Below are 72089 nucleotides of genomic sequence, written 5' to 3'. Positions count from 1 at the left end.
CCTCCCACCTCCCTCTGCATCTTATCCCTCAGGGTTGTACCAGTGCATTGGTTTTGAGTGCCCTGTTTCATCGAACTGGGACTGGTCATCTATTTTACATATAGTATATACATGATTCAATGCTATTCTCTCAAATCATCCCACCCTGGCCTTCACCTGGTGGTGATTTAGTCGCTAAGTTGTGTCCAACTCTTATGACCCCATGGACAGAGGAGCCTGGCAGGCTACAGTTCATGGGATTCTCCAGGCAGGAATACTGGAGTGGGTAGCCATTTCCTTCTCCAGGTGATCTTTCCAACCCAGGAATCAAACCCGGGTTTCCTGCATTATAGGTGGATTCTTTACCAACTGAGCTACAAGGGAAGCCCTCGCCATCTCCCTCAGAGTCCAAAAGTCTGTTCTTTATATCTATGTCTCTTTTGCTGTCTAGCATATAGGGTCACCATTACCATCTTTCTAAATTCTGTATATATGCATTAATATACTGTATTGGTGTTATTCTTTCTGACATACCTTACTCTGTGTAATAGGCTCCAGTTTCATCCACCTCATTAGAACTAATTCAAATGCTTTTTAACAGCTGAGTAATATTCCATTGTGTTTATGTACCATGGCTTTCTTATCCATTTGTCTGCTGATGGACATCTAGGTTGCTTCTATGTCCTAGCTATTGTATACAGTGCTGCGATGAACATTGGGATACACATGTCCTTTCAATTCTGGTTTCCTCGGTGTGTATGCCCAGCAGTGGGATTGCTGGGTCATATGGCAGTTCTATTTCCAGTTTTTTAAGGAATCTCCACACTGTTCTCCATAGAGGCTGTACTAGTTTACATTCCCACCAACAGTGTAAGAGGGAGCCCTTTTCTCCACACCTTCTCCAGCATTTATTGTTTGTAGACTTTTTGAAAGCAGACATTCTGACTGGTGTGAGATGGTACCTCGTTTTGGTTTTGATTTGCATTTCTCTGATAATGAGTGATGCTGAGCATCTTTCACGTGTTTGTTAGCCATCTGTATGTTTTCTTTGGAGAAATGTCTGTTTAGTTCTTTGGCCCATTTTCTGATTGGGTCATTTATTTTTCTGGAATTGAGCTGCAGGAGCTGTTTGTATATTTTTGAGATTAATTCTTTGTCAGTTGCTTCGTTTGCTATTATTTTCTCCCATTCTGAAGGCTGTCTTTTCACCTTGCTTATAGTTTCCTTTGTTGTGCAAAAGGTTTTAAGTTGAACTAGGTCCCATTTGTTTATTGTTGCTTTATTTCCATTACTCTGGGAGGTGGGTCATAGAGGATCCTGCTGTGGTTTATGTCGGAGAGTGTTTTGCTTATGTTTTCCTCTAGGAGTTTTATAGTTTCTGGTCTTATGTTTAGATCTTTAACCCATTTTGAGTTTATTTTTGTGTATGGTGTTAGAAAGTGTTCTAGTTTCATTCTTTTACAAGTGGTTGACCAGTTTTCCCAGCACCACTTGTTAAAGAGATTCTCTTTTCTCCATTGTATATTCTTGCCTCCTTTGTCAAAGATAAGGTGTCCATAGGTGCATGGATTTATCTCTGGGCTTTCTATTTTGTTCCAGTGATCTATATTTCTGTCTTTGTGCCAGTACCATACTGTCTCGATGACTGTAGCCTTGTTGTATAGTCTGAAGTCAGGCAGGTTGATTCCTCCGGTTCCATTCTTCTTTCCCAAGATTGCTTTGGCTATTTGAGGTTTTTTGTATTTCCATACAAATTGTGAGATTAATTGTTCTAGTTCTGTAAGAAATACCGTTGGCAGCTTGATAGGGATTGCATTGAATCTATAGATTGCTTTGGGTAGTATACTCATTTTCACCATATTGATTCTTCCAATCCATGAACATGGTATATTTCTCTATCTATTTGTGTTCTCTTTGATTTCTTTCATCAGCGTTTTATAGTGTTCTATATATGGGTCTTTTGTTTCTTTAGGTAGGTTTATTCCTAAATATTTCATTCTTTTTGTCACAATGGTGAGTGGGATTGTTTCTTTAATTTCTGTTTTCTCATTGTTAGTGTATAGGATGCAAGGGATTTCTGTGTATTAATTTTATATCCTTCAACTTTACTATATTCATTGATTAGCTCTAATAATTTTCTGGTGGTATCTTAGGGTTTTCTATGTAGAGGATCATGTCATTTGCAAACAGTGAGAGTTTTACTTCTTCTTTTCCAATCTGGATTCCTTTTATTTCTTTTTTCTTCGTTGATTGCTGTTGCTAAAACTTCCAAAACTATGTTGAATAGTAGTGGTGAGAGTGGGCACCCTTGTCTTGTTCCTGACTTTAGGGGAAATGCTTTCAATTTTTCACCATTGAGGATAATGTTTGCTGTGGGTTTGTCATATATGGCTTTTATTGTGTTGAGGTATATTCCTTCTATGTGTGTTTTCTGAGAAGGTTTATCTTAAATGGGTGTTGAATCTTGTCAAAGGCTTTCCCTGCATCTATTGAGAAAATCATATGGTTTTTATTTTTCAATTTGTTAATGTGGTGTATTACATTAATTGATTTGTGAATATTGAAGAATCCTTGCATCCCTGGATAAAGCCCACGTGGTCATGATGTATGATCTTTTAATGTGTTGTTGGATTCTGTTTGCTAGAATTTTGTTGAGGATTTTTGCATCTATGTTCATCAGTGATATTGGTCTGTAGTTTTTTCTTTTTTGGTGTCATCTTTGTCTGGTTTTGGTATCCGGGTGAAGGTGGCCTCATAGAATGATTTTGGAAGTTTGCCTTCCTCTGCAATTTTCTGGAAGAGTTTGAATAGGATAGGTGTTAGCTTTTCTCTAAATTTTTGGTAGAATTCAGCTGTGAAGCCGTCTGGACCTGGGCTTTTGTTTGCTGGAATTTTTTGATTACAGTTTCAATTTCTGTGCTTATGATGGGTCTGTTACGATTTTCTATTTCTTCCTGGTTCAGTTTTGGAAGGTTATACTTTTCTAAGAATTCGTCCATTTCTTCCAAGTTGTCCATCTTATTGTCATATAGTTGTTGATAGTAGTCTCTTATGATCCTTTGTATTTCTATGTTGTCTGCTGTAATTTCTGCATTTTCATTTTTGTTGATTTGATTCTTCTGCCTTTTTTTCCTGATGAGTCTGGCTAATGGTTTGTCTATGTTATTTATCTTCTTGAAAAACCAGCTTTTAGTTTTGTTGATTTTTGTTATAGTCTCTTTGTTTCTTTTTTACTTATTTTTGTCCTAATTTTTATGATTTCTTTCCTTCTACTAACCCTGGGGTTCTCATATCTTCTTTTCCTAGTTGCTTTAGGTGTAAAGTTAGGTTATTTATTTTATTTTTTTCTTCTTTCTTGAGGTAAGTTTGACCATCCCCTTAGCACTGCTTTTACTGAATCCCATAGGTTTGGGGTTGTCATGTTTTCACTTACATTTGTCTCTATGCATATTTTGATTTCCTTTTTTATTTCTTCTGTGATTTGTTGGTTATTCAGAAATTTGTTGTTTAGCCTCCATATGTTTGTATTTTGAATAGTTTTTTCCCTGTAGTTGACATCTAATCTTACCATTGCAATCAGAAAAGATTCTTGAAATGATTTCAATGTTTTTGAATTTACCAAGGATAGATTTATAGCCCAGGATGTGATCTATACTGGAGAATGTTCCATGTGCACTTGAGAAAAAGCTGAAATTCATTGTTTTGGAGTGAAATGTCCTATAGATATCAATTAGGTCGAACTGTTTGATTGTATCATTTAAAGTTTGGGTTATCCATTTGAAATATAGCAGTGTGTCAGTGTCCATCCCAATTTCCCAATTTATCCCTCCTCCCACCTTCCCCCTTGGTAACCATAAGTTTATTTTCTAAGTCTAAGTCTGTTTCTGTTTGGTAAATAAGTTAATTTCCATCATATTTAGATTCCACATATAAGTAATATCATATGATATTTGGCTTACTTCACTCAGTATGACAATCTCTAGGTCCATTCGTGTTGCTGCAAATGGCATTATTTCATTCCTTTTTATGGCTGAGTAATATTCCTTTGTGTATATATACCACATCTTCTTTATCCATTCATCTGTCAATGCACAATTAGGTTGGTTCCATGTATTGGCTATTGTAAACAATGCTGTAATGAACATTGAAGTGCATGTACCTTTTCAGATTATAGTCTTCTCTGAATATATGCTAAGGTCTGGGATTGCTGGGTCATATGGTAGTTCTATTTTCAGTTTTTTCAGGAACTTCCATACTGTTCTCCATAGTAAATGCACAAACTTACATTCCCACCAACAATATAGGAAAGTGAAGTCGCTCAGTCGTGTCTGACTCTTTGCAACCCCATGGACTGTAGCCTATCAGGCTCCTCCGTCCATGGGATTTTCCAGGCAAGAGTGCTGGAGTGGATTGCCATTTCCTTCTCCAGGGGATCTTCCCGACCCAGGAATCTAACCTGGGTCTCCCGCATTGCAGGCAGACACTTTACCGTCTGAGCCACCAGGGAATATAGGAGGGTTCCCTTTTCTTCATATCCTCTCCAGCATTTATTGTCTGTAGATTGGTTATGGCCTTTCTGGCCAGTGTGAGATAATACCTTGTTGTAGTTTTGATTTGCATTTCTCTAATAATGAGAGATGTTGAACATCTTTTCATGTGATTATAAGCCACCTGTATATTTTCTTTGGACAAATGTCTATTTAGATCTTATGCCCACTTTTTGATTGGGCTGTTTGGTTTTTTTATACTGAGCTGTTTGGGCTATTTGTATATTTTGGAAATTAATCCCTTGTCAGTTGCTTCATTTGCAAGTATTTCCTCCCATTCTATGGGTTGTATTTTTCTCTGGTTTATGGTTTCCTCTGCTGTGCAAAAGTTTTTATATTTAATTATATCCCATTTGTTTATTTTTGCTTTTATTTTCATTACTCTAGGAGGTGGATCCAAAAAGATCTTGCTCCTATTTATGTCATAAAGTGTTTTGCTTAAGTTTTCCTCTAAGAGATTTATAGTATCTGGTCTTACATTTAGGTCTTTAATCCATTTTTAGTTTATTTTTGTTTATGGTTTTAGAGAATATTTTAATTTCATTATTTTACACGTAGCTGTCCAGTTTTCACAGCACCACTTATTGAAAGGAGACTGTCTTTTTCTCTATTGTATATTCATACATTTTGTGTAATGGCACTTTAAATCAGCATTATTATAAACAACAGAAAAAGTTTCAGTTTTCCTGTAAAATTGTACTGCATTTCCCCCACACCTCAGTGTTCTGCCTTTCCTTTTACCAAAAGCAACCCGCCCTTCCTGCTGTAACTATTATCAGACTTTATTGTTCTTCCTGCCTCCCACCGGTAATCAAGATTCCATTCACTAACCCCATTTATGATTGGATCTTTAGTCTGACTTCTGTTACAAAAGAAGTTCAGACTGCCAAGACTGGTTGTCTCTTCCCATATCTCTTCACTCTCAGACGCCACAAAGAGCAACAATGAATGCTATTTCCTCTGTTGCAGTCACTGCCAAGAAAAAGAAAACTTACCAAAATATAAGAATTATGTCCAAGATCAAGGTTGCAGAATGGTCAGTTTCAGGTGAAAACGCTGTTCCTGTTTTATGATAGATAAGTGCCTTCTTTGCTTCAAACTTGTATGCATGGTTGTAGGGGAAAGTGAAGAAAGAGCAATCCAGGGGAGGGAGCTCTCTGATCCCTTCTTATATGGCCATTAATCCCATCATAAGGGTTCGACCTTAATGACTTCATCTAATAGTAATTTGCATCTGCTAATCCCAAACTCCCACTCCATCCCTCCCTCGACACCCTCCTTGGCAACCACAGTCCCTTCTCTACATCTGTAAGCCTTTTTCTGTTTTACAGATAAGTTCATTTGTGTCATATTTTAGTTTCCACATATGAGTGATATCTATATTTATCTTTGTCTGGCTTACTTCACTTAGGATGATAATCTCTAGGTTCATTCTTGTTGCTGCAAATGGTGTTGTTTCCTTCTTTTTATGGTTGAGTAGTATTCCATTGTATATACACACCATATCTTCTTAATCCATTCATCTGTCAATGTACATTTAAGTTGACTCCATATCTTGGCAATCATAAATAAGGCTGCAATGAACATACAGGTGCATGTATCTATTTGTAAAATAATAACAATAATAAAGCTGGAGTCCCAACACACTATTTATGTGAAAATAAATTCTAAATATTAATAGATGAAACAAATGTAAAAAGAAAACCCTAAAGGTAGTAGAAAAAAACACAAGAGGACATGTTTATAGTAAAACAAAATAAGAAAATATTTTTTCTTTGCAATTCTGATGTATATAACAGCTGTATACACATATCAGAAAAAAACAGATTTTACAAAGCAAAACAGTGTAAGATTTTATTTAAAATTTTAATTTTACATGAGACTTCAAAAAATTACGTGTAATGTATCAAAAAGAGTTAGTGTCTTTAGTAGACAAATAATTTTTCCAAACTAATAAGGAAAAAGTCATAATCTTAATAAAAAATATAAAATTGTCATGAGCAAACAGTTCACAGAATAAGGAAATCAAATATCCAATGAAAATATGGAACACATATTTCAAGAAAGAAATTTGGCAGGATTATCAAAATGGAAAATGCAGTTAATGTTTAGTCAGCATTCTGATTTTAAAGATGAATTCTAAATATATAATCTTAGAAATGGAACAAGTTGTATGCTTGGAAACATTTGTTACTGAAGTATTTAGAGTAACAAAATTTTGGAATATCTGAAATGGTTATATAAATATTGGTAATGTATAAAATTTATCATTATTATAAACTCATCACATATTTTATATACAATAAAATTATTTGCTTCATTAGCACTCTCTGCCCACAGATTGTAGAATCCTTGAGATTAAGGACTTCCAACTTTGTCTCTAACAACTTGCTCATTTCACAGTAAGCATTCAGTAAATATTTGTTGAGCGAATGAATGAAGGAAGCCTTTCTTTATCTTAATAGGCTGGAAGTGATGGGGAGAGTATTGGAAATTGTCCCTTTAGTCAACGCCTTTTTATGATCCTCTGGCTTAAAGGAGTTAAATTCAATGTGACTACTGTTGACATGACCAGGTAAGAGAAATCAGGACATGTTTTATTCTGGGGGTTAAAATCAGTAGACACCGATACAATCTTGGTGTTTGCATAATATGTACTTTATCTAGAAGCCTAACTCTGCTTATTTTCAATAATCATAGAAAGCCCGAAGAGCTGAAGGACTTAGCCCCAGGCACCAATCCGCCCTTCCTGGTATATAACAAGGAGTTGAAAACAGACTTCATTAAAATTGAGGAGTTTCTAGAGCAGACACTGGCTCCTCCAAGGTACAGCATTTTTACAGGATATTATTGTTTGAGATGATCTATTTTATCGGCTTATTTATTGCAGGTTGAGGATTTTTCTAGACATTTCCTTTTCAGTTTTGCTCTTTCTAGAAAAGTTTGCAAAGATCCCCCCGATCACTCCATATATGATTAGAAAACTTTTGTTTTGTTGTTGTTATTCGGTTGCTAAGTCGTGTCTGACACTTTGCAACCTGATGGACTGCAACACGCCAGGCTCCCCTGTCCTTCACTGTCTCCCAGAGTTTGCTCAGATTTATGTCCATTGAGTCAGTGATGTTATTTAACCACCTCATCCTTTGCCACCCTTTTCTCCAATTTTGCCTTAAGTCTTTCCCAGAATCAGGGTCTTTTCCAGTGAGTTGTTTATATTTTTCCTGGCAATTTTTATTCCAGCTTGTGATTCATCCAGCCCAGCATTTCATATGATGTACTCTGCCTATAAGTTAAATGAGCAGGGTGAAAATATACAGACTTGTCAAACTTTTTGCCCAGTTTTAAGCCAGTCAGTTGTTTCATGTTCAGTTCTAACTGTTGCTTCTTGACTCACATACAGGTTTCTCAGGCGGCAGGTAAGGTGGTCTAGTATTCCCACCTCTTGAAGAATTTTACACAGTTTGTTGTGACTCACACAGTCAAAGGCTTTAGTGTAGTCAATGAAGCAGAAGTAGATGTTTTTCTGGAATTCTCCTGGTTTTCCAATGCTACACCGGATGTTGGCAATTTGATCTCTGGTTCTGTGCCTTTTCTAAAACCAGCTTGAACATCTGGAAGTTCATGGCTCATGTAGTGTTGAAGCCTGGCTTGGAGAATTTTGACCATTACTTTAGCATGTGAGGTGAGTGCAATTATGTGGTAGTTTGAGCATTCCTTGGCATTGCCCTTCTTTGGGATTGGAATGAAAACTAACCTTTGCCAGTCCTGTGGCCACTGCTGAGTTTTCCAAATTTGCTGGCATATTGAGTGCAGCACTTTAACAGCATCATCTTTAAGGATTTGAAATAGCTCAACTGGAATTCCACCACCTCCACTAGCTTTGTTTGTAGTAATGCTTCCTAAGGCCCACTTGACTTCACATTCCAGGATGTCTGGCTCTAGGTGAGTGACCACACCATCGTGGTTATCTGGGTCATTAAGACCTTTTTTGTATAGTTCCTCTGTGTATTCTTCCCACCTTTTCTTAATCTCTTCTGCTTCTGTTAGGTCCATACAGTTTCTGTCCTTTATCATGCCCATATTTGCACGAAATGTTCCCTTGATATCTCTAACTTTCTTGAAGAGATCTCTGGTCTTTCCCTTTCTGTTGTTTTCCTCTATTTGCATTGTTCATTTAACAAGGCCTTGTTATCTCTCCTTGCTATTGTCTGGAACTCTTCATTCAGTTAGGTATATGTTTCCCTTTCTCCCTTGTTTTTTGCCTCTCTTCTTTTCAAGCTATTTGTAAGTGTTCCTCACCCAACCACTTTACCTTTTTGCATTTCTTTTTCTTTGCAATGGTTTTGGTCACTGCCTCCTGTACAAAGTTACGAACTTCTGTCCATTGTTCTATAGGCACTCTATCAGATCCAATTCCTTGAATCTATTCATCATCTCCACTGTATAATCATAAGGGATTTGACTTATGTCATACCTGAATGGCCTATTTTTAGACCTCTATTTTGTTCTTTCTAGAAAAGTTTGCAAAGATTCACCCTGATCACCCCATATATGATTAGAAAACTTTTACATATATTAAAACTTTATGAGATGCAAGTAGTGTGTTAAAATTTTAATTTAATTTTAGCCACATTGTCTAATCCATAATGAGGTTTGGGGACACTTATACTAGCAGAAATCAGATTTATTTTATTGTATAGCCCTCAGAAGATCTACAATTTTGAAATAGCCTTTAATTCAGTCTGATCTCTTAGTTCTGCAGGGGAGAAATATTATGTCTATCATGCATAAACTTCCCCCTTTGACTTCAAAGACACAAAGACCATCAATATAACATTTAAAATTATTTTTAAAATGCATAACTTACTTAAATTAAAAAAAGTAAATTCTCTGTAGTCTAGAAATAGAGAAGAAACCATTGGAGGGTTGGGAGTGAGGGTATGGGATAATAGCAGTGTAAAGTCCATGAGGACTGATGAAGACTAGCTCATTATATCACTGATGGCATGAAAGGAGAACATACCTAACACAAGAAAACCAGGAAACAGGTATCTCTCAATTAGCTAGAGGCCATAACTGCAATGTCTACACTTGAATGACAGCTCTACGTCTCTGCCCACCCAGAATAGTGTCTGAAAATAATAAGACTACTGTATTCATTTTAAATTGTTGTTCAACAAACTCAGTGTCTTAAAATATCACTCATTTATTATCTCACAGTTTTCATCAGTCAGAAGTCTGGCTGTAAGCTTAAAACTGCTCTAAAAAAGTAAAGTCTTAATGTTTATGTATACATTATAAATAAAAGGGTCTATCAGTACAAAATTCTTCCTACCTAAGAAACTAGGGATAATATTTAAGATTCTTTTCTGTGTTCCTATACTATGTCTCTTTCATCCATTAGTGATGGCTTCCTGTATTTTAAGCACTTGTTCCAAGTTTGTCCTTTAAGTATGGAGTCTTATTTTGTTATTTTCTCCTCATCCATCTTCCTCTACTACTGAATCCCCTCAAACCACCTGCTCCCCAACCTTTTCATGATCCCAAAGGTAACTAATGAAAAATAATCTATGATGTATGTTTCTATACCCTTCTTATGCTCATATAAACACAATAATAGTAAGCATAATTTATGCGTCTTGCTTATCTGGCTTCAGAAAGCATTTTTTAATATACATCAACTCCACTAGTGTAGATTTATGCTTACTATAATTGTGCTGCAAGTTGCCAAATGATTCCTCTACTGATGGACATTCCCTTTCCTTTCAGTTTTTTTATCACTACAAACTGCTATAAATAACATCCTTTCTCATGTGTCCTTATGTACTGGTGTTTTTATTCCTGTGGAATAGATTCACAGGAACAAAATTCAAATGGCATATATCTTTTAAAATTTTTTACTGCTTTATCCACAAGGATACACTTTTTCAAAGTATCTTTAATACTATGCATTATCATTCTTTTAACATCTGTGTCACCCAGATGGGTTTAGTGATAGCTCACTGATACATCAGTTTGCATTTCTTCTAACATGTGATCTCGAGTAAACTTCTGGTTCCCAATGTATAATAGCTTGGGTCCTCGCTGATGTCTTTTCAGAAGATCTCAGCTGTCTCTGAGAGATCCTTCAGGACCCATGGCCCACATGCCCAGCGGAAGGCTCCTTCAAGTCTTTTTTAAAGGCAAAATGTTGGCTTTTAGTAAATATGGATGGTGGGTACATGGGCATTTCTTTTTTGTATGCTATTCTCTGTATCTTTTGTTAAACTTCAAAACTTCAGAATTAGCGATGAATTTTCATGCCTCCATACAATGGAATACCATACAGTCATTGAAAAATGTGTCTGAAAAGTACTGAAGTATAGTTGTCATATAACATTGTGTAAGTTTAAGGTATACAACATGTTGATTAAATACGTTTACATATTACAGTATGTTTACCAACCTAGTATTAGCTAATACCTCTATTCCATCACATAATTATCATTTATTTTTAGTGGTAATAATGGTTAAGATCTACTGTATTAGCAACTTTGAAATTTATAATACAGTATTATTGACTATAATCTCTAGGCAGTGGATTCAATTTCCTGAACTTATTTATATACTAGTTGCAAGTTTTTACTTTTAAATAACATCTTCCCAATTCTTCCATTCCCCATCCTGTCTCTTGTGACCACCATTCTACTCTCTATTTTTATGAGTTTGGCTTTTTAAGGTTCCATATGTAAGTGATATCATATAGTATTAGTCTTTCTCTGTCCGACTTACCATAATGTTCACAAGATCCATTCATGTGGGCACAAATGGCAGGATTTCCTCCTTTTTCATGGCTAATATCCATTGTGTGTGTGTGTGTGTGTGTGTGTGAATAAAACCACATTTATTCATTCATCCACTGATGGACACTCAGGTTGTCTTAAGTGTCTAGTGTTATTTGGTGAAATTTTGTAGATTTCTGTTTTTATTTTGGTTCTATACCTTTCATATTAAATTATTTCTAAATATTTTATATATCTGTCACTTTTGTAAGTGGAATATGTTACTAATATCCATTTTGTTATGGCTATTTCTTTAATGTTTGATTTGTATTTAGCCACCTTATCAAAATATCTCATTAATTCTAGCAATTATTTTGGCTAGAAAAGGCAATCTTGTCTTGCATTTTATAGGCATACAGTTATATTATTACTTCTCTTCCAATAATTATACTGATTGCTTTATGTTGTTGTTTTTCTCCACTTGCTAAAACCTCAGAAAATGTCAACTATAATAGCAATCATAGGCATTTCTGTCTTGTTGCCTAAACTTTATGTACAAAACGTAGTCACCCCCAGAATGGTATTTTTCCTTGTCTCACAAGTTAGTACATTCAGCACAATATTGAAGAGCCATAGTTATCATGATTATCCTCATCCTTTACTGACTTTAAAGGGAATAGTTGTGACATTTCACCATTTAAAATACTTTCTGAAAGTTGTTGATGGATACATTTGACCAAGTTAAAGAAATTAATTGACTCATGTCATCATTTAACAAATGTTTACTGAATATTTATTATGTGTCAGGTACTATTCTAGGCACTTGGGACACATCAGTGAATAAAACGGGCAAAGTCTCTCTGCCCTAGCAGAACTTACATTTTAGTTAGGGAAGACAGCAAATAAGCAAGAGAAAAAGCAAACTATGAACTATTTTAGATGATGATAAATATGAAGAAAAAGTAAAGCAAGGGAGGGAAGTAGTGGGTATTTGGGACAAGGGAGAGGTTGCAACGTCAGATAAGGTGGCCAGTGAAAGGCCTCACTTAGGAGGAGATATCAGATTTAAAGACCTGAAAGAAGAGGGAAGCAGGCCATGTGCATATACGAGGGAAAGCTCTTTATGTAAAAGGAGATCAAGTGAAAAGACCTGTGCTGGGACCTTGTCAGGCCTATTTGAAGAAAAGCAAGGCAGTCAATGGGAATAGGGCAGAGAGTGGAAGAGATGAAAGCAGAGAGGTAAGGTGGGATCAGATCACACCACTGTGAAGACTTGGGCTCTGGCAGCAGGTGCAGAATATTCTGAGAGTGTGAGGGACAAGCATGGGACAGGGAGGATACAGGAAGTTCCCTACATACAAACAAGTTCTATTCTGAGAGCATGTTCATAAGTCCAATTTGTTTGTGAGTCCAGTGAAGTTAGCCTGGTGGTGGTGGTTTAGTCGCTAAGTCGTGTCCGACTCTTGCAATCCCATGGACTGTAGCCTGCCAGGCTCCTCTGTCTATGGGATTCTCCAGGTGAGAATACTGGAGTGGGTTGCCATTTCCTTCTCCAGAGGATCTTCCCCACCCAGGAATCCAACCCAGGTCTCCTGCAATGCAGGCAGATTCTTTACCAACTGAGCTATGTACCCAATAACCTAGAAAATCCCATGGTCAGAGGAGCCTTGCAGGCTACAGTCCACAGGTCACAGAGTCAGACACCACTGAGCACGCACCAACCCCCAATGACACGATCAGCTATATAGTACTGTATTGTAATAGGTTTTTAATACTTATCACACAAATAATACATAAAATGTAAACAAGCACAAAAAAACAAAGGAAACATTTTTAATCTACAGCACAGCACCTTGAAAAGTGCAGTACTGCAGTACAACAGCTGGCATCCAGGAGCTGGCATCCAGTAAACAGGCAAGAAGGGTTACTGACTAGAGGAGGGAGACAAGGTGGGAGATAGTAGAGCTGAAAGGTCTCAAGAGCAGTAAGAGACAGAGGGTGCGCTGCAATGTCACTCATGCCTGCATTGATGGCACAGTGTCTGGCTCCTTGATGGACTCAATTCCACCCACCCTCTTGAAGAAACAGTCCAGTGATATCAGGGTAGTTACTCTATATCTCGCCATAGATGACACAGTAGCAGTGGATTGCATTCTGAACACCTGCTGCAACATTCATGTACCATTCTAGGTTCAGGTCCTGGGTTTCAAAAGCTGACAGTGCCTCCTCAAATAAAGAAAAGCAAAGATACGGAAAAAAATCTTCTATTAATTATGTGTGAAGTAATATTTACTAATTTAATCTGGCTTTGTAAGATATAATTCACTGTCAGTGAACAAGTCATAGACTTAAGTAATACTCAGTGGAGATTTTGGAAAATGGCAAATCACATAGAGAAGAATTTCAGGGATAAAAGAAATTAAATTTGGCCACTGGGTGTCCATCTTGATCCATATTCACTAGTAGTTAGGGCAAGAGAAATAAATCTTTTAAGTGACTTCAGCTTTTCTTTGTAGTTCTCTTTCCAGAGAGTTAAGGGAATGCTTTTATTTAATAACTAACACAGTAACACATTTTCTCTTTCAAAGTCTTTGTGGAAAAAAAAAAAAAAAGATTGTTTCCAGTTTGGGGCTATTATATAGCATGTGTCCAAGTTTTTGTGTGAACATGTTTTTATTTCCCTTGGGTAAATATCTAGGCATGGGATTGCTGGGTCATATGGTAATGTATATTTAACTTTGCAAGAAACTGCCAAACTGTTTCCCGAGTGTATCACTTTGTATTCCCACCAATAAAGTCTGGGAATTCTAGTTGCTCTTAAAAAAAAAAGAAAAAAAAAAAAAAGAAAATCCCCTTGCCATTTGCTGTGTTGTAAACCTCACCCGTTCTTCACTTACTTATTCCTCTGGCCTCTCTGTCCTTTCTCTGGCCTTCCATCAGGTCTTCATTAGTGAGCTCCTTGTGTTGCACAGCAAGGAGTTCAATGAAGTCATCCTCCTGCAGATCTAGCTCATATCTTTTAAAGTTTGAACCTTGAAGATTCGTATGTTGGGGAATTACTGTAATCAAAAATGGTTGCAGTAATATAGGCTTGGGACCAGGCAGGAAGCAATGGATGTGGCAAGTTGTGGACAGATTATAGATACATTTTGAAAGGTAGGCTGGCTGGACTTGCTAATGGATAAAACGCAGGGATAGAGACAAAGAGGAATCAAGGAAGATGGTTAAATGTTGGACCCAACCATTTCTAGTTGCTAGTGCAGGGTTTTCTGAATAGGAATTGATTTATTGATTGGACACTTTTCAGGCATCTGTTCATGATCATACAGCTTTTGTTCATTTGTTAATGTGGTGAATTACATTATTTTATTGTATTATGCTAAGTTAACTTTGTATTACTAAGAGGAAGACATCTTCGCTTCTTTTCCCCACCCTCTCCTCTACACTTTTATGTGTTTTGTTATTTGAATCCATGTTTTTTGTACTACTTATCTTCTGCCAAACAGGTTTTTAAGATCAAGTATGTGGGGTTTCCCTCATAGCTCAGGCGGTAAAGAATTTGCCTGAAATGCAGGAAACCTGGGTTCGATTCCTGGGTCAGGAAGATCCCCTGGAGAAGGAAATGGAAATCCACTCCAGTATTCCTGCCTGGAAAAAATCCCATGGACAGAGGAGCCTGGTGGGCTACAGTCCATGGGGTCACAATAGTTGGACATGACTTAGTGACTAAACCACCACCATGGGGACCCAACAGTCATTTGAAACATTGTTTTCACAGATAAAGGAACTTTAAATTCCAAATAGCTGGTTTCCCAGTGAATTTTAACCACTAAAGTATTCTCAGACTGGAAAAAAGACACATTTTCAATGAAAGGTTTCTCAGGACCTTCAGTTTCCAGCACGATTTTCCAAAACTTCTATTCTCAGTAGAGTGCAAGCTAGGACACCTGGTGTATGCCTTGTTATATGTGAATGTCATGTGCAGTGATATTTCTTTTTAAGGTATCCTCACTTGAGTCCCAGGAACAAGGAGTCCTTTGATGTGGGCTGTAATCTCTTTGCCAAGTTTTCTGCATACATTAAGAATACACAAAAGGAGGCCAATAAGAGTAAGACATCTTTATTTAAATCTTTTTGTTTTTCTCACATTGTCACAATCACATTCTGACTCAACTAAAATAGGGTTTTCCTGAATATATAATATATATTGGGAAATACTCTTCATCTTGTTCTCTTTTCTCTCTTCCGAAATTCCCTTGAATGAAGTTTTATTGGATTTAGAACCTAATATTCAATATAGTAATCACCAACTTAGCTCAACTCGAACATTGGCATGCCAGATGTGAACTAACTACAGGATTGTATTTCTTAACCCTCCAACTCTCCCAGCTGTGTGTACCTTTAAGGTTTCTTAAACCATAGCAGCTACCATTTCCCACAAACACTCTTGAACAGGTTTACTATTCTCTGAATCAGAAGAGCTATGAGTCTCTTTTCCCACTTTCTGACTCTCCTTTAGTGATAATATGCATCACCTTTCTTTCTTTGACTCTCCTCCCAATGTACTTCCTCAAGAAAAGTCCAAAAATATTTCCACTTGCCATTTGATTAAACATCTGCCTCTGTCTTATCAGTGTGTAGTTGAGCATTTTGGTTAAATATATAGATTTTGAAGAGTCAGTGTAAGCAATATGAAAAGACAGAGATATCTAAATGTGTGAAAAGTGTATTGAGAATGTATTCAGTCATGAAGACAACAAATGTATATGTAACCCTATTATTTCATTGCCTCAGCCTTTGAAAAATCTCTGCTTAAGGAATTTAAGCGTCTGGATGACTATTTGAACACCCCACTTCTGGATGAAATTGATCCAGACAGTACTGAGGAACTCACAGTCTCCAGAAGATTGTTCTTGGATGGCGATCAACTGACCCTGGCTGACTGTAGTTTGTTACCCAAACTGCACATTATTAAAGTAAGTCTTTACAGGGTGGGCTGAATGATTGAGAAGGGTCTGGGGAGTCGCCAGCAGGAAGCACAGTGACCATTCAGTGTGAGGTTTTTATATTATTGATTTTTCATCATTGTTATGCATAGTGTATGTCTCCTTTCCTCCTCAGAGGAAAAATCCATAATGATCTCCACTGGAAAACATAAACACTTCTTGCTTCTTTCTTCCTAAATCAGAAGGTGTTTTCCTACTGTCTTGTCTATAAAACAAGGGTACCTATTGCACAGAATTGTTGAGGAGTAAGACACTGTTGGAACCCTAAACAAACTCTTAGTCCAGTAAAGAGATACAAGCTCTTTATCTGTGCTTCCTTCTTCTAAATATATTTATAATTAAATATAGCATAAATATAAAAATAATTACAAACATGACGTTTTGTTTACATATGTAGAAAAAGAACATTAAAGTAGTAAATCCAAGATTCTTTAAGTTTATTTTGTACTTTTTGTGTAGATAATATGTCCTCAATGATCTGGACCTTTGAGATATATTTTTACACAGTTGGCATGTTACTGATGCCCCTCACTACCAACTGCTTTTCCTCTTTTTTTTTTTTTCCCAAAACCCTAGGTTGCTGCAAAGAAATACCGTGACTTTGACATTCCAGTAGAATTCTCAGGAGTCTGGCGCTATCTCCACAATGCCTATGCCCGTGAAGAATTTACCCACACATGTCCAGAAGACAAAGAAATTGAAAATACCTATGCAAGTGTGGCTAAACAGAAGAGTTAGGACAGCCCTTTCAGTAGAAAAATCTCTCTTTTCACTTGCTATCATACTAGAAAGTCTTTTAGAAATAAGAATATGGAAAATGCTGTTTCCTCTATTCAACTTTCTTATGAAAAAGAATACTGTATTTTCTGTACCTAGTTAATCCAAACTATCTGCTTACTGTGTATTTTACAGGTCTTCATATTTCATTTTTTAATTCCCATGGCACAACCACTGCAATTTTAAATTATATGAAAAGTGTCAATATCTTTTACCATTTGATTGAAATCCTAGAAGGTATCATGTGTGCAAGCTCAACCGATGGCTAAAGTTACAAATGACATATAGTCATGGTTTCAAACTGTCCCTTAGAGACATTTCCACCTAAATCATTAAAACAATTTTACTAAGACATCTGACTGACCAAAAGGTCTTCTTGCTATTCACTAAAGGGTAAAGTAAACCATTCTTAGAGAATAATCATAAATTTTTCTACAGAATTTTAAACTGTTCCATTATTAAATGTACTCAGATGTCCACCTTAAAATGCAATCAAATCACTCAAATCTGAAAACAAAAACTGAACTTTACTCATGGTCCTTCAGAGAAGAAACAAAGTTCAGCTTCAAAAAAGAAATACAGGTGCTATTATACGTCTTGGTGGGAGTTAGATAAAATTTATTTATTTATGGCCAACCCCAGGGCATGTGGGATCTCAGTTCAGTTCCCCAACCAGGGATGGAAACCATGCCCCTTACAGTGGAAGTGCTGAGTCTTCACCACTAGGGAATTCCCTAGAAAAAAATCTCAATGAAGCAGTGTTTTAATAGGTTCAAACAAAAGTAAGGCAATGAGTACAGAGTTAACAGGTACATGAAATAGGCGCATGAAAAGATGCTCACTATCGCCAATTATTAGAGAAATACAAATCAAAACTGCAGTGAGGTACCAGCCCACACTGGTCAGAATGACCATCATTTAAAAGTCTACAAATAACAAATGCTGGATAGGGTGTGGAGAAAAGAGAACCCTCCTACACTGCTGGTGGGAATGTAAACTTGTGTAGCCACTACAGAGAACAGTATGGAGGTTCCTCAAAAAACTAAAAATGGAGCTACCATATGACCCTGCAATCCAATTCCTGGGCATATATTTAGAACTATAATTTGAAAAGATACATCCACCCATATGTTCATAGCAGCATTATTTACAATAGCCAAGACACTGAAACAGCCTAAATGTCCATCAACAGATGAATGGATAAAGAAGATATGATATGTGTGTGTGTGTGTGTGTGTGTGTGTGTGTGGTATGCTAAGTTGCTTCAGTCGTGTCTGACCCTTTGTGACCCTATGGACTGTAGCCTGCCAGGCTTCTCGCTCCATGGGATTCTCCAGGCAAGAATACTGGAGTGGGTTGTCATGCCCTCCTCCGGGGGGTCTTCCCGACCCAGGAATCGAACATGACTCTTTTATGTTTCTTGCATTGGCAGGTGGGTTCTTTACCAGTAGTGCCACATGGGATGGCCTTGACACATGCACACTACTATATATAAAATAACTATAAAGACCTACTGTACAAGAAACTCAACTTAATACTCAGTAAAGACCTATATGGGGAAAGAATCCAAAAAAAGAGTGAATATATGTATAACTGATTCACTTTGCTGTACACCTGAAACTAACAAATCATTGTATACTAAATATACTCCAATAAAAATTAATTATTAAAAAACAGACTACTTTGCAGACCTCATGCAAATAAACTTCAAAACCTAGATGATAGGAATAATTTCCTAGGTAAGCAAAGATTACCAAAAATAACCCCATTATAGATTAAAAAAAAATTTAAAGACCATCTCACAGAAGAAATAGAGACCAATATTACCTTTAAGTGTTGATATAAAAGTACTAAATAAAATATTATCAGCATCCAATCACAAGTAGAATTTATTCCAAGAATAAAAGGTTGTTTTAATATTAGTGATAATAATACATAACAGATAATAATAGTAATAGTAATAATAGTAAATATATGCATATATTACTTATTAATATGGTATATAATATTAACACATATATGATTATCATTACAAATCCTGAAAAAGCCTTAGACACATACAATACCTGATACAAACAGTTAAGGAAGAAGAAGTCAATGGTTATATTCTTATCATAATTAATTATATATCAGTTCAGTCGCTCAATCGTGCACGACTCTGCTGCCCCATGGACTGCAGCATGCCAAGCTTCCCTGTCCATCACCAACTCCCAGAGTTTATCCAAACTCATATCCATTGAGTCGGTGATGCCATCCAACCATCTCATCCTCTGTCGTCCCCTTCTCCTCCTGCCTTCAATCTTTCCCGGTATCAGGGTTTTTCCAATGAGTCAGTTCTTTGGATCAGGTGGCCAAAGTATTGGAGCTTCAGCTTCAGCATCAGTCTTTCCAATGAATATTCAGGACTGATCTCCTTTAGGATGGACTGGTTGGGTCTCCTTGCAGTCCAAGGGACTCTCAATAGTCTTCTCCAACACCACAGTGTAAAAGCATCAATTCTTCAGCCCTCGGCTTTCTTTATAGTACAACTCTTACATCGGTACATGACTACTGGAAAAACCATAGCCTTGACTAGAGGGACCTTTGTTGGCAAAGTAATGTCTCTGCTTTTTAATATGCTGTCTAGGTAGGTCATAGCTTTTCTTCCAAGGAGAAACTGTCTCTTAATTTCATTGCTGCAGTCACCATCTGCAGTGATTTTGGAGCCCAAGAAAATAAAGTATCTGTTTCCATTGTTTCCCTATCTATTTGACATGAAGTGATGGAACCAGATGCCATGATCTCAGTTTTCTGAATGTTGAGTTTTAAGCCAACTTTTTCACTCTCCTCTTTCACTTTTATCAAGAGGCTCTTTAGTTTGTTTTCTAATGTTATATTATATATACATATATATATATATATATATATATATAAACATATAGCATTATGGGGGTTAAGGCATCCAACCTCCCATGGAGTTAATAATTCATGTATAACTTTTGACTCCCCCAAATAGCAATACTTTTGCCTGGAATCCTTACCAATAACATAAAAAGCTGATCAACACATATTTTGTATGTTATATGTATTACATACTTATACATAAAGTGCTCTTAGAATAAAGTGAGTTAGAGAAAACAAAATGTTGTTAAGAAAGCCATAATGAAGGGGAAATACATTTACAGTACTGTACTGCATTTATCAATACCATCGGTGTACATCGTCTGTTTATAACATGAATCATCTGCATGTCAGTATCTACATCAATATTGCATTATCTGATATAACACTATAAATGTTATTTGTATTACTAACACTAGACATAAAAATGAAAGATGGTGTAATGGTAGAGATTAACTTATTTGTAAAGCAGAAATAGAAACATAGACTGTAGAAAACAAGCTTACAGTTACCATGGAGACAAAAGGAGGGGTGGGATGAATTGGGAGGCTGGGGTTGACATATATACACTATTGATACTATATGTAAAATAGGATAACTAATTAGAATCTACTGTAGAGCACAGGGAACTCTATTCAATCCTCTGTGGTGATCTAAACGGGAAGGAAATCCAGAAAAGAGTGGAGATTATATATTTATATATATATATCACTGATTCAGGCTTCCCTGGTGGCTCAGCAGTATAGAATCTGCCTGCAATGCAGGAGATCCCAGTTTAATCCCTGGGTCAGGAAGATCCCCTGGAGGAGGGCATGGCAACCCACTCCAGTATTCTTGCCTGGAGAGAGGAGCCTGGTGGGCTGCAGTGCACAGGGTCGCACAGAGTCAGACATGACTGAAGTGATTAAGCAGCAGCAGCAGCACTGACTCACTTTGCTGTACAGCAAAAAACTAACACAACCTCATAAAGCAACTATTCCCCAATAAAAAGTAATTTAAAAAGAAAGACAATGTTAAAGAGAAATACACATTTATTTACAGCTATAACAATTCATGCTTTGATAATGTAGAAGCAGTAATATGATTGCTTTATGGTAACTTAGCCTATCTATACACTAAGGAACGAATCATTATAAAAATTCTATGGTGTAAAAGATTACAGCCAGTATTAGAAACACTGATACATTTTTTAAAAGATCACTTCCTGTGGTCCTAAGATGGCGGAGGAATAGGGCGGGGATACCACTTTCTCCCCCACAAATTCATCAAAAGAACATTTGAATGCTGAGTAAATTCCACAAAACAACTTCTGAATGCCAGCAGAGGACATCAGGCACCCAGAAAAGCAGCCCATTGTCTTCGAAAGGAGATGGAGAAGTCTTGAGGTTACTGTGAAAATACAACTGAAAACCAGAAGCAGGAGGCTTAAGTACAAATCCTGAGAACACCAGAGAACTCCTGACTCAAGGGAACATTAATCCACAGGAGCTCATCTGAAACCAAGCACCACCCAAGGGCCAACAAGTTCTAGAGCAAGACATACCACGCAAATTCTCCAGCAACACAGCAACATAGCCCTGAGCTTCAATATACAGGCTGCCAAAAGTCACCCCAAACCCATTGACATCTCATAACTCATTACTGGACACTTCATTGCACTCCAGAGAGAAGAAATCCAGCTCCACCCACCAGAACACCGACACAAGCTTCCCTAACCAGGAAACCTTGACAAGTCACCCATACAACCCCACCCACAGTGAGGAACCTCCACAATAAAAGAACTCCACAAACTGCCAGAATACCGAAAGGCCACCCCAAACACAGCAATATAAACAAGATGAAGAGACAGAGGAATAGCCAACAGGTAAAGGAACAGGATAAATGCCCATCAAACCAAACAAAAGAGGAAGGGATAGGGCATCTACCTGATAAATAATTCTGAATAATGATAGTGAAAATGATCCAAAATATTGAAAACAAAATGGAATCACAGATAAATAGCCTGGAGGCAAGGACTGAGAAGAGGCAAGAAAGGTTTAACAAGTACCTAGAAGAAATAAAAAAGAGTCAATACATAATAAATAATGCAATAAATGATATCAAAAACACTCTGGAGGGAACCAACAGTAGAATAATGGAGGCAGAAGATAGGATAAGTGAGATAGAAGATAGAATGGTAGAAATAAATGAAGAAGAGAGGAAAAAAGAAAAACGAATTAAAAGAAATGAGGACAATCTCAGAGACCTCTGGGACAATGTTAAACGCCCCAACATTCGAATCATAGGAGTCCCAGAAGAAGAAGACAAAAAGAAACACCATGAGAAAATATTTGAGGAGATAATAATTGAAAACGTCCCTAAAATGAGGAAGGAAATAATCACCCAAGTCCAAGAAACCAAGAAAGTCCCAAACAGGATAAACCCAAGGTGAAACACCCCAAGACACATATTAATCACATTAACAAAGATCAAACACAAAGAATATATATCAAAAGCAGCAAGGGAAAAACAACAAATAACACACAAGGGGATTCCCATAAGGATAACAGCTGATCTTTCAATAGAAACTCTTCAGGCCAGGATGGAATGGCAGGACATACTTAAAGTGATGAAAGAAAATAATCTACACCCCAGATTACTGTACCCAGATCAGATCAGTCGTTCAGTCGTGTCCAACTCTTTGTGACCCCATGAATTGCAGCACCCCAGGCCTCCCTGCCCATCACCAACTCCCAGAGTTCACTCAGACTCACGTCCATCGAGTCAGTGATGCCATCCAGCCATCTTATCCTCTGTCGTCCCTTTCTCCTCCTGCCCCTAATTCCTCCCAGCATCAGAGTTTTTTCCAATGAGTCAACTCTTCGCAGGAAGTGGCCAAAGTACTGGAGTTTCAGCTTTAGCATCATTCCTTCCAAAGAAATCCCAGGGCTGATCTCCTTCAGAATGGACTGGTTGGATCTCCTTGCAGTCCAAGGGACTCTCAAGAGTCTTCTCCAACACCACAGTTCAAAAGCATCAATTCTTCGGCGCTCAGCCTTCTTCACAGTCCAACTCTCACATCCATACATGACCACAGGAAAAACCATAGCCTTGACTAGACGAATCTTTGTTGGCAAAGTAATGTCTCTGCTTTTGAAGATGCTATCTAGGTTGGTCATAACCTTCCTTCCAAGGAGTAAGTGTCTTTTAATTTCATGGCTGCAGTCACCATCTGCAGTGATTTTGGAGCCCAGAAAAATAAAGTCTGACACTGTTTCCACTGTTTCCCCATCTATTTCCCATGAAGTGATGGGACCGGATACCATAATCTTCGTTTTCTGAATGTTGAGCTTTAAGCCAACTTTTTCACTCTCCACTTTCACTTTCATCAAGAGGCTTTTGAGTTCCTCTTCACTTTCTGCCATAAGTGTGGTGTCATCTGCATATCTGAGTCTATTGATATTTCTCCCGGCAATCTGGATTCCAGTTTGTGTTTCTTTCAGCTCAGCCTTTCTCATGATGTACTCTGCATAGAAGTTAAATAAACAGCGTGACAATATACAGCCTTGACGAACTCCTTTTCCTATTTGGAACCAGTCTGTTGTTCCATGTCCAGTTCTAACTGTTGCTTCCTGACCTGCATACAGATTTCTCAAGAGGCAGATCAGGTGGTCTGGTATTCCCATCTCTTTCAGAATTTTCCAAAGTTTATTGTGATCCACACAGTCAAAGGCTTTGGCATAGTCAATAAAGCAGAAATAGATGTTTTTCTGGAATTCTCTTGCTTTTTGTATGATCCAGTGGATGTTGGCAACTTGATCTCTGGTTCCTCTGCCTTTTCTAAAACCAGCTTGGACATCAGGAAGTTCACGGTTCACAAATTGCTGAAGCCTGGCTTGGAGAATTTTGAGCATTACTTTACTAGTGTGTGAGATGAGTGCAATTGTGCGGTAGTTTGAGCATTCTTTGGCATTGCCTTTCTTTGGGATTGGAATGAAAACTGACCTTTTCCAGTCCTGTGGCCACTGCTGAGTTTTGCAAATTTGCTGGCATATTGAGTGCAGCACTTTCACAGCATCATCTTTCGGGATTTGGAATAGCTCAACTGGAATTCCATCACCTCCACTAGCTTTGTTCGTAATGATGCTTCCTAAGGCCCACTTGACTTCACATTCCAGGATGTCTGGCTCTAGGTCAATGATCACACCATCGTGATTATCTCGGTCGTGAAGATCTTTTTTATACAGTTCTTCTGTGTATTCTTGCCATCTCTTCTTAATATCTTCTGCTTCTGTTAGGTCCACACCATTTCTGTCCTTTATCGAGCCCATCTTTGCACGAAATGTTCCTTTGGTATCTCTGATTTTCTTGAAGAGATCCCTAGTCTTTCCCATTCTGTTGTTTTCCTCTATTTCTTTGCATTGATTACTGAAGAAGGCTTTCTTATCTCTTCTAGCTATTCTTTGGAACTCTGCATTCAGATGCCTATATCTTTCCTTTTCTCCTTTGCTTTTGGCTTCTCTTCTTTTCACAGCTATTTGTAAGGCCTCCCCAGACAGCCATTTTGCTTTTTTGCATTTCTTTTCCATGGGGATGGTCTTGATCCCTGTCTCCTGTACAATGTCACGAACCTCAGTCCATAGTTCATCAGGCACTCTATCTGTCAGATCTAGGCCCTTAAATCTATTTCTCACTTCCACTGTATAATCATAAGGGATTTGATTTAGGTCTCAAACACCACCAAATCAGCTCTCCAACAAATGCTAAAGGATCTTCTCTAGACAGGAAAAACAAAAAGGGTGTATAAACTCGAACCCAAAACAATAAAGTAAATGGCAACGGGATCATACTTATCAGTAATTACCTTAAATGTAAATGGGTTGAATGCCTCAACCAATAGACAAAGACTGGATGAATGGGTACAAAAACAAGACCCCTATATATGTTGTCTACAGGAGACCCACCTCAAAACAAGGGACACATACAGACTGAAAGTGAAGGGCTGGAAAAAGATATTCCATGCAAATAGAGACCAAAAGAAAGCAGGAGTAGCAATACTCATATCAGATAAAATAGACTTTAAAAGAAAGGCTGTGAAAAGAGTCAAAGAAGGACACTACATAATGATCAAAGGATCAATCCAAGAAGAAGATATAACAATTATAAATATATATGCACCCAACATAAGAGCACCGCAATGTGTAAGAAAAATGCTAAGAAGTATGAAAGGGGAAATTAACAATAACACAATAATAGTGGGAAACTTTAATACCCCATTCACACCTATGGATAGATCAACTAAACAGAAAATTAAGAAGGAAACACAAACTTTAAATTATACAATAGACCAATTAGACCTAATTGATATCTATAGGACATTTCACCCAACAACAATGAACTTCACCTTTTTCTCAAGCACACACAGAACCTTCTCCAGGGTAGATCACATCCTGGGCCATAAATCTAGCCTTGGTAAATTCAAAAAAATTGAAATCATTCCAAGCATCTTTTCTGACCACAATGCAGTAAGATTAGATGTCAATTACAGGAGAAAAACTATTAAAAATTCCAACATATGGAGGCTGAACAACACACTGCTGAATAACCAGTAAATCACAGAAGAAATCAAAAAAGAAATCAAAATATGCATAGAAACGAATGAAAATGAAAACACAACAATCCAAAGCCTGTGGAATACTGTAAAAGCAGTGCTAAGGGGAAGGTTCATAGCAATACAGGCATACCTCAAGAAACAAGAGAAAAGTCAAATAAATAACCTAACTCTACACCTAAAGCAACTAGAAAAGGAAGAAATGAAGAACCCCAGGGTTAGTAGAAGGAAAGAAATCTTAAAAATTAGGGCAGAAATAAATGCAAAAGAAACAAAAGAGACCATAGCAAAAATCAACAAAGCCAAAAGCTGGTTCTTTGAGAACATAAATAAAATTGACAAACCATTAGCCAGACTCATGAAGAAACAAAGGGAGAAAAATCCAATCAATAAAATTAGAAATGAAAATGGAGAGATCACAACAGACAATACAGAAATACAAAGGATCCTAAGAGATTACTATCAGCAACTATATGCCAATAAAATGGACAACTTGGAAGAAATGGACAAATTCTTAGAAAAGTACAACTTTCCAAAACTAACCAGGAAGAAATGGAAAATCTTAACAGATCCATCAAAAGCACAGAAATTGAAACTGTAATCAGAAATCTTCTAGCAAACAAAAGCCCAGGACCAGACAGCTTCACAGCTGAATTCTACCAAAAAGTTAGAAAAGAGCTAACACCTATCCTACTCAAACTCTTCCAGAAAGTTGCAGAGGAAGGTAAACTTCCAAACTCATTCTATGAGGCCACCATCACCCTAATACCAAAACCTGACAAAGATTCAAAAAAAAAAAAAAAAAGCAAACTACAGGCCAATATCACTGATGAACATAGATGTAAAAATCCTTAACAAAATTATAGGAATCAGAATCCAACAACACATTAAAAGATCATACATCATGATCAAGTGGGCTTTATCCCGGGGATGCAAGGATTCTTCAATATCCGCAAATCAATCAATGTAATACACCACATTAACAAACATTTTGAACTGTGGGGTTGGAGAAGACTTTTGGGAGTCCGTTGGACTGCAAGGAGATCCAACCAGTCCATTCTAAAGGAGATCAGCCCTGGAATTTCTTTGGAAAGAATGATGCTAAAGCTGAAACTTCAGTACTTTGGCCACCTCATGCAAAGAGTTGACTCAATGGAAAAGACTCTGATGCTGGGAGGGATTGGGGGCAGGAGGAGAAGGGGAAGACAGAGGATGAGATGGCTGCATGGCATCACTGACTCGATGGACGTGAGTCTGAGTGAACTCCGGGAGTTGGTGATGGACAGGGAGGCCTGGCGTGCTGCAATTCATGGGGTTGCAAAGAGTTGGACACGACTGAGCAACTGAACTGAACTGAACTGAACAAACTGAAAAATAAAAGCCATATGATTATCTCAATAGATGCAGAGAAAGCCTTTGACAAAATTCAACATCCATTTATGATAAAAAGTCTCCAGAAAGAAGGAATAGAAGGAACATACCTCAACATTATAAAAGCTGTATATGAAAAACCCACAGCAAACATTATCCTCAATGGTGAAAAATTGAAAGCATTTCCCCTAAAGTCAGGAACAAGACAAGGGTGCCCACTCTGACCACTACTATTCAACATAATTTTGGAAGTTTTGGCCACAGCAATCAGAGCAGAAAAAGAAATAAAAGGAATCCAAACTGTAAAAGAAGAAGTAAAACTCACATTGTTTGCAGATGACATGATCTTCTACATAGAAAACCCTAAAGACTCCAGCAGAAAATTAATAGAGCTAATCAATGAACATAGTAAATTTGTAGGATATAAAATCAACACACAGAAATCCCTTGCATTCCTATACACTAATAATGAGAAAATAGAAAGAGAAATTAAAGAAACAATTCTGTTCACCAGTTGAATCACGTGAATACACCAGGATTCTTGGCCCCCGGAGGAGAAGAATTCAATCCGGGGCCAGAGACGAGGCTTGATCGCTCAGAGCTTTTGTGTAATAAAGTTTTATTAAAGTATAAAGGAGATAGAGAAAGCTTCTGACATAGGCATCAGAAGGGGGTAGAAAGAGTACCCCCCTGCTAGTCTTTAGCTGGATGTTATATAGTCACTAGCAGTCTGTTAATGAAAGAAAGGAATGTCTTAAAATTCAGAATGGCACCAAGCCCCTCACCCATAAGATGCATTTTGGGATAATCTTGGCACCAAATGGTTTATCCTGGGCCATAAAACGATTAACTTGAATCTTGAAGAAGGGCAGATCACCATACAAATAGTTTCATTTACATAGATTAGGGGAACAATATCTGAGTATAACATACTGGTTTGTCAAGTAGGTTCTGGGCCAAGAGGCGGAACCGACTTGGAGACAGAGTTTGGGGTAAAGGCGTAGTACATTAGCATAGCTTAAGACAAACATTTCCATAAGAAAAAGGCATTGGTTATCTCTAGGCTCAAGAATAGCTAACTTCAGGTGAAACCAGGTGTCATTATGGCAACACAGTATTTTAAGAGAAACCTCCCTTTAAATTTGTATAGAGAAGGAAAAAATATTGCTAGTTTGTTTCCTCCAGCCCCTTAAGAGAGATAAAAATGTCTGACACTTGCAGGCTATTTCCTCTATTTGGAGACCCCTGGCCTTCCTGCCTGTTACCCTCTCAACCATTGCAACGAAAAGAATAAACTACTTAGGAATATATCTACCTAAAGAAACTAAAGACCTATATATAGAAAACTATAAAACACTGGTGAAAGAAATCAAAGAGGACACTAATAGATGGAGAAATATACCATGTTCATGGATCGCAAGAATCAATATAGTGAAAATGAGTATATTACCCAAAGCAATCTATAGATTCAATGCAATACCTATCAAGCTACCAATGGTATTCTTCACAGAGCTAGAACAAATAATTTCACAATTTGTATGGAAATACAAAAAAACTCGAATACCAAAGCAATCTTGAGAAAGAAGAATGGAACTTCTTGAATCAACCTGCCTGACTTCAGGCTCTCCTACAAAGCCACCGTCATCAAGACAGTATGGTACTGGCACAAAGACAGAAATATAGATCACTGGAACAAAATAGAAAGCCCAGAGATAAAGCCACGCACCTATGGACACCTTATCTTTGACAATGGAGGAAGGAATATACTATGGAGAAAAGACAATCTCTTTAACAAGTGGTGCTGGGAAAACTGGTCAACCACTTGGAAAAGAATGAAACTAGAATACTTTCTAACACCATACACAAAAATAAACTCAAAATGGATTAAAGATCTAAATGTAAGACCAGAAACTATAAAACTCTTAGAGGAGAACATAGGCAAAACACTCTCCGACATAAATCACAGCAGGATCCTCTGTGACCCACCTCCCAGAATATTGGAAATAAAAGCAAAAATAAACAAATGGGACCTAATTAAAATTAAAAGTTTCTTCACAACAAAGGAAACTATAAGCAAGGTGAAAAGACAGCCTTCAGAATGGGAGAAAATAATAGCAAATGAAGCAACTGACAAACAACTAATCTCAAAAATACACAAGCAACTCCTGCAGCTCAATTCCAGAAAAATAAACGACCCAATCAAAAAAATGGGTCAAAGAACTAAACAGACATTTCTCCAAAGAAGACATACAGATGGCTAACAAACACATGAAAACATGCTCAACATCACTCATTATCAGAGAAATGCAAATCAAAACGACAATGAGGTACCATTTCACGCCAGTCAGAATGGCTGCTATCCAAAAGTCTACAAGCAATAAATTCTGGAGAGGGTGTGGAGAAAGGGGAACCCTCTTACATTGTTGGTGGGAATGCAAACTAGTACAGCCACTATGGAGAACAGTGTGGAGATCCCTTTAAAAAACTGGAAATAGAACTGCCTTATGACCAAACAATCCCACTGCTGGGCATACACACTGAGGAAACCAGAATTGACAGAGACAGGTGTACCCCAACGTTCATTGCAGCACTGTTTATAATAGCCAGAATGTGGAAGCAACCAAGATGTCCATAAGCAGATAAATGGATAAGAAAGCTGTGGTACATATACACAATGGAATATTACTCAGCCATTAAAAATAATACATTTGAATCAGTTCTAATGAGGTGGATGAAACTGGAGCCTATTATACAGAGTGAAGTAAGCCAGAAAGAAAAACACCAATACAGTATACTAACTCCTTATTGCCAAATTCAGACTGAAATTGAATAAAGTAGGGAAAACCACTAGACCATTCAGGTATTACCTAAATCAAACCCCTTATGATTATACAGTGGAAGTGAGAAATAGATTTAAGGGACTAGATCTGATAGATAGAGTGCCTGATGAACTATGGACTGAGGTTCGTGACATTGTACAGGAGACAGGGATCAAGATCATCCCCATGGAAAAGAAATGCAAAAAAGCAAAATGGCTGTCTGGGGAGGCCTTACAAATAGCTGTGAAAAGAAGAGAAGCCAAAAGCAAAGGAGAAAAGGAAAGATATAAACATCTGAATGCAGAGTTCCAAAGAATAGCAAGAAGAGATAAGAAAGCCTTCTTCAGTGATCAATGCAAAGAAATAGAGGAAAACAACATAATGGGAAAGACTAGAGATCTCTTCAAGAAAATTAGAGATACCAAGGGAATATTTCCTGCAAAGATGGGCTAGATAAAGGACAGAAATGGTATGGACCTAACAGAAGCAAAAGATATTAAGGAGAGGTGGCAAGAATACACAGAAGAACTGTACAAAAAAGATCTTCACAACCCAGCTAATCATGATGGTGTGATCACTGACCTAGAGCCAGACATCCTGGAATGTGAAGTCAAGTGGGCCTTAGAAAGCATCACTATGAACAAAGCTAGTGGAGGTGATGGAATTCCAGTTGACCTATTTCAAATCCTGAAAGATGATGCTGTGAAAGTGCTGCACTCAATATGCCAGCAAATTTGCAAAACTCAGCAGTGGCCACAGGACTGGAAAAGGTCAGTTTTCATTCCAATCCCAAAGAAAGGCAATGCCGAAGAATGCTCAAACTACCACACAATTGCACTCATCTCATATGCTAGTAAAGTAATGCTCAAAATTCTCCAAGCCTGGCTTCAGCAATACATGAACCGTGAAATTCCAGATGTTCAAGCTGGTTTCAGAAAAGGCAGGGGAACCAGAGATCAAATTGCCACAAGGATCATGGAAAAAGCAAGAGAGTTCCAGAAAAACATCCATTTCTGCTTTATTGACTATGCCAAAGCCTTTGACTGTGTGGATCACAATCAACTGTGGAAAATTCTGAAAGAGATGGGAATACCAGACCACCTGACCTGCCTCTTGAGAAATCTGTATGCTGGTCAGGAAGCAACAGTTAGAACTGGACATGGAACAACAGGCTGGTTCCAAATAGGAAAAGGAGTACGTCAAGGCTGTATATTGTCACCCTGATTATTTAACTTATATGCAGAGTACATCATGAGAAATGCTGGACTGGAAGAAAAACAAGCTGGAATCAAGATTGCCGGGAGAAATATCAATAACCTCAGATATGCAGATGACACCACCCTTATGGCAGAAAGTGAAGAGGAACTCAAAAGCCTCTTGATGAAAGTGAAAGTGGAGAGTGAAAAAGTTGGCTTAAAGCTCAACATTCAGAAAACGAAGATCATGGCATCCGGTCCCATCACTTCATGGGAAATAGATGGGGAAACAGTGTCAGACTTTGTTTTTTGGGCTCCAAAATCACTGCAGATGGTGACTGCAGCCATGAAATTAAAAGACACTTACTCCTTGGAAGGAAAGTTATGACCAACCTAGATAGCATCTTAAAAAGCAGAGACATTACTTTGCCAACAAAGGTCCATCTAGTCAAGGCTATGGTTTTTCCTGTGGTCATGTATGGATGTGAGAGTTGGACTGTGAAGAAGGCTGAGCGCCAAAGAATTGATGCTTTTAAACTGTGGTGTTGGAGAAGACTCTTGAGAGTCCCTTGGACTGCAAGGAGATCCAACCAGTCCATTCTGAAGGAGATCAGCCCTGGGATTTCTTTGGAAGGAATGATGCTGAAGCTGAAACTCCAGTACTTTGGCCACCTCATGCGACGAGTTGACTCATTGGAAAAGACTCTGATGCTGGGAGGGATTGGGGGCAGAAGGAGAAGGGGACAACAGAGGATGAGATGGCTGGATAGCATCACTGACTCGATGGACGTGAGTCTGAGTGAACTCCGGGAGTTGGTGATGGCCAGGGAGGCCTGGTATGCTGTGATTCATGGGGTCACAAAGAGTCGGACAGAACTGAGTGACTGAACTGAACTGAACTGAATGCATAAATATGGAATTTAGAAAGATGGTAACTATAACCCTGAATGCGAGACAGCAAAAGAGACACAGATGTATAGAACAGTCTTTTGGTCTCTGTGGGAGAGGGCAAGGATGGGATGATTTTGGAGAATGGCATTGAAACATGTATAATATCCTATGTGAAACGCATTGCCAGTCCAGGTTCGATACCTGATACAGGATGCTTGGGGCTGATGCACTGGGATGACCCAGAGGTATGGTATGGGGAGGGAGGTGGGAGAGGGGTTCAGGATGGAGAGGACATGTACACCCGTGGCAGATTCATGTTGATGTATGGCAAAACCAATACAATATTATAAAGTAATTGGCCTCCAGTGAAAATAAATAAATTTATATTTTAAAAAATTAAAAAAATCATTCAATAAAAAAATAAATAAAGATCACTTCCCTGTGATTATAGGCTTATACACAACTTTCTCCAGTTGCAAGAAAGCTATACTGTACAGTAATATAATTCTTTGAAAGCAAAGTTATAAAATAGTAAGCCAACTAGCACATTAATTTTATATTAAGCTTTTCCTGTGGGAGTCGCCGGGTTGAGAGGAGCATGGCCTTCTCCTCTCCCCACCATGGCGTGTGCTCGTCCACTGATATCAGTGTACTCTGAAAAGGGGGAGTCCTCTGGCAAAAATGTCACTTTGCCTGCTGTGTTCAAGGCTCCCATTCGACCCGATATTGTTAACTTTGTTCACATCAACTTGTGCAAAAACAACAGACAGCCCTATGCTGTCAGTGAATTAGCAGGTCATCAAACCAGTGCTGAGTCTTGAGGTACCAGCAGAGCTGTGGCTCGAATTCCCAGGGTTCAAGGTGGCGGGACTCACCGTTCTGGTCAGGGTGTTTTTGGAAATATGTGTCGTGGGGGCCGCATGTTTGCACCAACCAAGACCTGGCGACTTTGGCACCGCAGAGTGAATACAACGCAGAAGCGATACGCCATCTGCTCTGCACTGGCTGCCTCAGCCTTACCAGTGCTGGTCATGTCTAAAGGTCATCATATAGAGGAAGTTCCTGAACTTCCTTTGGTGGTGGAAGATAAAGTTGAAGGCTACAAGAAGACCAAAGAGGCTGTTTTGCTTCTGAAGAAACTTAAGGCCTGGAATGATATTAAAAAGGTCTATGCCTCTCAGCAAATGAGACCTGGCAAAGGCAAAATGAGAAACCATCGCCATATCCAGCACAGGGGACCCTGTATCACCTATAATGAGGACAATGGTATCATCAAGGCCTTCAGAAACATCCCTGGAATTACTCTGCTTAATTTAGTAAGCAAGCTGAACATTTTGAAACTTGCTCCTGGTGGTCATGTGGGACGTTTCTGCATTTGGACTGAAAGTGCTTTCCAAAAGTTAGATGAGCTGTATGGCACTTGGCATAAAGCAGCCTCCCTCAAGAGTAACTACAACCTCCTCATGCACAAGATGCTCAATACAGACCTTAGCAGAATCTTGAAAAGCCCAGAAATCCAAAGAGCACTCCGAGCATCACACAAGAAGATTCATTGCAGAGTCCTGAAGAAGAATCCACTGAAAAACCTGAGAATCATGTTGAAGCTTAACCCATATGCAAAGACCATGCACTGGAACACCATTCTTCGACAGGCCAATAACCACAAAATCCGCATGGATAATGCAGCAGCAGCACTAGAAGCCAAATCAGATCAGAAGGGGGTTCAGGGCAAGAAGCATGTGGTGGGAAACAAAGAAAAGAAGGCTGTTGGTGATAAGAAGCTGAAGAAGCCTGTGGTAGGAAAAGAGGCTGCAAGGACCAAGAAACCAGCAGCTGAAAAGAAGCCCATAGAAAAGAAACCCACCTCAGAGGAAAAGAAGGCTGCTGCATAAACTTAAATTTGTTTATTCCATAAATGCCAAATCATTTTGGACAGCTAATTTTGAATAAAGACCTGAACAAAGAGGCAATGAGAAACATGAAAAAAAATTTATATTAAATATCAGTCACTTCACACTTATGTCAGGATGGGCTGCCCACTTCAGTACAAGTCTTGCATATAATGTTCTACACAATGAACCACTGGGCAATGATGATAGAAAAAAGTCTACACAGTTCTTGTCATACAGTAATTAGATTTTCATATGAAGACATGTGCCCCCAGCAGATAAGTTTATTAAGTGTATGGCATAATGATTATTTATTATTCATTAAATGCAAATTTATCTTCATTCTCACGTCTCCACACTGGGGCGGAGGAGGAGGCCCTTGCTCTTGCCATCTTGGGTGGCACAGAAGGTGGAAAGGAAGGATCTTGGAGAGATTCAAAAGCTAATTGACACCACACCAGAAGAATTACTGGTGAGAGGCAGGCATACTTGGTGTAACCTTATGGAAATACATTATAGATTCTGATATTCTTGTCTTCTCATTTATTGAATAATGTTTGTATATCATCATCGTTTCACTGATTACTTTAGTTTCAGGGCCCGTATCATAGAAGTATTCATAATGTAAAAACAGTCAAAAGCAATGCTGCATAATTGGAACCCTTCTGCAAGACTGTCTGATGTCAATTTGTTTTCTGGCACCATTTTTATTTCGTCTTCTTCTTCACTGTCTGTCACTGGTTCAGAGGTACTCATCTCCATGAATTCCTCTTGTGAATTCCTCTGGGGTGGTATCAATTAGCTTTCTAATCTCTCCAAGATCTGTATCTTAAAACCCTTCATTCCCCAGTGTTATTTTTCTTCTGTTTTGTTTTGCCACATCCACAAACTCTATCATGATTTCCTTGACTGGCTCTGTTGTAAATCCTGTGATGTCATGCACAACATCTGGTCACAGTTTTCTCCCACAGGAATTTGCTATTCCAGGCTTGATGGCTTTCACAGCTTTTTCTATAGCGACAGTGGCATCTACAATGGTGTAATCCCTCCAGACTTTCATGATGGTCTCTCTGCCAGAGTTCTCTTCCATAATATTGACAATTCTGTCCATAGAGTATTGTGTATAATGGGCCTTAAAGGTTCTTATAATTCCCTCATCTAAAGGCTGAATTAGAGACATTGTGTCTGGGGCCAAGCATACCACTCTGACACCTTCAGTATTGAACTCATGGGGTTCTGGGTGGTCAGAGACATTGTCAAATAGCAAGAGAACTTTAAAAGGCAGTCCTCTACTGGTAAAGTACTTCCTGACTTCAGGGACAAAGCATCAGTGGACGATACTGGATGCTTGGGGCTAGTGCACTGGGAAGACCCAGAGGGATGGTATGGGGAGGGAGGAGGGAGGAGGGAGGAGGGTTCAGGATGGGGAACACATGTATACCTGTGGTGGATTCATTTTGATATTTGGCAAAACTAATACAATTATGTAAAGTTTAAAAATAAAATTAAATTTAAAAAAAAAAGCATCAGTGGAATTTTTCCAGAAAAAGTGTTATTGTCCAGGCCTCCTTGTTGTACAACCAAAAGACTGGCAGCTGGTACTTATCTTTTTTTAGGCTCAGCAGTTACCAGCTTTATGTATAAGGGAAGTCCTGGTAAGAAAGCCAACTGCACCTGCTCCAAACAGTAGAGTTAGTCTATCTCGGTAGAAGTTGCTTCTCCTGTTACCATGACCTTTTATTAATAAATCTTTCTAAAATTATCAAACCATTCTTTGCTGGCATTAAAGTCTTCACCTTCCATTTGCTTTAAGTTGTCATATAATGACTTTGCTTTTTCTTGAATCATATTAGAGTCCATAGGTATGCTTTTCTTATAGCAATCCTACACCGACTTAAAAAGCTGCATTTTCAAAAAAGATGACAGGGTATTTTGCAAAAAGTGCAAGGTTTTCATGCCTGCTGGCATAGCTGCAGTGATAGCTTCACGAATTTCCTTTTCTTTTTTTCTTTTTTTTTTTTTTTTTACAACAGTCCTTATGCTGGATTCATTTATCTTGAAATGGAAGACTACTACAACTGCAGACCTCAATCTACAGTACATATCAAGCAATTCAACTTTTCCTTGTAATAGTATGACTTTTCTCTGCTTCTTAGGAGCACTTCCAGCATCACCAGTGGCACACTGTATGTACGAGCCTCATGGTGTTATTCAGGGTTTATCATGTTGCACTAAACATGAAAGAAACCTGAAAACCAGAGCTATCACTTTTTACTGTGATATGAAAGTTACCGTAGAGATGAACTGTTAATGTGGAGATGATCTGTGTTGCACAGTGTTTTAAGTGGATATTCACAACACTAGAGCTCACCGCAACAGCAACAGTTGCTATGAAATTATTAGAGCAGCACAGTATGTGATACAGTTAATTTATGCATTTATGAACTTAATATTGCATATATACACTTGTTTACATTTCTCAGGACTGTGAATGGTACCACATATGTTCTCTTAGTGTCTGTATGTATAAGTTTTGATGAATTTTAACATTTTGTAGTAGATTCGTGTATGTTATATGGTGGTAAATGACAAAATAGACTAGTATCTACATATAGTTTATGAATACATTTTATGGATTCCCTGGTAGCTCAGTGGTAAAGAACCTGCCTGCAATTCAGGAGACATGGGTTCAGTCCTTGGGTCAGGAAGATCCCCTGGAGAAGGGAATGGCAACCCACTCCAGTATTCTTGCCTGGAGAATCTCATGGACAGAGGAGCCTGGTGGGCTACAGTCCATGTTGTCACAAAGAGTCAGACATGACTGAGTGACTAACACTTTCTTTTCCATTTGGTTACATGGTAGTAAATGACAAAATAGACTAGTTTCCACATATATTTTATGAATTCAGGATATACCTAACTTTTTCTTAATTTTTCTATTATTTCTAGGCTATGTGGTTTGTCTATAAATTTTTACAAGTTGTTGCAAATCTCCAAAAAAGTGGACCCATGCAGTGGAAACCTGTGTTGTTCAAGGATCAACTGTACTTCAGTCCTAAAACAAGCATCTTACTTAACGGGGAATGACTATAAATCTTTTCACTAAGATGAGCAACAGGCATCAATATTCTCTAACTACTACTACTATTAAACTTCATGGTAGAAATTATTCAAGAGAAATAAAAGGCATAAGAACTAGAAAAGAAGTAAAATGACCTCTGTTTACATATGATATGAGAGTATATCTTTAAAATTGTAGAGTAGGGGTCAGAAAACTGGGCCCACAAGCCAAATTCACCCACTGCCTACTTTTGCATCTTTTAATAGTTGGAAAAAATAAAAATAAAAGAATATTTTGTGAAATGTGAAAACTATACAAAATTAAAATTTCAATACCCATAAATAAAGTTTTATTGGAACATAACCACACTGATATGTTTACATTTTGCCTACAGGTGCTTTCATGCTACAATAGCAGATTTGAGTAGCTGTAACAGAGACCAGATTTGATGCTCTTACTACTTTGCACTGCAGCACAGCACACTACAAAGCACAGTGACACAGTTATAATTCTATAGCATTTTCAGTGCCACACATGCCATGTGTGTGGCACACTCTATAGCAGGCCATTTAATTGTATTTATTAACACTAGTGCATATCCATCATATCAAAATCAAAACAAAATGAAAGCAGAAAAGTTGAGTTCAAATGTTGCACACTTAAAGCACAGTATACACACAGAAGTTGCTCAGTCATGTCTGACTCTTTGCGACCCCATGGATTGTAGCCCACCAGGCTCCTCGGTCCATGGGATTTTCCAGGCATGAATACTGGAGTGGGTTGCCATTTCCTTCTCCAAGCACAGTATAGTGTGGATTAATTTGTTATCAAAATAGATGGCAAAGTAGTGTGCTTATTATCTCCTGAGACTATAGCTGTGCTAAACAAGTCCAACATACACGGACATCATCAGACTAAGCACTTGTCACAATATTCTTAACTCGTGGGAAAGCAATAGTCAGAAAACTTAGATTTAAATTGAAATATAACAGCATAATTTCATCACAAAAATTGAAAAAGGCCAAAATCAAAATAAACTAGCCAGTGGCTCATTTGTTGGCCAAACAAGGTGAAGGAAGAAAGGAATTGGCAACAGTAACTCTGGAAAATCTTGCTTTCACTGGAAAATATAAAACTAAAGACAAAAGAAACTATGTAAACACTGTATCTAGTTGGCAAATTTGTTTCTCAAGGGAATATGGTTAAGCAATATTGAAACAGCCATATATGTATACTGCTGCTGCTGTTGCTGCTAAGTCACATCAGTCGTGTCTGACCCTGTGCGACCCCATAGATGGCAGCCCACCAGGTTTCCCTGTCCCTGGGATTCTCCAGGCAAAAACACTGAAGTGGGTTGCCACTTCCTTCTCCAATGCATGAAAGTGAAAAGTGAAAGTGAAGTTGCTCAGTCGTGTCCGACTCTTTGCGACCCGATGGACTGCAGCCCACCAGGCTCCTCGGTCCATGGGGTTCTCCAGGCAAGAGTACTGGAGTGGGGTGCCATTGCCTTCTCCAATATACGTATACTAGGACTGAAAAATAAGGAAATGGATGCTGGATGAAACAAGCCAAGTTTCTCATTGTCTGAGAAAAGTTACAAATAAAAAAGGGGGGAGGCTACAATGTACCATGTGGCACTGGATTAGATTCAGAGACATCAGTATGTACTTATATTTAGATTAATACATAGAAAGATGAATAAATACAAAAATTAGGTAGGTGTATATACACGAGTAACTTTCCTAGCTCTGTCCAGGAGCAATGGTACCCCAATAGTAACAAATACACCCAGTAGCAAGATACTGGTTTCACATTATTCTCCAAAGAAAAGAACCAGGATTCATTGGAGAAGTGTTGGGGCAGGGACAAATACAAAATGAGCCTGGAGCATTCTGTAGAATCAGAAAGTGAGGAAGTGCTCAAAAAAACAAAATATGAGTGCACGGCAAATGGACAGAGGAGTCAATGTGAAAGAACTCCCAAAGTTGGAACAATTTGAGCAACACAAACGTTATTGTATTGGACTATAACCCAAAGTATAAAATAAATATACATGATCCCATATGGATACAAATAAATAAATACATAGAGAAGAGGCAGATCTCCCATACAGAAGAATTCCAAATAATTTATGAGCTAGTCCCCTCTCAAGGAAGTGGAGCTTAACTCCCCAGTCCTAGAGTGACTTGCTTCCAAAGAGTATGAAAGTCGGGGTGGGGGGGAGTAACTTTACAGTGGAGAAGCTTAACAGCACCTCAAAACAAGTGTATTTTTCAGGGTTCTCCAGAAAAAAACAAACACAATTAGATAAATACAGATATTTGCTCACATAGTTTATTGAGGCTGAGAAATTCCACAAACTACCATCTGCAAGCTGGAGAACCAGCAAAGCTGGTGGTACAATTCCCCTGTGGCTCAGCTGGTAAAGAATCCTCCTGCAATGTGAGAGACCTGGATTCAATCCTGGGTTGGGAAGATCCCCTGGAGATGGGAAAGGCTACCCACTCCAGTGGTCTGGCCTGGAGAATTCCATGGACTGTATAGTCCATTGGGTCTCAAAGAGTTGGACATGACTGAGTGACTTTCACTTCACTTCACTGAAGTAGAAGGTCCTGACTGGTAAAACCATCAGAGGCTGAAGGCCCTAGAACCATGACCTCCAATATACAAACACAGGCAAAGATAGGCGTCCCTGCTCAAAAAGAAAGGAAATTGGTCCTTTTTTTGACTTTTTATTCTATTTGGGCACTTAAAGGATTGAATGATGCCCACCATGTTGGTGAGGGCAAATCTTTACTCAGTTTGCCATTCAAATACAACCAAAACATTTTCATAGTGACACCCAGAAATAATGGTTTACCACTTCTTTGGTGTCCCTTATCCCCGTCAACTTGACACATAAAATTATCCATCACAATTCCACCCCTTTTCTACTTGGCACTTTTTTGTTTGTTTGTTTTCTTTTTTGTTTGTTTGGATTAAATGATTTTTTTTTCAATATTGTATTGGTTTTGCCATACATCAACATGAATCTGCCACGGGTGTACATGTGTTCCCCATCCTGAACCTCCCTCCCACTTATACACAATTACCTTAGATCATACTTAATCTCCAAGTAAAGACAACAACAGATCTTAATTCCATCTATTAATAACATGATATAAGTATTCTGCAATGCAAACTAAAACACACTCTTCCCTAGAAGAGGATGTAAAGCCTTCAAGTAATGTTAACTCTTCCCCTGGTATCCTTAACTTGAATAATATGATGGAAAGTTAATGATACTAAAATACTATGATATAAACTCAATAACCTCTATATGATACAGGTTACATAATAAAGCAATAGAAGAGTAATAAAAATAAAGATATTTTCTGAATATATGCATATATACACACAAACATATTCATAACAAAATGAGGAGGAAATACTTGTGACAATTATAATCCTTGCTTCTGTAACTGGTCATATGTTCATTGCTGGTATTCATGTTTACTTTCTTTCATTATCTCTTCCATATTCCATTTGCCCTCATCAAGCACGTCAACTGACTGTGGTTCTTTAGCTGGTAGGATGACTTCATTCCTCTAGGATATGGGCCATTGGTAGTCCTGCCTGAATTGGGTTATTATAGCTTTCCTTCGACTTTAATCATACGGCATGGTAAGTGATACTCAGAGACACCCTAGGGGATGTCCCATAATCCAGACATCATCTTCCTTACCTTCAGTGTGGAGCAGCAGTTCAATTTCCCGTTGGTGGTCAGGAGCTATCACCCCAGCCAGTGCAGGAACTCTGTCCCTTGCCTGTTGATTCAGAGGCATGAGAAGCCCAAAGAAGTTGAGTGACAATTTTTACTTCCGGTTGAATGGAATCATTGTGGTGTTTCCTCGTGGAAGCACTCTCCCCTCGGAACTAAGACCTCAAGGCCAGTGGAGCAGAATGCTGCGGAGACAGGAAGCAGAGCTTTTTCTCGTGGGCCACTGGCGATAATGGAGACTGGTGCCACCCCCATTTCCAGCCCCTGATGCCCGCATCCGCGAATCATGGCTGCTAGAGAAACAGCTCCGTACACCGAACGCTGAGTCAGAACGTATACAGCCTTGTGTGCACAACCTTGTGTACATAGCCTTCTAGAGACCCTGGCCTCGCCTCAGAGGTGTCACCACCCAGCTGACATGACAACTGAGCCTGAAAGAGGGCCTGCCACCCTTCTACCCCCCAAGCCAGCTCCTTCACGCTGGATGGTAACACCAGTCAATTCCATGGGCAGGGACCCATTGCTGCACCTCCTGTGCTGTGAAGCAACTTCCTTGTCAGAACAGTGCTGCCTGGAAGGCCGTGAAGGCAGACGAGGTGCTCTGTGAGGCCACAGAGGGCAGTTTGAGCAGAAGCCTTGTGTGCAGAGGAGGAAAATCTGTGGCCACACTGAGTGTCCATTGCAGTAAGGACAAAACTCTTCACTGCCTTTTCCACAAGGGAAGGGGTCCTAACACTAACCTGCCATCAGGGAGCTGTCTGATCAATCAGGGGATTGGTATCATGTTGGGAGTCAGTACTGGTCTCTGTTGCTGGCAGACTGGGCACTCAGCAGTGACCATAGCTGGGTTGGACTTGATGAGTGGGCACCCAAGCATGTACCACCTCCAAACCTGCTACCATGAACACTTCCTGCAGCAAACAGGACACTTTGTGACTGGGGAAAGAGGCCAATTGGAATCCACAGAACGGGTCATCCTATCTACTTGATTATTAACGTCCTCCTCCTCTGAAGTTACTCTTTGGTGAATGGTCACATGGGACACAAAAATCTGCACAGTTTTTGCCCATTCAGAGAGGTCTATCCACACACCTCTTCCCCAAATTACTTTGTTGCCAATTTTCCAATCATATTCCTCCCAAGTCCCTGATCGTCCAGCTAAATCATTGGCCAGGGCCCATGGACTGGTATATAACCACACATCTAGCCAGTTCTCCTCCCAAGCAAACAGCCAGGTGCATTCCTTTAAGTTCTGGGAGGATTTTCTTTCACCATCTCCTTCATAGATGCTCCAGAGAGAGGCTCTTGTGCTACAGCTGTCCATATGTGGGTGGTGCCTGTATATCATGCAGAACCATCTATAAACCAGGCCCAAGTCTTTTCTTGGTCTGACAACTGATCATAGAGAACACTGCACAAGGCCACAGGTGCAAACTGGGGTAGAGAAGGTAGTATAACAAAAGTAGGGACCATGAGAATTTGGACCACTTCCTTTGGATGATGGAGTGCTCTGTGTACCCCCAAATTTTTGGCTTGGTGGGTCAGACGTCACCCAGTTTATGATGGGCAGCTCAAGTTACACGGTAACCTGGTGGCCCATGGCTAAGCATTCAGCCTCTACTAAGGTCTGGTATCTGGCCAAAAGCTGTTTCTCAAAAGAAGAGTAGTCATCTAGAAAAGATGGCAAGGCCTTATGCCAAAACCCAGTACTGTCCTATCAAAGTCTCCAAACACCAGCCCCATCTGCCACTGACACTTTCAAGCAGTACTAGGTCTGCTGAATTGTATGTTCAAGGACCTCTTGCCAAGCCGTCTCTGGTTCTGAGTGCTACTCAAAATTAGCAGTTTCTGAGTCGCTCGGAAATGCCTAGAATAACCAACCAAATGAGGAACGTTACCTCCAAACTCCAACGTGGCCCACTAGGTGTTGTGCCTCTCTTGTGGTTGTAGTAGTGGCCAGATGCAACAACGTATTCCTCATCTTAGAAGGGATATCTCCACATGCCCCACACGGGACACCTAGCTATTCCACCAAGATAGAAGAGCCCTGAATTTTAATTGGATTTATTCCCATCTCATGCATGTAGATATCTTATCAGTAAGTCGAGGAAAGTTGGAGAAGGAAATGGCAATCCACTCCAGTATCCTTGCCTGGAAAATCCCATGGACAGAGGAGCATGGTGGGCTGCAGTCCATGGGGTTGAAAAGAGTTAGGCACAACTGAGCAACTAACACTTTCACTTTCAGAGAAGATGCTACTTCTTGCTCACTAGGTCCAATTAGCATAACGTCATCAATGTATTATAACGTCAACAATGTATTATAATGTATTCCTCCTCGTGGAAGGACAAGGTGATCAACATTGTTGCTAACTAAATGATGATGTAGGGATGGAGAGATAATATATCCCTAAGGAAGGTATACTGCAGCTCGTGCAAGCTGAAAACAAACTGCATGTGGTGGGACTTAGGGACAGATTTAAAAAAAGATGTCCTTTTCATTATAGGGGACTGGAATGCAAAAGTAGGAAGTCAAGAAACACCTGGAGTAACAGGCAAATTTGGCCTTGGAAAACGGAATGAAGCAGGGCAAAGACTAATAGAGTTTTGCCAAGAAAATGCACTGGTCATAACAAACACCCTCTTCCAACAACGCAAGAGAAGATTCTACACATGGACATCACCAGATGGTCAACACCGAAATCAGATTGATTATATTCTTTGCAGCCAAAGATGGAAAAGCTCTATACAGTCAGCAAAAACAAGACCAGGAGCTGACTGTGGCTCAGATCATGAACTCCTTATTGCCAAATTCAGACTGAAATTGAAGACAGTAGGGAAAACCACTAGACCATTCAGGTATGACCTAAATCAAATCCCTTATGATTATACAGTGGAAGTGAGAAATAGATTTAAGGGACTAGATCTGATAGATAGAGTACCTGATGAACTATGGACTGAGGTTCATGACATTGTACAGGAGACAGGGATCAAGACCATCCCCATGGAAAAGAAATGCAAAAAAGCAAAATGGCTGTCTGGGGAGGCCTTACAAATAGCTGTGAAAAGAAGAGAAGCCAAAATAAAGGAGAAAAGGAAAGATATAAACATCTGAATGCAGAGTTCCAAAGAATAGCAAGAAGAGATAAGAAAGCCTTCTTCAGCGATCAATGCAAAGAAGTAGAGGAAAACAACAGAATGGGAAAGACTAGAGATCTCTTCAAGAAAGTCAGAGATACCAAAGGAACATTTCGTGCAAAGATGGGCTAGATAAAGGACAGAAATGGTATGGACCTAACAGAAGCAGAAGATATTAAGGAGAGGTGGCAAGAATACACAGAAGAACTGTACAAAAAAGATCTCCACGTCCCAGATAATCACGATGGTGTGATCACTGACCTAGAGCCAGACATCCTGGAATGTGAAGTCAAGTGGGCCTTAGAAAACATCACTACAAACAAAGCCAGTGGAGGTGATAGAATTCCCATTGAGCTAGTCCAAATCCTGAAAGATGATGCTGTGAAAGTGCTGCACTCAATATGCCAGCAAATTTGGAAAACTCAGCAGTGGCCACAGGACTGGAAAAGGTCAGTTTTCATTCCAATCCCAAAGAAAGGCAATGCCAAAGAATGCTCAAACTACCACACAATTACACTCATCTCACACACTAGTAAAGTAATGCTCAAAATTCTCCAAGCCAGGCTTCAGCAATATGTGAACCGTGAACTTCCTGAAGTTCAAGCTGGTTTTAGAAAAGGCAGAGGAACCAGAGATCAAATTGCCAACATCCGCTGGATGATTGAAAAAGCAAGAGAGTTCCAGAAAAACATCTATTTCTGCTTTATTGACTATGCCAAAGCCTTTGACTGTGTGGATCACAATCAACTGTGGAAAATTCTGAAAGAGATGGGAATACCAGACCACCTGACCTGCCTCTTGAGAAATTTGTATGCAGGTCAGGAAGCAACAGTTAGAACTGGACATGGAACAACAGACTGGTTCCAAATAGGAAAAGGAGTAGGTCAAGGCTGTATATTGTCACCCTGATTATTTAACTTCCATGCAGAGTACATCATGAGAAACGCTGGACTGGAAGAAACACAAGCTGGAATCAAGATCACCGGGAGAAATATCAATAACCTCAGATACGCAGATGACGCCACCCTTATGGCAGAAAGTGAAGAGGAACTCAAAAGCCTCTTGATGAAAGTGAAAGTGGAGAGTGAAAAAGTTGGCTTAAAGCTCAACATTCAGAAAACGAAGATCATGGCATCCGGTCCCATCACTTCATGGGAAATAGATGGGGAAACTGTGGAAACAGTGTCAGACTTTATTTTTCTGGGCTCCAAAATCACTGCAGATGGTGACTGCAGCCATGAAATTTAAAAACACTTACTCCTTGGAAGGAAAGTTATGACCAACCTAGATAGCATCTTCAAAAGCAGAGCCATTACTTTGCCAACAAATGTCCATCTAGTCAAGGCTATGGTTTTTCCTGTGGTCATGTATGGATGTGAGAGTTGGACTGTGAAGAAGGCTGAGTGCCGAAGAATTGATGCTTTTGAACTGTGGTGTTGGAGAAGACTCTTGAGAGTCCCTTGGACTGCAAGGAGATCCAACCAGTCCATTCTGAAGGAGATCAGCCCTGGGATTTCTTTGGAAGGAATGATGCTAAAGCTGAAACTCCAGTACTTTGGCCACCTCATGGGAAGAGTTGACTCATTGGAAAAGTCTCTGATGCTGGGAGGGATTGGGGGCAGGAGGAGAAGGGGACGGCAGAGAATGAGATGGCTGGATAGCATCACTGACTCGATGGACGTTGAGTCTGGGTGAACTCCGGGAGTTGGTGATGGCCAGGGAGGCCTGGCGTGCTGCAATTCATGGGGTCACAAGGAGTCGGACACGACTGAGCGACTGATCTGATCTGATCTCTGATGGAGAAAAAGGCACTTGTTAGCTAAGTAGGTCCATACTGGTAGCACTGTAGTTGTTGCTGTTGTTTAGTCACTAAGTTGTGCCCGACTGTTTGTGACCCCATAGGCTGCAGCATTCCCGACTTCCCTGTCCTCCACTATCTCCAGGAGTTTGTTCAAACTCGTGGGCATTGAGTCGGTGATACTACCTAACCATCTCTGCCACCCTCTTCTCCTGCCCTCAGCCTTTCCCAGCACCAGGGTCTCTTCTAGTGAGTTTGCTCTTCCCATCAGGTGGCCAAAACATTGGCGTTTCAGCTTCAGCATCAGTCGTTCTAATGAATCAGTTCAGTTCAGTTCAGTTCAGTCACTCAGTCGTGTCTGACTCTTTGTGACCCCATGGACTGCAGCACATGAGGCCTCCCTGTCCATCACCAACTCCCACAGTTTACTCAAGCTCATGTCCGTTGAGTCGGTGATGCCATCCAACCATCTCATCCTCTGTTCACCCCTTCTCCTCCTGCCTTCAATCTTTTCCAGGATCAGGGCCTTTTCCAATGAGTCAGTTCTTTGCATCAGGTGGCTAAAGTATTGGAGTTTCAGCTTCAACATCAGTCCTTCTGATGAACACCCTGGACTGATCTCTTTTAGGGTGGACTGGTTGGATCTCCTTGCAGTCCAAGGGACTCTCAAGAGTCTTCTCCAACACTGCACTTCAAAAGCATCAATTCTTTGGAGCTCAGCTTTCTTTATAGTCCAACTCTCACATCCATATGTGACTATGACTATGACTGGAAAAACCCTAGCTTTGCCTAGAAGGACTTTTGTTGGCAAAGTAATGTCTCTGCTTTTTAATATGCTGTCTAGGTTGGTCGTAGCTTTTCTTCTAAGGAGCAAGCGTTTTTAATTTCACGGCTGCAGTCTAATCAATATTCATGGTTTATTTCCTGTAGAATTCAATTGTTTGATCTCCGTGCAGTCCAAAACATTCTCAAGAGTCTTCCCCATCAACAAAATTTTGAAAGCATCAGTTCTTCAGCACTAAGCCTTCTTCAGGGTCCAACTCTCACATCTGTACATGACCACTGGAAAAACCATATCTTTGACTATACCCACCTTAGCGAAGTGATGTCTCTGCTTTTTAATACACTGTCTCAGCAATATGTGAACCATGAATTTTCAGATGCTCAAGCTGGTTTTAGAAAAGGCAGAGGAACCAGAGATCAAATTGCCAACATCCGCTGGATCATCAAAAAAGCAAGAGAGTTTCAGAAAAAACATCTATTTCTGCTTTATTGACTATGCCAAAGCCTTTGACTGTGTGGATCACAATAAACTGTGGAAAATTCTGAAGGAGATGGGAATACCAGACACCTGACATGCCTCTTGAGAAACCTGTATGCAGGACAAGAAGCAACAGTTAGAACTGGACATGGAACAACAGACTGGTTCCAAATAGGAAAAGGAGTACGGCAAGGCTGTATATATTCACCCTGCTTATTTAACTTAAATGAAGTGTACATCATGAGAAACGCTGGGTGGAGGAAGCACAAGGTGGAATCAAGATTTCTGGGAGAAATATCAATAACCTCAGATATGCAGATGACACCACCATTATGGCAGAAAGTGAAGAAGAATTAAAGAGCCTCTTGATTAAAGTGAAAGTGGAGAGTGAAAAAGTTGGCTTAAAGCTCAACATTCAGCAAGTAGTCCCATCACTTCACGGCAAATAGATGGGGAAACAGTAGAAACAGTGTCAGACTTTATTTTGGGGGGCTCCAAAGTCACTGCAGATGGTGATTGCAGCCATGAAATTAAAAGATGCTTACTCCTTGGAAGGAAAGTTATGATCAACCTGGACAGCATATTAAAAAGCAGAGACATTACTTTGTCAACAAAGGTCGGTCTAGTCAAAGCCTATGGTATTTCCAGTAGTCGTGTATGGATGTGAGAGTTGGACTATAAAGAAAGCTGAGCGCCAAAGAATTGATGCTTTTGAACTGTGGTGTTGGAGAAGACTCTTGAGAGTCACTTGGACTGCAAGGAGATCCAACCAGTCCATCCTAAAGGAGATCAGTCCTGGGTGTTCATTGGAAGGACTGTTGTTGAAGCTGAAACGCCAATACTTTGGCCACCTGATGTGAAGAACTGACTCATTGGAAAAGACCCTGATGCTGGGAAAGATTGAGGGCAGGAGAAGGGGATGACAGAGGATGAGATGGTTGTATGGCATCACTGACTCAATGGTCATAGGTTTGGGTAGACTCTGTCAGTTGGTGATAGGGAGGCCTGGAGTGCTGCGGTTCATGGGGTTGCAAAGAGTCGGACACGACTAAGTGACTGAACTGAGCTGAACTGAACTAAGTTTACCATGGCTCTTCTTTCAAGGAGCAAGCATCTCTTAAATTCATGGCTGCACTCACCATCCACAGTGATTTTGGAGCCCAACAAGAGGAAAACTGTCACTACATACACATTTTTCACCTTCTATTTGCCATGAAATTATGGGAGCAGATGCTACAAAGTCAGTTTTTAAGCCAGCTTTTTCACCCTCTTCTTTCACCATCATCAAGAAGCTCTTCAGTTCCTCTTTGCTTTCTGCCATTAGAGTGGTATCAGTTGCATATTTGATGTTGTTGACATGTCTCCCAGCAATCTTGATTCCAGCTTGTGATTCATCAAGCCTGGCATTTCACATGATGTACTCTGCGTATAAGTTAAATAAGCAGAATGACAATATACATTCTTGTCACATTCCTTTCCCAATTCTGAGTCAGTCTGTTGTTCCATGTCTGGCTCTAACTCTTGCTTCTTGACCTATATACAGGTTTCTCAGGAGACAGGTAAGGTGGTCTAGTGTTCCCATCACTTTAAGAATTTTCCATAGTTCGCTGTGATCCACACAGTCTGTGGTTTTCCTCTATTTGCACTGTTCATTTAATAAGTCTTCCTTGTTTCTTCTTGCTATTCTCTGGAACTCTGCATTCAGTTGGGTATATCTTTCCCTTTCTCCTTCGCCTTTTGTTTGTCTTCTTTTCTCAGATGTTTGTAAAACCTCCTCAGACAACCACTTCACCTTTTTGCATTCCTTTTTGGGGGGGATAGTTTTGGTTACCACCTACTGTACAATGTTATGATCCTCTGTCCATAGTCCTTCAGGCACTCTGTCTACCACATCTAATCCCTTGAATTTATTCATCACCTCCACTGTATAATCATAAGGGATTTGATTTAGGTTAGGGGCTTCCCTGGTGGCTCAGAGGTAAAGCCTCTGCCTGCAGTGCAGGAGACCCATGTTTGATCCCTGAGTCAGGAAGATCCCCTGGAGAAGGAAATGGCAACCCACTGCAGTACTCTTGTCTGGAAAATTCCTTGGGCTACAATCCATGGAGTTGCAAAGAGTTGAACATGACTTAGCGACTTCACTTTCACTTTCACTTTTTTCATATCTGAATGTCCTATTGGTTTTCCCTACATTGTTCAATTTATGCATAACTTTGCAACAAGGAGCTCATGATCTGAGCCACAGTCAGCTCCACATCTTGTTTTTGCTGACTATGCAGAGTTTCTGCATCATTAGCTGCAAAAAGTATAATCAATTTAATTTCAGTATTTACCATCTGATGATGTCAGTGTGTAGAGTCATCTCATGTGTTGTTGGAAGAGGATGTTTGCTATGACCAGTGTGTTCCTTTGGCAAAACTCTCTTTGCTTTTGCCCTGCTTCATCTTGTACACCAAGGCCAAATTTGCCTGTTATTTCAGGTGTCTTTTGAGTTTCTACTTTTGCATTCCTATCCCCTGTGATGAAAAGAACATCTTTTTTTTTTTTTTTTTTTTTTGGTGTTAGGTCTAGAAGGTGTTATAGGTCTTCATAGAACTAGTCAGCTTCAACTTACTTGGCATCAGTGGTTAGGGTACAGACTTGGATTACTGTGATGTTGAATGGTTTACTTGGAAACGAACTGAGATCATTCTGTCATTTTTAAGGTTGCACACAAGTACTGCATTTCAGACTCTTTTGTTGACTATGAGGGCTACTCCATTTCTTCTAAGGGATTCTTGCCCACAGTAGTAAATATAATGGTCATCTGAATTAAATTCACCCATTCCCATTGTTCATTTTGTTCACTGATTCCTAAGATGTCGAAGTTTTCTCTTGCCATCTCCTGCTTGATCACATGAAATGTAACTTGATTCATGGACCTAACCTTCCTATGCAATATTGTTCCTAGCCATATTGTTCTTTATAGCATCAGACTTAACTTTCAGCACCAGACATATCCACAACTGAGTGTTGTTTCCACTTTCGCCCAGCCACTTCATTCTTTCTGGAACTATTAGTAATTGCCCTCCACTCTTCACCAGTAGCATATTGGACACCTTCCAACCTGGGGAGCTCATCTTCTGGTGTCATATCTTTTTACCTTTTCCTATAGTCCATGGAGTTCTCGAGGAAAGAATACTGGAGTGGGTTGTCATTTCCTCTTCCAGTGGACCACAATATGTCCGAACTCTCCAATATGACTGATCCGTCTTCAGTGGGCCTGCATGGCATAGCTTCATTGAGTTATGCAACTGCCGTCACCATGACAAGGCTGTGATCCATGAAGGGGGCAGGTAGCATGGCACTGGAGATGTCAATTTGATCAAGCAATGAAACTACATTGGTAAAGTACCTGAAATTGAAATCACCACCTGGTCAAGCTAATGAAAACCCACTCTCATTCTCCAAGACCATCTGTTTTCTGTACGGGCCAAATAGGCTACTTTAATGGGGATATGGAGGAAATCATCACTCCTGCATGTTTGTAGCCCTTGATGGTACTGCAAATCGCTGAAATCCACTCAGGTATGTGCATTGATTTGGTTTACTATATTTCTGCTGCTGCTGCTGCTGCTAAGTCGCTTCAGTCGTGTCTGACTCTGTGCCACCCCATAGATGGCAGCCCACCAGGCTCCACCGTCCCTGGGATTCTCCAGGCAAGAATACTGGAGTGGGTTGCCATTTCCTTCTCCAATGCATGAAAGTGAAAAGTGAAAGCGAAGTTGCTCAGTTGGGTCAGATTCTTCGTGATCCCACGTACCACAGCCTACCAGGCTCCTCCATCCATGGGATTCTCCAGGAAAGAGTACTGGATTGGGTTGCCATTGCCTTCTCCATTACTATATTTCTAGATAGAGGCAATTCTAATTGCTTCCATTTCGCCATCCATGCCAAAATAGCCCTCAATCTGCAGGTCAGGGAACAGATGAGTTGTGGACTCTGCCAGCTGCTGAATATGTCTATCCTAATTTTGCATTCCAGAACTGTGTAGACAAGCACAGGATTGGTTTGGCTTCACACTGCACCCAATGGAGGTGGGTCTAAGCTAAAATTTCATTGATCCCTTGACCTCCATAAACTCCTACTATGACTGATGGACCATAGTGACACTTGGGGCATCTTGGAATTAGTGTGAGATCAGAACCAGTGTCCGATAGGCCCCAAAAGGTATTCTCCTAATTCAAAATCACATCGACTAAAAACCTCTAGGTCCCTTTCAGGAAGGCCAGGAAACAGACTAACAATATATATTTTGGGACAGTGTACCAAGGCATGATGGACACCTACTTCCGGATTTCAAAACTTACCCCAAAGCTGCAGCTATCAAAACTGTGTGGTACTAGCATAAGGATGGACACATAGATCAATGTAATAGAATTAAGAGTCTTGAAAAAAAAAACCATAAATCTATTCATGGACATACATACCAAAGAGTTGAAAACAGGCGTTCACACAGAACCCCATAGAGGAATGTCCACCACAGTAGGCACAAGGGAGAAGTCACCCAAATGTCCATCCACTGCTGAGCAGATAGAAAACATGTGTGGTCTAGCCATACAGTGGAAAACTATTCAGCCAGGAAAAGGAAAGAAGTGCTGATTCGTGCTACCACATGCATGGGCCCTATGCTCAGTGACAGCAGCCAGACACAGAAGGCCACCTATTTATTGTATGCCTCCATCTCTAGGAAGTCTCCAGAACAGGCAAAGGGCTGTTGATAGGAAGCTGATGAGTGGTTGGTTGCCTGAGAACTATGCAAGGTAGGATGGGGTGGGGAAAACTGCAGGAGGGGGCAGTGGGGAGTGACCGCCTGGCTGGTACAGGGGTTTCTCCTTGTGGTGGTGCCAAAGTTTTGGAACTAGACACAGTGGTGATGATGGCCCAGCACTGCCAGCATATACTTGGTGCCACTGGGTGGTCTGCTGCCTTCTCTGTATAAAGGTCTCCTCCCGTGGAAAGGGAGAGTTCCGACAAAGAGAGGGTCCGATGGGCAGGGTGAGCAGGATTCTGCCAGCGCCATTTCTTTGCAGATTCAGGCCTGCGGAGGTGGGTGGGGTGGGGGGCATGGGAAAGCAGTGATCTCAGGGGAGTCTACCTGTCACAGAACGTGCGCCCTGACCAATGAGGGGCCGGCTCATGGTTGCTAGGATATGGAGTAGAGGTCTGAGAGTACCGGTTGTTTTGAGAGGTTGGGACCAGCTGACTCATCCCACCGCATCTCATCTCATCGCATATCATCCCGTCACACCTCATCCCATTGCACCGCAAAGCGAGGCCTCAGAGAAAGCAGGCTCAACGGTCAGCATGAAAGGGGCCGTCAAAGGTCATCTGGTCGCCGCTTCCGCACCGCCCATGCCGAGCTATCCTTCTCCATGAGACACATGGAGCGCCACCTGAACTCCTCTGCATCCATCTTTCTAGCAGCCGTTATGCACCACCTAACTGCCAAGGTCCTGGGGCTGGCAGGCAACAAGGCCCAGAACAGCGGTCAGAGGCACATCACCCCAGAACTCGTGGCACAGCGGTCCACCACAACGCTCTGCTCAATGGCTCTTTTGGGATGACAACCATCTCCCTGCTGGCCCCAGCCTGGCACTAGCTGCTCAACCCTGGGTCCTCGGTTCCTCCCCCTAGCTGTCGGGCGCCAGGTCTGCTCACTGACCGACTGCACAGCCCGGTGTCTCAGGCCCAGTCATGTCGAATCAATCAAAGAGTTTCAAGACATCCCTGTGTGTGCTTCAGTCACTTGGCCTGGGAAGTGGTGGTGGGACACCCCTCCTTGGAGAGGTAGGGGTCGGGGGTCTGGCTAGAGCAGAGGGGGAGTGTTGTGGGTACGGGTGGAGTCGGGGATGGCAGGCAGAGAGGAGCGGTCGCCCACGGTGACAGCGCATGCGGTGACCCTGGTGAGAGAGGCTGGCTGTGGCGGGGGTGCAGTGGAGTGGGGTCTGGGGGGAGGCCGGGGAAAAGAAGGCTCCCCCGTTGGCTCTGAGCAAGTAGGAGCCAGGCGAAGTCCCCAGAGGGACCGGGGTCCTGAGGGTGACGTTCAAGACCGAGAGGACGGCGTCGTGGTGGGGTGAAGGTGCCAAAGTGACCGACCGCCTCGCGGCGTGGAATGCAGGGACGGTGGACAGCGTGCTTGACAGGGGTTCCCATGGCCATAGGGCCTAGATACCCATTGGGGCAGGGGCCTAGACCGCGAGACTGCGGCGGAATGGGGACTGGGGTGGGCGGGACACAACCCGCAATTATGCAAAGTTGAATCAGGGTCACGCAGGGTCACCAGTTGACTTTTTGGTCGTGTGCCTTTAGGGATGCCAGGAAATGCCCTGCTAGGCAACCTGCAGGAGCAAGCTGTCACCTAGCAACAGCGGGCTCCCAGCCAGGACCGGCCCAGGTCCTCCGATTTGCATATGGCGCCTGCAGCCACTCATGGCCCCGCCTCCGCGCCCGCTCTTTTGCGTATCACCCCGGCGATGGGAGCATCTGGGCGGCCGCGCGGGCGCCGTCGCGCTGTGGGCCCGAGCCGGACGCAGGGCACGTCGCCTGTCGCCGCCCGGTTGCGTCAGCGCGCCTGGAAGGGCCAGGGAGGCGAAGATGGCGGCTTCCGCGGCCGGCCTTGGCGGTGGAGCGGGCCCGGGCCCCGAGCCGGGGGACTTCCTGGCGCGCTACCGCCAGGTGTCCAACAAACTCAAGAAGCGGTTCCTGCGGAAGCCGAACGTGGCGGAGGCCGGCGAGCAGTTCGCCCAGCTCGGCCGTGAGCTGCGCGCCCAGGAGTGCCTGCCGTACGCGGCCTGGTGCCAGCTGGCGGTGGCGCGCTGCCAACAGGCGCTCTTCCACGGGCCCGGCGAGGCACTGGCGCTGACCGAGGCCGCGCGCCTCTTTCTGCAGCAGGAGCGCGACGCGCGCCAGCGCCTGGCCTGCCCCGCCGCCGCCGGGGAGGCCCTACAGGCCGCCGCCGCCGCGCTGGGCGCCGCCGTGCGCCTGCACCTGGAGCTCGGGCAGCCGGCCGCAGCCGCCGCGCTCTGCCTCGAGCTGGCGGCTTCCCTGCGCGACCTGGGCCAGCCGGCCGCCGCCGCCGGCCACTTCCAGCGCGCCGCGCAGCTGCAGCTGCCCCAGCTGCCCCTGGCCGCCTTGCAGGCGCTCGGCCATGCCGCGTCCTGCCAGCTGCTGGCGCGGGACTACAGCAGCGCGCTGGCACTCTTCACGCGCATGCAGCGCCTGGCGCAGGAGTTTGGCGGCCCCCCGCCGCAGCCCCTGATGCCTCCGCCCCCACCGCCCGGGCCGCAGCCCGCCGCCCCCGCGGCCCTCGCCCCGGTGCTCCCGCCCAGCGCTGGGCAGCCAGCCACCGCCGCCCCGGCCGCGCTGGGTGCCTTCGCCGACGTGCTGGTCCGCTGCGAGGTGTCCCGCGTGCTGCTGCTGCTGCTCCTGCAGCCGCCGCCGGCCAAGCTCCTGCCGGAGCACGCGCACACCCTGGAGAAGTACGCCTGGGAGGCTTTTGACGGCCACGGGCAGGACAGCAGCGGCCCGCTGCCCGAGGAGCTCTTTCTGCTGCTACAGTCCTTGGTCATGGCCACACACGAGAAGGACACAGAGGCCGTCAAGTTGCTGCAGGTGGAGATGTGGCCCCTGCTGAGCGCCGAGCAGAACCACCTCCTGCACCTCGTTCTGCAGGAAACCGTCTCCCCGTCAGGCCAGGGGATCTGACGAATCCCTGACAGGAACCCAGCCACGCTGTGCCTGTTCCCGAAACTCACGCACCAGCCTGAGCGTTTGCGGGAGCATGAAAGATCTTGATCCCGGCGCTTCTGCCTCTGCAATGTATCTTACTTGTCTTGCCACCGGAGGAATGTAGTTGACTAAAGTCACCTTGTTTCCATGACAGTGGCAGGAAAAGGGAAAAAAAAAAACAAACCATATAATAGAATCGGAGGACACAGCTCACCTCACCAGAAATTTCAACATAAACTTGAGAATCCCTTGGGTCCCTTTCACCCAACTCCCCCCCAACCAAAGCTCCCCTTTCCCAACATCCTTGTTTCACACAGGATTTATTTGAATAGCTCTGGCTCAGAACTCTAGCTGCATGATCTTTTCATGGTGACAGTGATTCCTTAGCATATTCCGATGTCTGCCTGCGTGATCGCCCAGTTCCTCCTTTGTTTCATGCGCCTCATACATAGTATTCATTGGAATCATTGTATTCAGTCCTCCACGGTTGTCACTACAGCCCTCAATCTATGATAAAGCCTTTCTGACACTCCTGACTTGCAGTTTAGATTGAGCTCCTCTGTAAAATGGGGATTTTATCTAGCTGTCAGAAGGTAGAAGCACAGATAGTTTCCTTTTAGATCCGAGGTGGATTCGTTCACTCGAAATGGCCACTGTGCCTTTGAATCTACAGAGAACATTTGCGATGTGGTCCTTAGCTACAGTGTGTATGTTTTCGGTGCGAAAGGGGTTGGCCTGGGAGTAGGGGTGAGGGAGGGGTGAGCTCCAGCACAAAGGTGTCAGATGTGCACTGGAGTTTTCAGTTGCAGTTGTTCCGAGAGGTCTGGGTAATCCACATGGACAAGTTTTATTTGTAGTACAGATCCTTCTACAAATCTTCCTTTAACTCAAATATATAAAATCAACATGCTTCTTTGGTCTAGTGTGATCACATATATGCCAGACTGTCCCCTTGGCCCCCAAAAACAGGATGGTGTTCCATTTTTAAACACTATATTTCTGGTCCAAATGATACATGCAAACTGACTTAGCTGTTTTCTCAAATTTTCTTTAGTGTTGAGTGTGATGACAAGAACTCTTTAGAATATATTCTCATTCTCAGCCATTCAGTTTGGGAAAATGCGTCCTTGAGGCTGAGGTTATAGACAGCAGTAATCTTTTGGGGTGAGATTTAAGCACTCAGTTTGGGACTCGATCTTGCTTTTGTGGGTTTGGTGGGGAGGGGGAATATGTGGAATGTTGTATGAGATAAGTGCCCCCAAATTGGTCGGACTTTTAGGGCATTTTTGGTACCTCTATTTCAGCAGTGTGGGAACAGTGGCTAAGCAAGTATAGCGGAGCCCATTGGAGACAGATGCAGGCACCCCTCCTGTGCTCTCACATGGCTGCCAAGCAGGGTCCTTCCAAGCCCTGAAAGTCCAGTCCCGCTTACTGCCAAGGTGGTAAGGGTGCATGCTCCCTTGTGCGTTTGCTTGTTCTGGGACACTCAGCCCTGGCTGCCTCCCTTACCATCCTTAGGACAAGAATGCTTACGAATGAATTATGGAGTGTGCCTGGTGAGAGCATTTGGGATTGGGCGAAAGGGAAAACCTCCTTAGAGGCTTGCTTAGAGTAGGTGGGGGAAGGGAATCCCAAAGATGCTGGTATTGGATATACAAGCGGTGTTTACCTTCTCCAGAGAAAGGAAAACAACAGAATCAATCTGTTAAAAAACAAGAAAGCATACCCAGGAACTTCCCTGGTGGTCCAGTGGCTAAGACTCTGAGCTCCCAGTGTAGGGGACCCAGATGTGATCCTTGGTCAGAGAATTAGGTCCCACATACCACACCATGCCTCAGTGAAGATCTAAGATCCCACGTGCTACAACTAACACCTGGTATAGCCAAGCAAATTAATATAAATATTTTTAAAAGAATAGCCAGGAAATCACTAAAAAGGAAAAACTATAAGGGAAAAGTAGTCTGATAAGATATTAAAATATACAATCAGGACTTCCCTGGTGGCCCATTGGTTTAGAATCTGCCCCAAAATGCAGGGGACGTGGGTAAAAACCCTGGTTGGGAAACTAAGATCCCACATGCCAAGGGGCAACTAAGCCCTCCTACCACAAGGAAAGATTCAACATGCTGCAACTAAGACCCAAGACAGTAATTTCTTTAAATGTTTCACAAATCCAACTTTAATTATAAAAAATAAAATATACAATAAGGCATCTTTAGGTAAAACAGTAGGGTAGTGGTGTAGCAATAGACAAACACACCTGTGGAGTGAATAGCATGTCAAAAAGTATACCCAGATACACATAAAGTTTAGTTTAAGACAAAGATAGCATCTCAAATCTCTATAGAAATGATGGACATTTTAATAAATGGTTCTGGGACAACTGAAAAGCTATTTATTAAAAAATTAAGTAGATTCATATCTCACTCCATACACAAAAATAAACTTCAAATGTATAGGGGTCTAAATACTAAAAAATAAAACCATACAGCATCAGGCAAAAACATTAGAAAATTCTTCTGTAGCCTAAGTGAAGAGAAATACTTTCTAACTACAATTTAAAACCAGATGTAATAAAATTAAAAATTGGTAAATTTGACTTAATTAAAATTTTTTTAAATCAAAACTTTTACATGGTTAAAAAAAACACCATAAACAAAGTAAAAAGACAGCAAACTGGGAGAAAATATTTACCACATATAATGCAGAGCAATAGCTAATATTTCTGAAATAGATTCACTTTATTATTTTACACATTTTTTTCCATTGGGATTTTGATCCTTTGTCCCTCAATTATATATATATATATATATATATATATTATATATATGTATATGCTTGTTTCTATTGAAGAAACAGAAAGGTAAGCCAGAAACAAAATTGGTTGGCTACAAGGGGTGAAAGGGGGAAGTTTTTTATTTTTAATAATGTTGACTTTTGTAATCATGTTAATGGTTTCATATTAAAATATAAATAAAACCAACGATAGAACAATAATTCTAAAACTAAATGAAAATGAACAGTTGAGTTCAACTATACTTCAAATAATTAACAAACGTATTCAAGGAAAAAGAAAAAACTTAATGCCAGTATTTTTTAATGCAGTTCTTTGGCTAAATATTCTCAACCTAGAAAGAATTCTTGAACTATCCTTAGCAGACTTGCTTTTTGTGGGTTTTTTTTTAACTCTGAAGAAAAAAGACTCTACTGATGAGCATATTTGAGACTGGGCCCAGTAGTTGCCAATGGAAAGAAGTGAAAGTCTGTAAACAAGTCACAGTATATTTTTCAGAAGAGTAATATGTTAAAATTTCTTAGTGAGATTTTAAGCTTTTAGAATATGTGAAATGAATGTCTCCTGCAAACAGAAAATGGAGAAACACATATCAAAATCTATAAAAATTTTATTAAAAAAAGCAAACAACTGTCGTATTTGAACCAAGGACACTCCTTCCTTCCCACCTGCCCGCTACTCAGACTCAGCGCTCCGCTTCAGATTGCAATCACTTTCTCTTCCCTTGACTTGTAGTCAGAGGGCTTTCTTCCTGGGAGGAGCAGTATGTCATTATGTCTCATCCTGACTCCAGCTGTGTGCTGATGAGGCTGAGTCCCAGGCAAGTGTGGTGGAGAAGTGAAAGTTCCCTTCTTCCACTCAGTTCCCACTTACCAGACTGAAAGTGCACCTTGGGTGTGATGGTTTGAGAAGACTGCGGTCCTGATCATCTTGTTCTTTCTCTGGCTCATGAGTCAGTGGTTCCACTTCAGGCGGATGTCCCCTTCCAAATGTTCAAGTCCTAGAGCACGAGTGTCACTCAGAAGTTTTCCATTGTCCCCAACCCCAGTTCCAGAGCCATGGCTCAGAGATTTTACCCAAAAGGAGGCACAGACCAAAAAAACAGATAGCTCCTAATCTCTTCCCAGAGGAACTGATTTTATTTACAACATGGAGAAATTCAAACCTAAGGACAGTCTCAAGAACAACAGAGGTCATAGTGAAAAGACAGTGAAACTTGTGGATTTAATGAAACTGCAGACTTAGCCAGTTATGAGCCTTCCTGGGATCAGAACAAATATCAAGCATGAACTCAGAAACTATTCTTCAAAGAAGCCACAATTTGGTTGAATTCCTTTGAAGAACAATTTATGCTCCCAAGGCTTTGATGAAGACAAGAGAGTAAGTAATCAGCTGGCAATTCATGGACTTTTAACAGCTGGATGTGGTCAAGCAAAGAGAATCCTGTCAATATCACTGTCATTCCAGGGTAATAGGTAAGAGGCTTAACAATGTGTGGGGCAAGGGTGGGGGAGCGTGGGGATAGACTTTACTGGTATAATCCACCTAGTCACTAAATAATAATAAACAATAACCAACCCTGGGGTGGGTAATGGACCAATACTCAACAGTGACTACAATATATTGTCTAAAATGGCTAGCCTCCAACAAAAAAATTATGAGACATACAAAGAAGAAAATATGGTTCACACACTGGGAGGAAAAAGTAGGCAATGCAAACTGCCTGAAATAGCAAGTAGATGTCAGATTTAATAGAAAAAGACTTCAAAATTGTCCTTACAAATATGTTCACAAAACTAAAGGAAAGCATACTTTAAAAAGTAAAAGATATGGTGGCAATGTTATATCAAATATAGAATATCCATACGAGATAGGAAGAAGAACCAAAAGGAAATTCTGGAGTTGAAAAGTACAATAACTGAAATAAGTAATTCACTAGAAGGGCTCAGTGTATTTCAACTAGAACAAGAAAGAACTAGCAGACTTGAAGACAGTTCGATAGAGATTATGCAAGCGGAAACAGGACAGATAAAGAATGAAGAAAATCGAACAGAGTCTCTGAGAAATGTGGGACACCATCAAGTGTACCAACATAGGAGTAATGAGAAGAGAGAGAGAAAATAGTAGAAAAAAATGTCCAAATAAATAATAACAGAACACTCCCTAAATTGAAAACCAATAACCTACACATCCAAGAAACTCAATAAACTTCTAGTAGGATAAGGATAATGAGATTCCCAAACAGATGCATCATAGTAAAAGTTCTGAAAGTCAAAGAAATAATAAAAGTCATGGAGAAAATCTTGAATATAACAAGAAAAAAATGATTCATCTCTTAAAAGGGAACTCCAATAAGATTAACAGTCAACTTCTGGAGGAAACAATGCGTTGGGATAACATATTCAATGTGATAAAGTAAAAAATGTAAACCAGCAACCCCATATTCAGCAAATCTATCTTTGAAAAAAGGAAAGCAAATAAAGACATTTACAAAGTAAACAAACAAGCACTGAGTGAATTTGTTGCTAGCAGACCTGCCTTACAAGAAATACTGATGGAAGTTCTTCAAGCTGGAAGCAAGTGACTGCAGATGGCAATTCAAACACAAATACACACACAAGACAGCACCAAGAAAGGTGTTTATGTAATTATAAAAGACAGCATAGTTGTAAACTTTTGTTATTTTCTGTGAACTGATTTTTTAAATGTATAAAATAATACATATAATAATATGTTAAATATATACAATAGCATGTATATGGTGTACTGTTAGGTCTGTAACATAAAATGTAATATATTTTCCAAAAGCAATGTAAAAGAAGTGGGTGGGAGTCAAGCTATACTGAGTTACAGAAATGACTACAGTTGGCAAAGCAATAATTATTACAATTTATTGTTGGATTTGTAATATTAATAGACATAATAGGTATAATAGTAGTATCATTAAAGAGGAGAAAATGGAATAGAGCTATATAGGAATATATATGTATATATGTGGAATAAGGTACTATAGATCTGAAGGTGATTCTGGTAAACCAAGATGTATTTGGCAAACCCTAGAGCAACCACTTAAAAAAAAAAAAAACTCAAAAATATATTTTAAAAAATCATTTACAAACTTACAATGCTACATTATAAAATATTCACTTAATGCAAAAAAGGTAATAAAGAAGAAATAAAGGAACAAAAAAGCCCATAAGAAACATAAAGGAAGAAGAAAAGAGCAAATGTAAATCAACTATAGAATTGGTTAGAATAATAGCAATCTAGTAAAAAAAAAAAAAGCAAAGATTGTGAGATTGGCTAAAATAACATGATACAGCTATATGCTGTCTACAGGAGATGTACTTAATGTTCCACAATACAAATTGATTGAAAGTAAAAATATGAAAATAGATATATCATGATAACAGCAATGGCAAGAAAGCTGAAGTGGGTATACTAATATCAGATACAATAGACTTCAAAGCAAAAGTTCCTAGAGATAAAGAGAAACATTTCATAATGACAAAAAAGTCAGTCATTCTTATTACAAATATATATGCGACAGAAAACAAAAATACAAAATATATAAGGCAAAAACTGATAGAATTGATGTGAGAAATAGTTGTACAATAATATTTGAAGACTATTGGAAGGACTGATATTGAAGCTGAAACTCCAATACTTTGGCCGCCTAATGCAAAGAACTGACTCATTTGAAAAGACCCTGATTCTGGGAAAGAATGAAAGCAGGAGGAGAAGGGGATGACAGAGGATGAGATTGTTGGATGGCATCACTGACTCAATGGACATGAGTTTGGGTAAACTCTGGGAGTTGGTGATGGACAGGGAGGCCAAGTGAGCTGCAGTCCATGGGGTCACAAAGAGTTGGACAAGACTTAGCGACTGAACTGAACTGAACTGAACTGATACTAAACTTTCATTAATAGATAGGACAACTATATAGGAAATGAACAAGAAAATAGACTTGTTGTTCAGTCACTCAGTCGAGTCTACTCTTTGTGACCCCATGGACTGCAGCACTCCAGGTTTCCTTGTCCATCACCAACTCCTGGAGTTTGCTCAGACACATGTCCACTGAGTCAGTGATGCCATCCAACCATTTCATCCTCTGTCATCCCCTTCTCTTCCTGTCCTCAATCTATCCCAGCATCAGTGTCTTTTCCAATGAGTTAGCTCTTCACAGAGGTGGCCAAAATACTGGAGCTTCAGCTTCAGCATCAGTCCTTCCAATGAATATTCAGGGTTTATTTCCTTTAGGATTGATTGGTTTGATCTCCTTGCTGTCCAAGGGACTCTCAAGAGTCTTCTCCAACACCACAGTTCAAAAGCATCAATTGTTCAGCACTCAGCCTTCTTTATGGTCCAACTTTCACATCCATGCATGATTACTGGAAAAACCTTAGGGACCTTTGTTCACAAAGTGATGTCTCTGCTTTTTAATAACCTGTCTTAGCTTTTCTTCCAAGGAGCAAGCGTCTCTTAATTTTGTGGCTGCAGTCGCCATCTGCAGTGATTTTGGAGCCCAAGAAAATAAAATCTACCACTGTTTCCACTTTTCCTCCATCTATTTGCCATGAAGTGATGGGACTTGATACCATGAGGAAAGGTTGTTGCTGAACCACACAAAGACGCTGGGATTCTTGGCCTCTGGAGGAGAAGAATTCAATCTGGGGCCAGAGACAAGGCTTGCTCGCTCAGAGCTTTTGTGTAATAAAGTTTTATTAAAGTATAAAGGAGATAGAGAAAGCTTCTGACATAGGCATAAGAAGGGGGTAGAAAGAGCACCCCCTTGCTAGTGTTAGCCATGGAGTTATATACTCTCTAATTAGTTATTACAGTGAATCAAAAGAATGTCTGGAGGTTGTAAAGACCTCACTAGACCTACTCCCATAATTTACAGCTTAAGATAACAGGATTAGCCAGAAGGTTTTTTCCAGAGACTGTCTTCAAGCAGGATACATTATTGTTATATAATCCTAAGGAATGTAGAGGGACAAAAAAGTTTGTCCTTTCTTCCTCCTTGAGAATTCCAGATCCCTCTCTCCTTGGGACCCCTAGACTTATTATCAACCTGCCTAGGAAATGACTCTCTCATTCCCCCCTTTTCTTTTAGGAGAATTATGTTGCCAGGGGAAAGGAGCATCGTTTTAATTCCATAACTGCTTCTGAGCTGATAAGGGGCATTGTCCCTAAATTGGTGAGGCAACATATTCTCCCAACCCTCATATTGAGGGTCTCTGATCCAGGGGCCCCAAGTAATATTTGGAAGAGGCTGTGGCACTTGTAGGAGCTTGGACAACCATTTGTAACTTAAAAGCCTTCATGCAACTAGAAACAAATCCAATTACACAGTTACAGATGCAAGACAAATTAGTCATTAAAACAAGTTAAAATCAAAATTAAAAGTCATATTATGTCCATAGTTATATCAGTCTATCTTAAGGTGGTTAAATGTCATCAGTTTAAGAAGAAGCATCACATGCGATTGTTGTTGAAGGTATTAGCAGACTGTGAGAAAGTCTTTTCCTTGTGGAGATGTCCACCACAGGAAGCCTTTCACTGATGAAGAGGGGAGTGCTCCACAGACCCAGCAGTTAGACTGATTGTGGAATTCAGCATAGGAATGAGCCCAGGACAGGAAGGCATTGTCTTGAGGATCAAACGGCAGACTCAGGACTTCTGGGGTCAGCAGAAGTAGGCTTACATAGATTATCAGGCCCATCTGAAAAGTACAAAGTCAGAGCATAGAAATTAAAGACATAAAATGAAGTCACTTAGTTCTGGTCAGGGTGCCACCTCTTAACTCGAGTGTGATGTACCCACGAATCAATTTCTGGCACTTTGACAGCTGTGGGAGAAAAAAGAATAACCTGGTAAGGGTCTTCCCAGAGGGGCTCAAGAGATGGGCCCCCAGACCCCGATGTTTTTATGAGGATCTCGGTTCCTGACTCAAATAGAGGCTTGCTTGACTCAGAGGCTGGGTCAAGAATTGTCTCCCGGAGTTCTGTTAATACCTGTTGAAAAGCTGAGAGCTGAGTTACTAGTTAATTCCAAGGCTTCAGGGTCTATAACAATGTCTGTGCATAAGAAAGACCTTCTATAAATACATTCAAAGGGGGAAAGTCCCTCCTTTTGGGGGGCAGTTCAAGCCCTCATTAAAGCTATGGGTAGGACTTTAACTGTCCTGTGTCTCTTGAGTTAATTTGCACAGATGTCTTTTGATAATGTCATTAGCTTTTTCAACCTTTCCTGAGGATTGGGGTCTCCAGGAACAGTGTAAGTGATATTCTATTTCTAGAGCCTTAGACACCCCCTGAGTTACAGCAGCTTTAAACGCGGAGCCATTGTCACTCTGAAGGCTCCGTGGCAGCCAAAACCTGGGGATAATTTCATGGGTTAAAATCTTTATAACTTCCTTAGCCTGTTAACTATGACAGGGAAAAGCCTCAATCCATCCAGTAAAAGTATCCACCCAAACTTGTAAGCAAGAATACCCATTAGCTTTTGGCATATGAGTAAAATCAATTTCCCAGTCCTATGCAGGATACTTTCCACTTCGTTGTAATCCAGATTTTGCTAGCTTTTCAGTCTTTGGGTTATTTTTCTGACAAACCTCACACCTTTTGATAATGTTCTTTAAAGTTTTCATTACATTTTTACCTTCAAACAAATGAGAAGCCATCTGGTAAGTACTCTCTGCACCCAAATGAAAACCCTTAAGAATTTTCCACTGAGCATTTTCAGGAATTATTAATCGTCCATCCTCAGACTGTAACCATCCTTTATCAGTAATCTTTGCTCCTCGTTTCTCATATCTTTCTAATTCTTCCTCAGTATATTGGGGTTTTTCTGGTTCCACAGGACCTGTCCAGATCAAAGGCGTCTGTAGTGAAGGGGTTTCGTAAAGTGCCACTTTTCTGGCTTGACAGTCAGCCAGCTGATTACCTTCAGCTACTTTACTCCCATCTCTGTTGTGTCCTTTGCAATGCATAACAGCTACTTCTTTAGGACAATATATAGCAGTTAAAAGTCTCTCGATCTCTCTGAAATGTTTAATAGGTTCTCCTGTTGCTGTTTTAAACTGTGTTTCTTTCCATATTGCAGCATGAGCATGTAAAGTCAAATAAACACACTTAGAATCAGTGTAGATATTTACCTGCTGCCCTTTGCTTAACTCTAGAGCTCAGGTCAGAGCCACAAGCTCCGCTAACTGAGCACTGGTTCCCTGGGGGAGAGATTTTGCTTCTAAAACCTGTTCAGCAGTCACCACAGTGTAACCTGCTTTACGCTTTCCATCCCGAACAAAAGAACTGCCATCAGTAAATATATCCATGTCAGGATTGTCTAATGGGGTATCCACTAGATCTTCCCGAGCTGCATAGTTTAAAGTTAGAAATTGGGAACAATCGTGATCAGGTGTTTCATTTTCCTTCTCAGGAAGGAAAGTGGCAGGATTTAAATTTCCACAAACTTTAAGCTTAGTTACTGGTCCTTCTAACAACAATGACTGATATTTAAGAAGCCCACTGTCTGTCATCCACATATTAACTTTAGAATTTAAGATTCTACTCACATCATGAGAAGTCAGTACAGTAAGGTTTCGTCCATTAATTATTTTTAAAGCTTCAGGTGCTAATAAAGCCACTGTCCCAATTACTCTTAGGCAGTGGGGCCACCCACGTGAAATTACATCTAATTCTCTGCTTAGATAAGCAATAGGTTGCTGGTGAGGCCCTCGAAGTTGTGTCAAAACCCCCAAGGCCACACCTTTTCTTTCAGTGACAAACAAATTAAATTCTGACCCTGTGGGCAAGCTCAGAGCTGGAGCTTGCAGGAGAGCAGTCTGAAAAACCTTAAAAGCCTTTTGAGTATCTTGAGACCAAACCAGTTTGTCGGTTTGGGCCTGCTGGGTTTCAGCTATAAGTTTATATAAAGGCCCGGCAAGTTCCCCATAACCCGGAATCTAAATGCAACAGTAACCTGTGATTCCCAAAAACCCTCTCAATTGTCTTAAAGTCATAGGTAGGGGATGATTTAGTATAGGTTTAATTCTCTTGGGGCCTATGGCTCTAGTCCCTTCTGATATGATTAGGCCCAGGTATCTAACAGATTGACAAAGCTGAGCCTTTTCTCTTGATGTCTTGTAACTGCAGCCTGCCAGAAGGTTTAAGAAGTCTTCTGAGGCTCATGAGGTTAGGGGCAGAAGCTGGGAGGACCCCATGCCCGAGGGGAGGCAGCCAAGAGGAGTTACCCCAAGTCCGAGGTCAGGGGCAGCGGCCAAGAGTGCCAGGCTGCGACGGCGCAGGAATGGCCGAGAGGAGCTATCCCACATCCGAGGTTAGGGGCAGTGGCCGAGAAGAGTTACCCCACGTCCGAGGCCAGGGGCCGTGGGCAGGAGGAGCAACCCCACCTCTAAGGAGCGGTGGCTGCACGGGCACAGGAAGGCCTAGAGGAGCTATTCCACGTTCAAGGTCAGAAGGGGCGGTGGTGAGGAGATACCCCTCGTCCAAGGTAAGAGAAACCCAAGTAAGACAGTAGATGTTGCAAGAGGGGATCAGAGGGCAGACACACTGAAACCATACTCACAGAACTAGTCAATCTAATCACACTAGGACCACAGCCTTGTCTAACTCGGTGAAACTAAGCCATGCCCGTGGGGCCACCCTAGATGGGCGGGTCATGGTGGAGAGGTCTGACAGAATGTGGTCCACTGGAGAAGGGAATGGCAAACCACTTCAGTATTCTTGCCTTGAGAACCCCATGAACAGTACGAAAAGGCAAAATGATAGGATACTGAAAGAGGAACTCCCCAGGTCAGTAGGTGCCCAATATGCTACTGGAGATCAGTGGAGAAATAACTCCAGAAAGAATGAAGGGATGGAGCCAAAGCAAAAACAATACCCAGTTGTGGATGTGACTGGTGATAGACACAAGGTCCGATGCTGTAAAGAGCAATATTGCATAGGAACCTGGAATGTCAGGTCCATGAATCAAGGCAAATTGGAAGTGGTCAAACAAGAGATGGCAAGAGTGAACATCAACATTCTAGGAATCAGCAAACTAAAATGGACTGGAATGGGTGAATTTAACTCAGATGACCAATATATCTACTACTACAGACAGGAATCCCTCAGAAGAAATGGAGTAGGCATCATGGTCAACAAAAGAGCTCGAAATGCAGTACTTGGATGTAATCTCAAAAATGACAGAATGATCTCTGTTTCCAAGGCAAGCCATTCAATATCACAGTAATCCAAGTCTATGCCCCAACCAGTAATGCTGAAGCTGAAGTTGAACAGTTCTATGAAGACCTACAAGACCTTTTAGAACTAACTCCCCAAAAAGAAGTCCTTTTCATTTTAGGGGACTGGAATGCAAAAGTAGGAAGTCAAGGAACACCTGGAGTAACAGGCAAATTTGGCCTTGGAATACAGAATGAAGCAGGGCAAAGACTAATAGAGTTTTGCCAAGAAAGTGCACTGGTCATAGCAAACACCCTCTTCCAACAACACAAGAGAAGACTCTACACATGGACATCACCAGATGGTCAACACCGAAATCAGACTGATTATATTCTTTGCAGCCAAAAATGGAGAAGCTCTATAAAGTCAGCAAAAACAAGACCAGGAGCTGACTGTGGCTCAGATCATGAACTCCTTATTGCCAAATTCAGACTGAAATTGAAGACAGTAGGGAAAACCACTAGACCATTCAGGTATGACCTAAATCAAATCCCTTATGATTATACAGTGGAAGTGAGAAATAGATTTAAGGGACTAGATCTGATAGATAGAGTGCCTGATGAACTATGGACTGAGGTTCGTGACATTGTACAGGAGACAGGGATCAAGACCATCCCCATGGAAAAGAAATGCAAAAAAGCAAAATGGTTCTGTCTGGGGAGGCCTTACAAATAGCTGTGAAAAGAAGAGAAGCCAAAAGAAAAGGAGAAAAGGAAAGATATAAGCATCTGAATGCAGAGTTCCAAAGAATAGCAAGAAGAGATAAGAAAGCCTTCTTCAGTGACCAATGCAAAGAAATAGGGGAAAACAACAGAATGGGAAAGACTAGAGATCTCTTCAAGAAAATTAGAGATACCAAGGGAACATTTCCTGCAAAGATGGGCTCGATAAAGGACAGAAATGGTATGGACCAAACAAAAGCAGAAGATACTAAGAAGAGGTGGCAAGAATACACAGAACTGTACAAAAAAGATCTTCATGACCCAGATAATCATGATGATGTGATCACTCACCTAGAGCCAGATATCCTGGAATGTGAAGTCAAGTGGGCCTTAGAAACCATCGCTACAAACAAAGCTAGTGGAGGTGATGGAATTCCAGTTGAGCTATTTCAAATCCTGAAAGATGATGCTGTGAAAGTGCTGCACTCAATATGCCAGCATATTTGGAAAGCTCAGCAGTGGCCACAGGAATGGAAAAGGTCAGTTTTCATTCCAATCCCAAAGAAAGGCAATGCCAAAGAATGCTCAAACTACCACACAATTGCACTCATCTCACACGCTAGTAAAGTAATGCTCAAAATTCTCCAAGCCAGGCTTCAGCAATATGTGAACCGTGAATTTCCAGATGTTCAAGCTGGTTTTAGAAAAGGCAGAGGAACCAGAGGCCAAGTGATCTGCTGGATGATTGAAAAAGCAAGAGAGTTCCAGAAAAACATCTATTTCTGCTTTATTGACTATGCCAAAGCCTTTGACTGTGGATCACAATAAACTGTGGAAAATTCTTCAAGATATGGGAATACCAGACCACCTGACCTGCCTCTTGAGAAATTTGTATGCAGGTCAGGAAGCAACAGTTAGAACTGGACATGGAACAACAGACTGGTTCCAAATAGGAAAAGGAGTCCATCAAAGCTGTATATTGTCACCCTGCTTATTTAACTTATATGCAGAGTACATCATGAGAAACGCTGGGTTTGAAGAAGCACAAGCTGGAATCAAGATTGCCAGGAGAAATATCAATAACCTCAGATATGTAGATGACACCACCCTTATGGCAGAAAGTGAAGAGGAACTAAAAAGCATCTTGATGAAAGTGAAAGAGGAGAGTGAAAAAGTTGGCTTAAAGCTCAACATTCAGAAAACGAAGATCATGGCATCTGGTCCCATCACTTCATGGGAAATAGACGGGGAAACAGTGGAAACAATGTCAGACTTTATTTTTCTGGGCTCCATAATCACTGCAGATGGTGACTGCAGCCATGAAATTAAAAGATGCTTAGTCCTTGGAAGGAAAGTTATGACCAACCTAGATAGCATATTGAAAAGCAGAGACATTTCTTTGCCAACCAAGTTCCGTCTAGTCAAGGCTGTAGTTTTTCCAGTGGTCATGTATGGATGTGAGAGTTGGACTGTGAAGAATGCTGAGCACTGAAGAATTGGTGCTTTTGAACTGTGGTGTTGGAGAAGACTCTTGAGAGTCCCTTGGACTGCAAGGAGATCCAACCAGTCCATTCTGAAGGAGATCAGCCCTGGGATTTCTTTGGAAGGAATGATGCTAAAGCTGAAACTCCAGTACTTTGGCCACCTCATGCGAAGAGTTGACTCGTTGCAAAAGACTCTGACGCTGGGAGGGATTGGGGGCAGGAAGAGAAGGGGACGACAGAGGATGAGATGGCTGGATGGCATCACGGACTCGATCGACGTGAGTCTGAGTGAACTCCGGAAGTTGGTGATGGACAGGGAGGCCTGGCGTGCTGCGATTTGTGGGGTTGCAAAGAGTCGGACACGACTGATTGACTGAACTGAACTAAACTGAACTGAGGCTCGTGAACAAGCTTCCTCTGTCTCAACACTGAGCAAAATATCATCTACATATTGTAACACCACTGCTTCTGAGCTATTAAAGTTTTGTCGATCCTGTGACAAACTTTATCCAAATAAGTGAAGACTCTCACAAAATCCCTGGGGCAAAACTTTCCAGGTTAACTGAGAAGCTTGCTGCGTAGGGTCCTCAAAGGCAAGTAGAAATTGACATTCCTCCACCAAAGGCACTGAATAGAAGGCACCTTTCAAATCAATTACTGAGAAATATTTGCCTTATTCAGGAATTTTAGACAATAGTATATAAGGATTAGGCACCACGGTGTGTAAAGGAACTACAGTCTCATTTTATTATTCATACATCTTGAACTAGTTTCCATTTACCACTTGATTTTTTATACCCAAATTAGGACTGTTGCATGGACTGTTACAAGGAATTAATAGTCCTTGTTCCTTTAAATTTTTGATGATGGGTTTTAACCCTTCCTTAACCTCAGCTTTCAGTGGATACTGCTTCTTATGTGGAAATAAGTACGGGTCTTTGAGCTTGACAACTACAGGAATAGCATTTTGTGCTCAACCCACAGATTTTCCATCAGCCCATACTCTAAGATTTACATTTTGTCCAATTAAAGGGAGACAAAGGGAAGGCTCCATATTCATGAAAACAGAGGCATGGACTTTGCTTAGTATATCCCTCCCCAAAAGGGGTGAGGGAGACTCTGGCAAGGTCAGAAACTCATGTGAAAATAGCACAGAGTCTCGGTTATAGCTTAAACAACAACTGAAGTATAATACCTTTTGGCTCGTCCAGACAGTCCCATTACGGAAGAATGGGGACATTGGGAAGAAAGTGGGCCAGTGGCTTCAGTAAGCATGGAGTAAGTTGCCCCAGTATCTAAAAGGAAATCGATGGATTGGCCCCACACAGTTATTAATACCCGGGGTTCCTCAGGTGTAATTAGGATGGGAGCCTGTGTGGGGACCCCCGGGCACCTTTAGTCCTGTTTGTCTTGAGAGTCTGACCCCTGAAACCTAAGCCTCTGGGGGCAGTCTCTCTTCCAGTGTGGTCCTTTGCAGACCGGACATGGAGCCGGGGGCGGCTTAGATGCCTGAGGGCAATTCCGCTTGAGGTGCCCCTCCTTTCCACAGTAATAGCAAGCCCATCCCTTTTCACCTGGGTCCCTCTGGGCATTTTTATCAGGCTGTTTATGAACGGTTTTCATAGCCATTGCGAGGGCTTCCACCTGTTCCTTTGTCTTTTTTTGTCTTTCTTTCCTTCATATTCCCTACCCAATAATAGACTGTCTGAGCCAGTTGCAACAGATTATATAAAGTCTGATTTGGTCCATACACCCATTTTAATAGCTTACAGCAGATATCTGGAGCCGACTGAGTGAGAAATCTATCCTTTAAAATCACTTTTCTCTCTTCACTTTCGGGCTCAATCTCAGTGAATCTGCGAAGGGCTTCTCTCAGTCTGTCTAGGAATTTACCAGGAGCTTCCTTTTTCTCCTGTTCTATGTCTGCCAATTTGCCATAGTTTAAAGGCTTAGCACGTGCCTGCCTGAGTCCTTCAAGAATACATCTGACAAAATGACTCTGATCCCATCTTCTATTAGCTGTGTTGTAGTCGCAGTCTGGTTCTGTAGTTGAGACCGTCTGATTCCCAGTGGGGAGGTTGGTTATCTTGTCCTCCCTCTTCCCTACTGATTCATTACCAAACCATTCATCTCCATAAGCAACCGCTTTTCCCCAAAACTCGAGTCTTTGAGTCGGGAGTCAGCGTTTGTCCCAAGATGTATATCACATCCTTCCAAGTAAGGTCATAAAGCAGAGTAACACCTTTAAAAGCTCTAATATATTTTTCTGGGTCCTCTAAATAGTCTCCCAGATCCTCCTTGATTCTTTGTATTTCTTGATAAGAAAAAGGCTTATTAACTCTCATAGACTGATTATTTCTCCTGGTGGGTGTTTCATAAAGAGGCAACAGCTTGTGTGGCTGTTCCTCAGTCTCTTTGGCTGCTCTGCACATATGATCCCAAAGATAGATTGGAGAAACCTGCTTTTATTTATCTCTTTGTCTCCTGTCCTCCATCTCATCTAGCAAAGTAGGAGGACGGGAGGGAGCTGAAGGAGTCACACCCAAATCTGTACCCATAGGACATAAGTCTGGCATATTTCGCAGAGAGAAAAAGGGCAACACATATGCTACTTCTACCCATTTTCCTTGTTTTCTAAAGAACCGGTGTAATTGTAAAACAGTATTGTACTTAAGAGACCCTCCAACCAGCCACCATTCGCCATCCTCCAATGGGTACCACGGCCATGCAGTATTACATAGGAAGACCAGGTGTGTCTTATTTAAGCCCTGGGGATCAAATCTATCCCAGTTTTTCAGGATACAGTTCAAAGGAGTGAGGCTGGAATTGTTAGCTCCCATCTGTAAGAGAGAAAAAAAGCGACCAGCACCATCTTTCTACCAGAGGTGTCCCTCCCTGCTCTAGATGGGGGTGTAGATAGACTTCACACCAAATCTTTTCTTTCCTGGTCAGACTTTACTGACGCAGGTGATATACCGCCGCAGGTGACATACCAACGCAGGTGACATACTCATTCCTCCCGGTTCTACCACCGAGACAGGGTGGAGATGCACCAGGGGTAGACCTGATGGAATCCCTGACTGACGTTCAGCTCCTCACCTTGCTTGCCTCTGATGCAACCCGGGATGCAATCAGAGTAACCTTCTGGAATACCTCCAAGGCTAAGACCACTGGGGGCACCTTTCATCACCTGAGTGCCTGTGCACGACCCTGAGTATATTCCTGACCACAATAAGACTGATACGAACATAAAACTGAGATGTTCCTTCCAAGCATCACCACACCAGTGTAAGAGTTTCCTCTGGTCCACTAAGAGCCAGCATTACCAAAGGGAAAAAAAAAATCCATTGTAATTCCAATCTGAGTAACCTTTAACCTCAGAGATGCTCTTGGAGCTAGTGCTCCATC

The 72089-nt window shown here is 41.1% G+C and overlaps 2 protein-coding genes and 1 pseudogene across 2 annotated transcripts in view; all 3 read left to right on the top strand.

Moving 5' to 3' along the window:
• Positions 1–17424, top strand: part of CLIC2 (chloride intracellular channel 2) — a 23643-nt gene extending 6219 nt beyond the window's left edge. Inside the window, exons 2-6 of the mRNA XM_027534555.1 lie at positions 6992–7101; positions 7227–7352; positions 15290–15396; positions 16082–16263; positions 16870–17424. Coding sequence (XP_027390356.1) covers positions 6992–7101; positions 7227–7352; positions 15290–15396; positions 16082–16263; positions 16870–17031 — 687 coding nt within the window. The 3' untranslated portion in view covers positions 17032–17424. The remainder of the gene's footprint in view (positions 1–6991; positions 7102–7226; positions 7353–15289; positions 15397–16081; positions 16264–16869) is intronic.
• A 14977-nt stretch (positions 17425–32401) lies between these two features.
• On the top strand, positions 32402–33776 carry LOC113887661 (annotated as a pseudogene).
• Positions 33777–53179: 19403 nt separating this feature from the next.
• Positions 53180–55402, top strand: LOC113887381 (factor VIII intron 22 protein-like). The gene has a single exon (XM_027534498.1). It carries the CDS (start codon positions 53195–53197, stop codon positions 54467–54469), a length of 1275 nt encoding a protein of 424 aa, XP_027390299.1. The 5' UTR covers positions 53180–53194; the 3' UTR covers positions 54470–55402.
• The last annotated feature ends 16687 nt before the right edge of the window (positions 55403–72089 follow it).

Source organism: Bos indicus x Bos taurus, chromosome X (genome assembly GCF_003369695.1).
Source record: "Bos indicus x Bos taurus breed Angus x Brahman F1 hybrid chromosome X, Bos_hybrid_MaternalHap_v2.0, whole genome shotgun sequence".
Lineage (NCBI taxonomy): Eukaryota > Metazoa > Chordata > Mammalia > Artiodactyla > Bovidae > Bos > Bos indicus x Bos taurus.
This window is presented reverse-complemented; position numbering and strand designations above follow the sequence as displayed.

What these genes read in the sequence shown, in the direction of transcription:
- LOC113887381 (XM_027534498.1), top strand. Translation starts at nt 53,195, where the DNA reads ATGGCCCCGCCTCCGCGCCCGCTCTTTTGCGTATCACCCCGGCGATGG.